Source organism: Cyclopterus lumpus, chromosome 11, assembly GCF_009769545.1.
Source record: "Cyclopterus lumpus isolate fCycLum1 chromosome 11, fCycLum1.pri, whole genome shotgun sequence".
Lineage (NCBI taxonomy): Eukaryota > Metazoa > Chordata > Actinopteri > Perciformes > Cyclopteridae > Cyclopterus > Cyclopterus lumpus.
The window spans coordinates 14814759-14883725 of NC_046976.1; the positions used below are offsets into that span (position 1 = coordinate 14814759).

At 43.8% G+C, this 68967-nt stretch overlaps 6 protein-coding genes across 7 annotated transcripts; 2 read left to right on the top strand and 4 right to left on the bottom strand.

The window, feature by feature from the left end:
• The first annotated feature begins 10746 nt into the window (after window positions 1–10746).
• On the top strand, window positions 10747–23760 carry dlgap3 (discs, large (Drosophila) homolog-associated protein 3). Its single transcript, XM_034545351.1, has 11 exons — window positions 10747–11811; window positions 16496–16707; window positions 17380–17482; window positions 17595–17811; window positions 19405–19928; window positions 20108–20202; window positions 21046–21265; window positions 21969–22263; window positions 22351–22442; window positions 22635–22781; window positions 23446–23760. Exons 1-11 carry the CDS (start codon window positions 10747–10749, stop codon window positions 23758–23760), a joined length of 3285 nt encoding a protein of 1094 aa, XP_034401242.1.
• Window positions 23761–30986: 7226 nt separating this feature from the next.
• On the bottom strand, window positions 30987–34762 carry LOC117738879 (tissue alpha-L-fucosidase-like). Its single transcript, XM_034545021.1, has 8 exons — window positions 34193–34762; window positions 33935–34069; window positions 33218–33355; window positions 32913–33018; window positions 32609–32809; window positions 32044–32234; window positions 31751–31850; window positions 30987–31563 (listed from the first exon to the last, which is right to left on the bottom strand). Exons 1-8 carry the CDS (start codon window positions 34531–34533, stop codon window positions 31429–31431), a joined length of 1347 nt encoding a protein of 448 aa, XP_034400912.1. The 5' UTR covers window positions 34534–34762; the 3' UTR covers window positions 30987–31428.
• A 509-nt stretch (window positions 34763–35271) lies between these two features.
• Window positions 35272–39731, bottom strand: LOC117738878 (tissue alpha-L-fucosidase-like). 2 transcript variants are annotated; one of them, XM_034545020.1, is made up of 8 exons: window positions 39227–39731; window positions 38790–38924; window positions 38356–38599; window positions 37979–38179; window positions 37707–37897; window positions 37517–37616; window positions 37253–37425; window positions 35272–36129 (listed from the first exon to the last, which is right to left on the bottom strand). In XM_034545020.1, the coding sequence occupies exons 1-7, from the start codon at window positions 39601–39603 to the stop codon at window positions 37288–37290; spliced, it is 1386 nt and encodes a 461-aa protein (XP_034400911.1). In that variant the 5' UTR covers window positions 39604–39731; the 3' UTR covers window positions 35272–36129; window positions 37253–37287. The 2 variants fall into 2 exon arrangements, with proteins under 2 accessions (XP_034400911.1, XP_034400910.1); XM_034545019.1 differs by having other exon boundaries at window positions 35272–37425.
• Window positions 39732–41780: 2049 nt separating this feature from the next.
• zbtb8b (zinc finger and BTB domain containing 8B) lies at window positions 41781–45451 on the bottom strand. The gene is made up of 5 exons (XM_034546049.1): window positions 45344–45451; window positions 44634–44829; window positions 42915–43800; window positions 42618–42796; window positions 41781–42335 (listed from the first exon to the last, which is right to left on the bottom strand). The coding sequence occupies exons 2-5, from the start codon at window positions 44805–44807 to the stop codon at window positions 42024–42026; spliced, it is 1551 nt and encodes a 516-aa protein (XP_034401940.1). The 5' UTR covers window positions 44808–44829; window positions 45344–45451; the 3' UTR covers window positions 41781–42023.
• An 11304-nt stretch (window positions 45452–56755) lies between these two features.
• On the top strand, window positions 56756–60204 carry heyl (hes related family bHLH transcription factor with YRPW motif like). The gene is made up of 5 exons (XM_034545796.1): window positions 56756–56835; window positions 58787–58853; window positions 58940–59023; window positions 59138–59219; window positions 59414–60204. The coding sequence occupies exons 1-5, from the start codon at window positions 56756–56758 to the stop codon at window positions 60097–60099; spliced, it is 999 nt and encodes a 332-aa protein (XP_034401687.1). The 3' UTR covers window positions 60100–60204.
• A 3304-nt stretch (window positions 60205–63508) lies between these two features.
• LOC117739179 (coagulation factor XI-like) lies at window positions 63509–66948 on the bottom strand. Its single transcript, XM_034545477.1, has 9 exons — window positions 66888–66948; window positions 66648–66804; window positions 66167–66276; window positions 65281–65443; window positions 64970–65088; window positions 64745–64877; window positions 64449–64555; window positions 63828–63987; window positions 63509–63635 (listed from the first exon to the last, which is right to left on the bottom strand). The coding sequence occupies exons 1-9, from the start codon at window positions 66946–66948 to the stop codon at window positions 63509–63511; spliced, it is 1137 nt and encodes a 378-aa protein (XP_034401368.1).
• Window positions 66949–68967: the final 2019 nt, after the last annotated feature.

Here is a 68967-nt window from a genome sequence, read left to right on the forward strand (position 1 = left end):
CAACTCTGTTCATGTGCATGTTGGCATGTGAGTGCTGTCTGAAAACAGACTTGAAAACATGTAAAACCTTAAATACTGTGTCAATTTTCAAGTAGATATACACTACACGCATGTTAAACCCCAAACCAAAAAGCTTTGTGAGCTTATACAACTCAGCACGTTTCACCCTGAAAATGAACAAACAAGAGAGCTTAAAAGCTTCGTGTTTCTACCACTCAGCACTACTGGTTTCTGTGTATACAGGCAGCAATCCTCAAGATAACGCAACCCTGTCGATGTAACTGTCACTGACAAGACATGATACCAGCCTCCAGCACACAAGGTGTCAATGCAATTGATGCAGTGCAGGTGGAGGCAACGGTGTCCCTTTTGAAGATGACACGTATTTTTCAATTACTGTTCAGTGGCCGTTCAAGGCCACCGTTTATATTGTAAATGTATATGTATGCATATAATTCTATGGTTTGTGCAAAATTACCAACCTTTAAATATCTCATTAAAGATACTCCAGGGAAGCTAAAAAGTTGATATGTTTATATTTCTAGTTGTTATTTACAAATCACTGTCTCCACACCCCCCAAAAAAAACAAATGACCTTCTTTGCATTATTCATTCCGCATAACCTGCATTACGACCGCTTTCCCTGATCTTTCCTTTGACAATTTTCATTGTGTCGGACAATTTTATCTCATTAGCATTTCATTGAACCGGCAGTTTTCATTGCCGTAAAAGTCAAAAAGGCACCGCGGGGAAACACTGTCGTTCCCTTCTCTCCTGCATTCAAATCCTCCTGTTCTACTTCATTGAATTGATTGGAAATCTAACATACACATACCACCTGTACTTTTTGCCTGAGGCCGCTGAGGCTTTTTTGGACTCGTGCTCTGGCGAAGGCCTTCTTTCACTGGCAATTCTACAGACGATGTCAGTGTGTGGCAGCAAGTGGGAGAGTTTCCACAATCTGGCATTTTTAAGGACATCTCACAGGTGGAACTTGTACTGGTTTCAACAATGGCATGATGAATGAGGGCTGGTATCAGCGCTGATTAATGAAGTCTTCATTATCTTCTGTTTTGCTGCTTCTTTTAACTCTCGCTCTCGTGTGGTCTCATTGTTTTGCCTGGTTAGATTGGGCCGATTTTGTACTTCATAATGAGACGGGGAACAATAGCCGAGTACTTTTTCCACTTCTCCTCCTTTGCCATACTTCTTCTTTTGTCTGCTTCCTCAAAGAATGACTTCTGAATGTCACACTTTTCTTTTTTTTTTTATCTCTTTCTCTCACATTTCTGAGAGCAATTCTCATTGATTGTTAACTATGAATGGTAACTGCAATGGATGAGAAGACCTTTCCATTAATAACACAGCTGACTTTTTACTGTGCTGGGTTTGTGGGCGACTCTAAACCAAGACAACCTATTTATAAAATGCGTGTGTGTCTCTGAATTTAAATGACATGACTAAATGTCAGATGTGGCCAGTGTTGGGTGACTATCTGTCTTTTTGAAGGAACAGTGGTTGCAATGCGACATGGCAGTATGCATATCCTATTAGATAGTATCTATTACATAAATTAAATTACCGTCAGTTCATTTGATTAGGATAATATTAGGCTATTAGAAGTGTGCAGTGCTCTGTGCTGAAAATGAATTGAGTGAAAGGAGTTTGACATTCATGTGGCATACATGGGCTTCATTTCCAGGCTCTTTTCTTCCTTTGCAATTCCACCTTCCTCTGCTCTCTCTCTTTTTCCTTTCCCTGACATAATCTTCACACAAAAAGAGTACAGTAATAACAAAAGCCATCCACTTAGTGAAACAGATTTCTACACTTTTGTCTGGCAGTGCAGCACGTAAGCCACGCAATAATAGAATTACATACATAGCTCATCGCCACCAAAAGGGGAAGGAAGCCTAATTCTTGAATGTTTTTGAGGCTTGTAAATGACAAAAACGGTCGCACACAATGCTCTCAAGGACTTTTTGTGTCTGGAGACGAGTGCATCTTTTCAAAATGATACATGCTCAAATCAAGAACCGTTCTTCAAATATGTTGGGACTAGTCCAAGTCTCAAGTCAAGTGTTTGAGGTTCAGTCTTTGAAAACCTTGCCTCCACATCTGTGATAATGGATGTTTAAAGTGGTCCACCACTTTGGTGCAGACTGAAATAACTTCCCAAAGGATGAATCTGACGGACTTTGATGATCCCCTGACTGAGGGTGTGTGTGCGATTTGCTTTGAGGAAATAAAACCTCACAAGATTGTTTCCAATGAACAAAATGCCTCTCGGATACTGAGTAAATGTGTACAAAGAGGGTTTTATTGAAAATCAAACAATAAACAAAATAACAAAATAATGCCTGTGGGTATCAGGTTAGGGAAGCACAAACTCTTTAACGAATGGCACCAATGGAAATGTGTTCTTTATTATTGGACCCAGGTCGGTTTTAGACTGAATGACTGTCAAACTGGAAAGTATAAGACAACAAAAGAGTCTCAAAAGGGCCTAAAGACCAGATTTCAGGCTGACTATGTTAAAATGAGGTCTGCCTTACATCGTGGAAGGATCAGAATGCCCTCAGTGCAATTCCTCACATCGATTAAGCCCTTAAAATAAGGGTTTGGTCACATCCTAATTAGGAGCCAGTCCCCACACCCTGCACAACAGGTGATCTGAATAACAATCCACTCAACTCAGAGGAATTGTGACATTAGGCCAAAATAAATTAGAAAAAGGGAAATGACAGCAAGTCCCAAAGAATGAGGGACAAGTCTTTTACAGAAGGCTTGGATTCCAATTCAGCAAGCGAAGGTTCAAATGCGGTCATTGTGATGTTTGGATTTTCCAAAGACAGGATGAGAGGTCACGAGTGATGGTTTTGATATAAAATACCATTCAGAAACACAAGTCAATAAGCATCAATAAATACACTTGCTAAACAGACCCCAACACGTGGGACACAACAATAAATCTCCTTATTTGAAAGACTATGCGTTGTGTGATGTGTCCCTTCATGGTCACCAATTGGTACTGATTCCCCAGATTTCAGCTTGTACCTTCCCCTTAAATCTATGGTGATCCCCAACTTATCATCCAGCACCTTTATTCTCTTTTTGTCATGACATTGTGACTCGTTTTAGCAAGAAAAGCACAGATGTTACTTATTACACATTATTCAAGTGTTGCAGTGAGAGTGCTAGTCAGATAGCATGCACAGATCAACACATGTAAATGGAATCCAGAAATCATTTGTGTTATGATTCATAAATAGCTGGATGTTAAACTTAATCACAAAAAATACCTCAGAACACAGAATATAGTATTTTTATTTTCTTTAACTTCTCACCTATTGCACAGCTGTGTCCATATTACAGTGTGTATCTACAGGTTGCTGTGGCATTTTGTTGTACCTGTATGTGTGCATAAAATCCATCAAGCTATTGATGCATGTTTAGTCGAGATGACTGCTAAACTATTTATGTTGCACCTTAATGAGATTAAGTGTTATTAATCCTCCTCCATCTGTTGGATAGTATACTTCCGACCACTTAAATCGCCTTTCCACTACATGCCATTCACCCAGTCATACACTGATGACGGGGGCTACCATGCAAGGTGCCGCCTGGCCACCAGGATCTATCTCAGCATTCAAACACCGATGGCAAACCCTTCGGGAGTCAAGGATCGAACCGCCGACCTTCTGATCCGCAGTCTGACCCTGGAGTGAAAGTGTGATGGGCGTCATAAAAAAAGTAGGAAATATGAGGAAAGCAAAGGAAAGGTGAAGAAAGCAATGGGGTTGGCCCAACCTCTGTGTTGGCTTCACCCTCAAAGCCACTGTACAAGGTAATCCTACATCAAAGCACTATAAGCGAGCACACACACGTACACGCAGGAAATATGCAAATGCCCATATACATTTGCATGCATACGTCATTTGCATATCAAATATGCTTACATTTGTATTGGAAACCTCTTCAACCTCTTCAACACACACACACATCTTGCTGCATTGCTGACATTGCTGCACCCTCGGAAGCTGAGCTGAGCCTGATCATAGTTACTGATCCCAGTAGACCACTATAATCTCTCTTTCTCTCTCACGGTGTATACAACACCCATGTGAGATTTATGCAAATATGTTCTCCATGTAGTAGCCTAGTTCACCGAGTAACCTAGCAACACTAGATTCAGCTGGTTAGAAGTGTGTGTCCATCCCTCAGCCTGGCTGTGATTTGCATCTGTGGATACAGCTGCAGCCGGTATCCATGTGTGTGCAGCATTTGGAAGAGTTACAAGTGACCGGTTGCTGGGGATCCGTCTGCACGCGGGAAAAGTCACGAATAAAAGCTGGAGCGATCCATCACGTTGCACCATGTTGGTTTGTGAGTTATGTCTTTTTTCATATTGCTCCATTATTGCTCTTAAGTGAAGAGAATAAATGTTCATATTGTTGACCTTGGTAACAGCAATTGTCATCTCCACAATGCTCATGAAGGTCCATTCATTGTGTTTTACTTATCTTTAACCACGGTGGCTATTGCTGCTAATGCTTATCAAGACGACCAAACTTTATGACAGTGGGAAAAGACTGTGTTGCTGTTTTTATGTCTTGATTCTCCTCTGTGAAATCTGCATCTCCCTTTTAATTTGCTGTCAGAAGAGTCTGTAATACAACACACAGTACGAGCGACTGTGGAGAGAGAGAGAGAGAGAGAGAGAGAGAGAGAAGCAACGCATTATGGGAGTGGCAGAAAGAAGAAGCACAGGGTAGACACAGAGAAGGAAAAGAGAGTTATAAACTTAAGTGCCTCTGAGAGCGAACACAAATCAAGGAACAGAGAGTACACAAGAGGGAATGAATAGGATACAAAAAAAGGAGAATTATGGAAGGAAGAAGGAGGGAGGGCACACGCACTACAGTGTACGTGGCTGTGTATACGTTGAATGACGAGCGCCCTCTTACAGAAGGTTAAGGCCTGTACATGCCGTATAATGACGGACTCTGAACGAGCCTGTTATTGCCTGGCATCTCTGTTCATCACTGTCTATCATCCCCAGCAATGTCCTCTCACCTTAACCGAGGTAGAGAGGAGGAAGGCAGGCCAATTACAATGGAGCGGCACTCTGCTAAGTGTTGTTGGTATTTCCTTTCTCATTAAGTCACAGTCAGACGCCTTCTCAAGCTGTAAACATACCACGTTATGCTAAATGTGTTCCTTCATCATTTTCATTTAAACAAGCTGATGAATGTGTGCTGAAGGGCTGTTTTAAAAAGACACGCATACATTTGGATATTATCAGTGTGATTTAGAGTTTCATTTGTTGAATTACATGTCCGTCCAAAAAAAAAAAAAAGGTACTCTCCAAAATCACTGCCCATTAAGATTCCCTCTTTTTGACATCCTTGGTTAAACAGGATTTACTTGCTCTGCAGCTTTCTTGTAATACTTTTTTTTTTTTTTTAAATGGAGTACCAAACATAGGACTTTATCGTAATAAGAACATAGTGGAGCTGGCTTAAGTCCTAAAAAGTGTCCCGCAGACATTTAGATTTACATTGAACCCTGCACAAATGCTGAAAACCTACATTTTTAAGTCAGAGTGCTACAAAACCGCTTACAGGAGTACGGACTGGATGGATTGGCGAAGAAAAAAGTTGGTTCTGAGCTTGGAGACTGCTGTGTATCCTATCAACTATCAGCATCGGTTTGATTGTATGACATGTGCAGGTCTTGAATGACGTTTTCTTCAAAAGAATTAAAAAAAGATTTGAAAAGTCTTGAGAGAATTAAAAAAATGTAGACATTGAAACCAGTTGTGTCTTATGAGGCTGATAAAAATTCCTGATACAAAAAAAACAAATGTTGTGCCGACCTTACAGACCCTGTAAACTCAAGTTGTTTTCTGCAAACATGTGTTGTAAGGGAAGGAGAGAAAGTAAAAGAATAGGAGGTAGGAGGAGGATGGAAAAGAAAACAGGTTGTGCAGGAGAATATGATGAGTAGGATGAGCGATGGGAAAACAGGGCAAGAGGAGGAGGAGACTAGGAGAGCAGGATAGAGGAATTGCCCCCTAGGCACTCTTCAATTTTGCCCTCAAGATGGGAGCATATTTCCCCAGTGCTGTGGCCATCATCTCTCTCTCTCACACACACATATTACATCTCACACTCTCTCGGCCTCTCACTCCAACATTTCCTCTTGTGTCTTTCTTCCTGCATTTTCGGCTCCACTTTCCTCCTCTCTCATAGACTCGTCAAGCGAGAGTCAATTGGCTGTCGTCACCAACACCAACACCTATTCGTGTCCAGAGTGTGAGTGCATGAGCATGTTCAGTATGGACAGAGCTGACGAGCTGCAGCCTCCCGGCCCGGCGCCGCAGTCATATTTTACGGGTCCTCTTCAGCGGGTCACCCTTACAATTTGTCATCTTTGCAATGTGTGTGTGTGTGTGTGTGTGTGTGTGTGTGCGTGTGAAGGCAATGAACATTTTTTTTATGAAAATAGATCATTCATGGCTAAAAGCTGGGAAGAGCAAATCCTCCCCCCTGCCAGTTTCCCAGCATGCATGTCTCTCTGGCTGGCGAGGAAGCATGTGCAAGCCAACAGACAGCTGAGCCAATCCTCTATTATTTCCTTTCCCATTTGTATACATTTCACTATTGTCTGCCCCCAATCCCTATCATGGGTGTGCACAGCTCCACTGGTTAATAGCATCTTTGAAGTCTACTGTACTGGCACATATGGACAGATGCCAGACTAATGAAAAAGTTCCCATTGTTGGACTACTATTCTATAAGGGCTCTGTGCGGTTCCACTTCTCATCTTCTCAAACGAGTCGACATATCTCGCCCTGACCACGCCGTAGCTTCGCTCATTGCATCTGCAGTAAAACAAAGACGTGTTCGGGGACACAATGCCCACTTCCTTGCAGCGTTTCAGTAAAAGCAAAGGCTGTGGCTGCCTTGTGCAAATGATTGTCTGTTATTGTCTCCCACTCTGGTAGCAAAATAAAACCATATTTAAAGTAATCATTTATGACATTGTATTTGTGTTAAAAGAAAGAGCTTTTTTTTAATTGTGGGATTACTTCTTGTCTTGGCACAGCTGCTCTTCTTGGAGTCTGCGTTGGTTACCACGGTGAAGACAAGACTTTAGGAAGTTAGCACAGAAACCATCATAAGACAACATGTACTTTTTAGACTTTGTATTGTATGGTGGATTTTATTACCTTTGGTCAGAAGCAGTTTCCTACTGTGTCCAGTCTTTCAACTAAACTAAGCTGAGCTAAACCAAGCTGAGCTTAGTTTAGCTGAGCTAAGCTTAGCTGAGCTAAGCTATGCTTACCGGCTGCTGGTCCTTTTACGATGCAGACATCAGAGCCGTATTAATCTTCCCATCTAACTCTTGGCAAGAAAGTGAATTTCGAAGCAATTTCCCAAAAGCCAATTGTGTTTTGTTTAATATTTATGACATGAAATATTAGAGATGAAATTGAATGTTTAGTCTCGGACATCTTTTACCATCAGCCGGTTCATTCATGCTTCACAGTCGTGTTCACAGCTGTGTGGCAATCAGCTCACTATTCAGGTCGAATCTCGTGAAAGTGTTTCGTCCACCTAACCCTCCTCTTGACAGACAAGAACATTACTTTAAGTGAGGACAAATGTGTAAAGATACCTTCATCAGCTGTTGAATGTACAGTATCTCACTGATGTGAAACACCCTCTGACCCACAACTCACAGAGATGTCAGAGAGCCGGCAGACTCAGCTGTTAGCAAAGTGGGTCACAGCAGCTGGCACGATCGCATGAATATTTGAAAGGAAGCAGCTCCGGACTGAAGCCTCTTTAACAATCACGTTGATGCCAAGCGGTGTTAAACAATGACAGCATGTTGTACAGATCCAACTCCCTACTGGGCAGCTACGGAATATGTCGACCGACGCGGAGAGGAGGAGGGAGTAAATTGAATTAAATTGGAAATGTAGTGAGAAAACCAAAAGATGTCGAGGGCAAAAAGGAAAGGAAGTAGGGTAATATGCTTTGAGATATGATTTGAAAAGATCCCTGGAAACGTCCACTAACAAGAATCCCAGAGTGTTTGGTGTATAAAATGTGTGTAAATATTACTGTAATACCTCAATTATCCAACAAGAAACACCGATGGATGACAAATAGATCAGCAGAGGCCGAGAGATGTTAGAATGGAAACAAACTTTGTAATTAACTCAACACGGAGAAGTGCTGACAGACGCAGGACTGACAGGTTGCAGAAGAGAAAGCAAAAAAAAGAAAAGAAGAGAGCCTAGGGAGCAGGAGACGTGACTGGAGGATGGATGGAAGTAGGTCAGGAGGAGAGACTGAGAGGAGAGAAGACGTGGAGAAATGGATAGAGGGATGGAAATAAAGGGAAGAAGCAGCCATTTTTTCTACCTCTCTATCTCTTCAGTTGTCTGTGAGCAAACACACATTCAGGCATGCGCGTGTGTGCGTGTCCCGGTGACTGACAGCTCCTAGCCAGCAGCCTGCTCCAAAAGCCAACGACTTCATAATAAACACAACATGGTTTAATTTACTACTCCAGGCGGAGCGCCGCTGCTCACTCGCTGCCTATTCATAAACGGGGACACACACATGCCAGTATGACACACTGCAAAATTATCCTTCTCACCAAATGTTTTTTATAGTTTTTACTCTATATTTAAGAGTCATTTTTTGTGCAAGGAAAATGTAAACTGCGATCTCACGGCATTTATTGTGCTTTTTTCCCCTCTTCTATCTTCCAAAAAGAGGACACAAAAGTGTTGGACTTTCTAAAGCAGTTGACTTACATTTAGTGTTGATCGGAGGCACGCCTCTGACTAAAGTATGTCCTCGCCATATACGACTAAGCGGCGGCCCCACCTACCCTGGGGGGCCATGGTTGTCAGAAATGTGTCCACGGTGGGATGCTGACTTGCTGAGGCCCGTCGTCACGGCTACACCAATGACACAGCTCGGATGTGGGTGAGCTTCCTGGGTGGCGGCTCTCATTCAGCCAATCAAGGCAAACAGGCCACGCTCTAGTTAATGATTATCCCAGCATCTGTCCCCTATCTCTCATCTCTGCGTGAAAGCCGGCAAACACCAGCTCAAATAGACTTTCACGGGAGCTCAGTGAAAAACATCCAGCCGAGCGGCTTGATTCTGGCTTTCATCGAGTAATTTCATCTCAGTTTAATCAAATCTAGAAATGCGAGAGTGCGTTTATAAGCAAACTGTGTGCCCTTTATTCATTATATAGTTAGTGGAGAATGTGGTTGATTGAGGATGAGATTACAGCAGCAGCAATTAATGCCAGTCCAATTAAACACATGATTACCACATTTGGAACGTAATCACAGTTGTTATCCACATGTTTAAAAAAGAAAGGCAATACAGAGAAAGGCTGTTTGCGGTCTGTTTACTTTTACTTCGAGAAACCCGAGTGTGTGGGTGATATGGTTTACATTGTGCCACCTTTTTTCCTGCAGCTCGGCAAGGTGTATTGATTTCATTTTCTGGCATTTGTTTTGTGCACAGGATCCCATCCTCTACCCTCGAGGCCACAGCAGGGCTGCTTTCTGCCTGGTCACCTGGATATGGGGCATTTGCGTTGTTGTTCGGCGGGTTTACTCAATCGGTGAATTCGCTCTGTAATTGATAGCACAGAGTTTTGTGAATTTGCTTGGACGCCTGCCGCCGCTCTCTATCTCCCTCGCATTAGGATGCAGGTGATCGATAAACGCGCCGGTTTCCTCAGCTGTAAATCATGTGGATGCTGCGAGACTCCCCGCGGGCACGGGTGGAGGGAGACAAGAGACGGACGACGTGGAGCGCTGGGATGGTGGATTTAACGATAAACAGGAGAGAGTAGTGTTAGCGTCGAGAGGTGCTGAGCCGGGGAGGTAGGAGGCAGAAACTGGACCAACACCTTGAGAAACAAAGAAGGCTAATAACCTTGATTTATCAGCCGTGCAGCTTTTGAGATGAATGAAAAGAAGAAAGGGGACCCTTATTGCAGCCCGCGCGGGATGAACGCTCACTATTGCACTCTTTGTCTTTGGTTGGGTAAAAAATGAAGTGCAACATCAATAAAAATGCTAATCAGACTAAGAAAAACACATTGTTTTCACTTTCAATTTAACAGGCCACTTGATGGAAGAGAGAAAACAATCTGGACATTAATCTGCAAAGTCCATTTATTTTTGTTGTGATTTATTTCTAAGTCAGACCATGAATTACCCTTCACTGCTTCTATCACACAGACATATACAGTGCCAACGTTATTTATAGCTGCACGCACTCAGAATCACGTTTTTAAAGCCACCGCCATGTTTGCATGTTAGCTCTTAGTGTTTACTTAGTGTGTACTTTGTTTGCCTGTTAAGAAAGTGTGAAGTCTTTGCAGCTATGAAATAGTTAGTGATCAGCAACACCCACTGGTGTTGGGTACCACAGTTATTTTGTGTAATGAGAAGGTCAAATATTACTGATTGCAAGGCAGAACACTTGATTCAATTATTTGATAAGGTTCCTCTTTTTGCTCGTAAATACAATGTGTTCACTCCTGTCTTCACGGATACAAGGCCTAAATTGTTTCCCCTTTTTTTGGCCCCCAGGTGAGACCAGAGCAGCCCTGTCACGCCAACAGCGCCCCCTTTCGGCCCGGACGGCCCACCACGCCCCGGCGCCTGTGAAAGGGTACCATGTCAGCCGTAGCATGTCCCAGCATTCCTCCGGTGGTGGCGGAGGAGGACCCTGCCACTGCTCGCCTGAGGACTGTGATGGCCCGGGCAGAGACTACTACCAGGGTCACAGCGAGGGCCACTATTACCCTCCCGGAGGTCCGGTTGAAGCCCTGGCATTGGAGAGGCACCATTCTCACTCCCACTCCCATAGCCACTCTGGAGGGGGAACCTTCCCCCGCTCCCATCCCAGCCAGCACCCACCTCTCCAGTCGCTTGACTCTTGCGAAGAGTGTGTGTCCTCAGGCCACGGAGGGAAGATGCACCGCATTCCCCCCAACATGATAGACCAGTTTGAGAAGCCCTTCCATCCTGATGGCTTCCACACACTGCAGTACCAGCGCAGCGCCAGTGGGGGTGCTGAGCCACGCAGCGAGAGCCCCTCACGTATCCGCCACCTGGTCAACTCTGTGCAGCGCCTCTTCGCTAAGTCCCATTCTCTGGAGGCACCGAGCAAGCGGGAGTACAATGGCATGAGAGGAGGCGGGGACTACCGTGGCGAGAGAGGAGGAGGCCACAGGAGTGGAGGGGAGGATGGCGGAGGCCACTATTCAGGTCATCAGCCTCGCTCCACCAGGAGGAGCAAGTCTCGAGAGCGAAGCAAGAGCGGAGACTCACGACACGAGTCCGGCAGACGCCACCGCAGCAGGACAGCAGGCTGGTGGAGCTCTGACGACAACCTGGACAGCGACAGCAGCTTCCTGGTCAGTGGGGGCAGACGGGCGTATCCCAGCGGACACGAGAGCCTGGATGCAGCAATCCAGGAGCTCACCATGAAGAGGCCCAAGGAGCGCGGTGGTGGTGTTGTTGGTGTGCCGGTACCTGGGGAGTGCATGGCCTGTACCACGATGGCTCTGGCTGGAAGTGAAGGAGGGGGACATCACGGGCACCAGGGCCACTCCCTGAAAAGGAGCACCTGGTCAGCCATGACAGTGAGTCAGGCCAGAGAGGTGTACCCTTCTACCAGGGGAGGAGGCTATGAGAAAGCCCTGGTGCCCTTGGAGAGTAAGCTGAAGGAGAGGACCTTCCACTACTTGCAGGTGTGTGTGTGGACGCTTCCACGTCAACCAATGATAGTGTGCATGCTGTGTGTGTTTGTGTGTGTGTGTGCCAAGTGAATGCAGTATGTGGGTAATTGTGTTTGAGGCTTAAAGCTGACCTATCGCATGTCTCATGCAAGGTTATTTCTTAGTTTATACATTTTGCATAACAAATGTCACGGCTTCTTTTATTTAGTGCATGTTTCAGTGATAGCTGCATTTCCAATGTCCGTTAAGGACATCCAAAAACCTATTTCAAAACTAAAAGGGCACAGAGATAACGCATACCTCCACCGAGGCCAAGCCCTATCTCCCAATGTGTTTCGGACTTCCTGTGAAGTCGGATCTGCTCCAAAATGTAATGGGTTCTAACTTGGCCAATGCTACACCTTTCCAACAAGTTCATGACAATTGGGCCAGTAGTTGTTCCATATTCCTCCTGACAAACAAATAAACAGAACCAAATAGGTGTTACAGTGTATCTGCAAAGTAAGTTGAAAGAGCAGACACACACTCACATGCGCACACAAAGTCGTACGCACAAACCTCTAGCTGTGCTGAGTTAGCTCTGCCATGCGGGCTGTTTCTACGGAAACAGCAGGTAGCTACTGGAGTCCCTGGTGTTTTTCCAATTCTCATCCTTTAGACACAGCTGAGGTCTGCTGATGGACGAGACAGAGGGAGCGTGCGTGCGCATGCTCGTGTTTTCAAAGGACAAACCCCACATAGTTGGCCTCAGTGCTTGAGACTAGCATCACATTCACACCTCAGGACACAAAATGAACTTCCCCAGCTTTTCTCATATCTCCATGCGTCACTTGCAGTTTTGTGAGCCGCGGCGGCGCCGTGGGGTGGGGGGATTTTGGGCTGCCCTTGGATGTGCTGATTGCCTCAGAGGAGACAGCTTCCTGGAGCTGCAGATATAGAGCTGTTGAGGTCTACTCCACCGGTACCTCAGGACAAGCAGCTCCAAACTGAAGCCTTGTTCTTTGGAGACAAAGTTGACTGGTTGCAGTGTGTAAATCAAGAAGGTGATCACTCATCTCTACGAAGCTTTGTAGTGTCTTTCAGCTCATATCTTTTTTGTTTTGAGTTCAGCATTTTTGAGGCAAGGGTGTGGTTGAGTGCAACTGAACGCTGACTACGACATTTTTAAATGACCTTAATGGTTACAATTCACTTTTATGAACTGAAAACACACTGTGAAGGGGTCATAAGACGAAAACACGATTGAGACCACAAACTTGTGTTTACGATGTTTAGTGAGGTACTTGAGAAGTAGGTTCACTTTCTCATAAACTTCCATACAATCTGACTTCTTTTTTGCAACCAGAAGAGTCGCTCCCTGATGGCTGATAGAGAGAATAGAAGTTTAAGGCACGTACGCATTGGCTTCACTTTTAAGACCACAGTTAGCGACTAGCTGGAGAATATAGAGGATGGTGGAGTATTTACCAGCTAAGGAGCCTCATATTTCCCTCAAGTGTTAGTGGCAAAAAAGAGTGAGAGTGAATATTGGACTAATATCCATCAGGTAACCAGAAACACAACTTCAAATGAACACTAATGTTGCTTCTTGTCTGCTGTTTGTATCAACATATCAATATACTGTATATCAATAGCATGTCAGTTTTGCCGGTCTGTTTTTAAAAATAAGAGGTTTGAAAACATCCTGCCTACCCCTACTGGATAGCACATAAGAGATCAAATAAAAAATAAAGTAAGTAAAATAATATTGTCATATCACAGAGTTTTGTGGTTTTAATAGCGAACACAAATTCTATAAATCTCAAAGTAGTGAAAAGGTAGGACATTGTGATTCTTCTGACAAGAAACATAAAGCATTACATTTCAAATCAATTCTGAAGTGGTATGACTTCCTTTACGTCAGAAAGAGTACTCCCAAGCTTTCATCTGGCATTGCAACAATAACATGTACATACTAGTCCACAGTAGGTCATCGCTCAAGTTTGCGGCACAACAGCAAAAAAAAAAGTGAACAGCTTGAAGTGAGAATTGAAGAAGAAATGTGAATCTTCACAAGTCTGAATTACTGTGGTCAAGAGCCAAAGTGACAGGTTCAAGGTTTTCTCCTCTGGTGTCAACGGCAACCGCAGCGAGGAGCGTCCCTTAGCCTCTCGCTTCCCCTCGGCCTGTGTCCGGCAGATAAGGAATGATAGAAACCAGAATATGGAGCGAGAGTGAAATGAAGACAGGAACAGCGAGGGAGAGAGAGACCAAGATAGAGGGGGGGTAGAGGGATGCAGAGATAGCAAAGCTAGCTCAGGGATAGAAAAGAGATAAAGGAGGTGATGGTAGCCAAGGGGCAAAGCAAGAGGAGAGAAAGAGCAGCATGAGAAAATGAGAGAGATAGTAGAAGGCCAAGGGGATCGGGAGATTAGGCTGAATCATCTTTTAAGTGATGACCTTAAAAACACACACTCAGCTGGATGCCAAACCCTTGGGGCCGCTTGTGTGTGTGTGTGCGTGCGTGCGTGTGTGTGTGTGTGACCACAGAGCTCACAGCATTTGCAAAAGCAGAAAGATCGTCCTGCAGCTGCGGCTACAGTACTTCCTGTGAGATGGTGTGTGTGTGTGTGTGAAGCTTTCATTGTCCTGGAAAAGAAGTGGGATTGAATGGTGCCCACACATATTTATATCCCGAACCAAGTGGTACTCCACAAAAATATTAATTATCCGCACAAGGTTGATAGGTATTCGCATCTGCTATGATGCCAAATAAAGCTGCACTTGTCAGTATTTATATTAACAATGGATCAAGTGTGTCATCATTCATTGCAACACATCCAGAGAAGATCATCACCTCACCCAGAGCGTGTTAGCCTCTTTTAGCTCCAACCCCACACAGACACAGTTAGCAACACACTAACAGGTTGGCTGGACATGTTCATTTACGACACAACAAGAAACAAAACGTGGAAGTCAGTCATGTAAGCACGTGTGGTCAGCAAGGGGAGAGAGGGGCCAGTGGGAAGGTGGGGATCTTTTTATATCACTCTGAACCAAGTGTGGCTTGTGAAGCTGACGGGCCTCCACTCTGCAAAGCAAAGAAGAACAGGACACAGAGACATCTGGAGGAAAGTAGAACACAGAAAGACAGATATTTTATTTATTTAAGAGTTGATGGAAATCCTAAACAGAGTTAGAAGAACATTTTATTTGTGTCAGTTGGCCAGAAATGCAACTCCAAAACATCCAGCTCTTTGTCTGCTGGATTAAAAAATATATAGTATATTATATATAGTATATTATAGTTATTTAGGTGATAAGCTGTGAGATGTTTTCCTGCGTCCCCCAAATGGCCAATAAATGCAACTAATGCAGCTTTTAAAGACTGCAATGTGTTTCAATATCGCCCTTTTGGAGCTGCCTATCTGTGTTTTTCATTGGTCCCCCACAAAGCAGAATGTTTTGGAGTATCATTGAATTTATCGTGGGATAAGCTTCCTTAACTGCATTAGAGTTTGTCTGATGCTAGTTTGAAAAAAACTGCAACAGTCCAGACCGGGGTAACATTTTAAAGAGTTATGAAAGCATTCTGACTTATGGCCACACAGTGAGAACCTGATGTCATTATTATTTGTTTCATATCATCGCTCCGTATCAATTCTCTATTTGTTGTCTTCCTCTTTAGTTTCTGGCTGTGTTACTATGTGTGTGTGTGTGTGTGTGTGTGTGTGTATTTCATTTTATTTTCTCATCAGACTTCCATTCATCTGCCCATCTGTCTTCCTGCTCAGCCTGCTTCGGTTTGTTATTCAGCTTCTCTGTCTCTTGCTCTGCCACCCTGTACATCGGTCTGTCTCTCTCTCTCTCTCTCTCTCTGCCACCCTGTACATCGGTCTGTCTCTCTCTCTCTCTCTCTCTGCCACCCTGTACATCGGTCTGTCTCTCTCTCTCTCTCTCTCTCTGCTACCCTGTACATCGGTCTGTCTCTCTCTCTCTCTCTCTCTCTCTCTGCCACCCTGTATGCCAAGTTCGGGTCTGTCCACTCTGCTTGCTTACCTGCCTTTTTTGTTCATTGCTTTATTCGCTCTCTGTTTGTCGGCTTATGCTGTTTCTGTTTCTGTCAGTGTCTCTCCAGCTGTCAGAGTTTCTCTCTTTCTGTAAGTCACTTTGTCTCTTTCTCTCTTTCTTCTTTAATGTCATCTCCTGTGTGTGTGTGTGTGTGTGTGTGTGTGTGTGTGTGTGTGTGTGTGTGTGTGTGTGTGTGTGTGTGTGCGTGTGCGTGTGCGGGCTCTCATCGTATTCATGAGCATGCATTTAGCTCTCTGTGCAGCCGTGTCGGCTTTACACTGAGTGCACGCGTGCCATGACTGTACGTCTGATTCATCGCTCTCCTTCTGTTTTTGAGGTTTGAAATACATTTCACTGATGAAATGTATTTCTGTTCTCTGACTTTTAACAACCGGTATTTGGAAGAAGCCGCCGACGGCGCAGTGACAACATCTGCAATATCTCAACACTAATTCACACTGTAATCAATTGCGTTTCCCTTAACAGTTGGTGTAGAAGAAGAATGCATTCTTACTTTGGAGTCAATTTAAGTGTTTAACGCATTAACAAAAAGTCTTACTAAAAGCAATTGGCCGCGTATAAATGGTTGTAAAACTTATACTCGCTGTATGTTGCAGATTAATCCTCCTCTGTGATTGTGTCTCAGGTCCCTTCAGATGACTGGGGCGGTGGTTATGGAGGTGGTGCAACGGACGGCGGAGGGGAGATTCCATGCCGTCGTATGCGGAGCGGCAGCTACATCAAGGCCATGGGCGATGATGACAGTGCTGACTCAGACAGCAGCCCGAAAGCCTCGCCCAAGTCCACCCTGATCGCCCAGAGGGATGCCTTTAGACGCTCTATCAGCATGGATCAAAGGTCAAATGTCACAAATGGAGCGTCTGGCCTTCATAATGTTATGTTATTATGCTGTGGCTAGATTACTGACTGTTTGCTCCATTTGAAAGATGACATTTTTGCTACGGAGCAACATTTTTGCATGATGCTGCTCTAGTGTCGTTGGGACATGCCTTTTGATATCCTTCCATTTTGGTGTTCAGGCCCTGGGTTCAAGGGAAAAATCACATTATTATGACTCAAATTCATGTTCACCACTCTATCCACTGTATTGTATGTCAAAAGAAAACCGACTATTCACACGAAAAAAGGGAGGACATATTTTTTATTTAGTACTGCACTATTGAGCTGGGATAATAACCCTGACGACAACAGCGGGGTCATTTCCTCAGCTCCATATTCATAGAGAATATAACATCATTTGTTTAATTGTGTAACTTGGACAGCACTTAACTGCACTTCTGCATGTAAAAAAAATGTTCAGACTGATTTCAAATAAGATAGACACATTATAGTCATGATATGATACATAGCACTTTTTCCCATTTGATACTCAAAAGGTCAGAGCACAACTCAGTGACATTTTATTTGATGGTTGTGGTTAATCAAATGTGTTTGCTGCTGTGAATAATAAAACTGTAGTTATTACAGTCATCAGCAATGCTGATTCCGTGTATTATTTATTTCATTCAGGTACTCGTGTAAGGAGTGCACAGACCCATACCCCAACAGCCGGACCACACCCAAAACCCAGACCCGCTCTCGTAGTTACACCCGCTCTCTGACCAGCTCACAGGTAACAATGTGGCTTATTTGTGCGATTTGTGTATCTGTTAAGGTTTTAGGGTGTGTGGAAATTAAGCTGGAGTGTCTTGACTACAGCAATGTGTCTCTCTCACGTCCTTCAGCTGGGAGACACGTTGAACCGTCAGTTCGAGGCTGTGTGCGAGACCATGTTCGGAGAGGTGGAGTCTCAAGCCGTCGAGGCCTTGGACCTTCCAGGTGTGTTCCGCAGTCGCAGCCACAGCTACGTCCGTGCCATCCAGGCCGGCTGTTCCCAGGACGACGACTGCCTCTCCGTCTTCTCCATGTCGGGCCCCCAGGGAAGCATCAAGGGCGGGGCCGGTGAGTGTGCGTATGTGTGCGTGCGTTTTGGTTTGGCGCACCAAGAAATACAAAGTCTGTGTTGTCTGCGTGAGTGTTACAAGGATGGTGCGGTTGCCTTTTATGTGGCGGCAACCTGGTGGGAGGCGCAGTAGGACAGACGGTGTGAGAAGGGGTTGTATGACAGCTTGTGTCTGCTTACTTTGACAAAAAGCAAGCTCATGCACAGACACACACACACGCACACAACCACAAACCCTCCACCCTCATTCGTTGCACAGCTACGTGCAATGTGTGCACCCGATTTTAATTCGTAACCTTGGAATTCTTCCTCTATTCCTTCAATCTCATTTTATCCCTCAATCATTCTGCAGCACTTTCCCTGTGTGTGTGTGTGTGTGTGTGCGTGTGTGTGTGTGTGTGTGTGCGTGTGTGTGTTTGCGTGTGTGTGTGTGTGTGTGTGTGTGCATTCTATAAGCAGACGTGTGTATGTTATTATGCATGCTCTTTGTTCTCTGGATCTCATCTCTACCATCACCCTCCACGGTGTGATCGCAGTGTTCTCAGGCTCAGTAATAGGTACAGGAATGTTCTGATGATAGCTCGGTGTCTCCGGCTGCTTCTTTCCATCTGTCTACAGCATGCCTCATCCTGGTGTAGTCTCACTCATTTTTTCTTATCTATTACTCTGTGCATTTTGTATTTTTCTGATCTTTTCTTTGTGTTTTCCTTGCAATTATGCCTCTTATTCAAGCCCAATATACAGTAAACCGGGGGGAGGGGGAGGAGATTTGTGATTGTGTTTGTGTGTGTGCAGGAGAATTCAGTGCCTTTTCAGTACCTCGCAGGACTCAAATGTCTAAGCTTAGACCAGCAAATCCCCCCCTGATATTTATTAAAGCCTCCGTGAAGTGTTGTATACATCAAGTACGAACACACATACACAATCTCAAAGACACATACACCTACATGCATGCAGGCCCCCATGCTGGAGCTTAGAGGTTTCATGGTGAAGGTCTTCGTAAACTTTGACAAGCCGGTTGGTGGTGAAGATGCATTGAAAGAAATGCATTAAAGTTTGATCCCTTATTTGCTGAAAACTAACTGTGTGCATGTACACATAGGCTGCGTTAGGCTACCAAGCTGTGAGGGAGGAGGAAGAGACATAATCTACCATTCTCATTTGAATGCTTATTTCAGGAAATTGCTTTATCTTCCCGAGAAGAGAGTTCAGAGAAGACTGTTTCTATGTTTCCCTTCTGTCAAGTGTGTCTTTTCCACCAAGTCCTACCAAGGGATGATTTTTCTTTGGGCAAAGACAAACGGAGCTTTGGAGTTTTGTTCATGAATCTTTCTGTCACATCTTGCATTGTCATTATTATTTATTGATTTTGTTGTTGTTGTTTTCTCTCTTTCTCTCTGTATTGGCTTACCCTACCATATGTCAACACATTTATCTCTTTTCACTCTTTCTATTTCCTTTCACCTTCTCCATCCAGTGTGTCCCTTTTGTAAGTATCCACCTGCCTTGCTCCCTGTTGTTATAGCACCTTTTTGCTTTTAACAGCCCTCTATGCCTCTCTCTTCCTTTCTCCCCCTCTTCTGACACTTAAGTCTTTCCTTATCGTAAAGGTGCTCCTCCCCCACTCCCACCTCGCATGTCCAAGTCTTCACTGTCGGTGCGAGCCCAGAGCAGCACCGAGTCCACCCAGGATGCCTACTTCCAGAGCGGTGGACAGTTGGCCTCGAGCTCTAGCCCCGGGCGTCCCAAGCAGCACAGCAACTCAGTGGACCTGGGCAGCTCCGACGGCCCCTCGGGTCGCTCCTCCAGAGGAGGCTACTACACCGCCACAGGCCCTGGACGTTCCCGACAGCACAGTAACTCGGCGGAGAGCCTAGATGGGGTCAGGGGTTCGCGGGAGCTGGTGCCCTACGGTGGGGGTCCGGGAGTAAGGGCCAAACACAGCAGCTCGGCTGACAGTCTACTGGAGGGGCCACCGAGGCCGGCCAGGGAGAGGGACGGCAGGGTCGTGGGCAGCCTGGGGAAGTCAGTGTCTCTGCCTCAGAACAGCATAGTGCTGAGTAAAGCTGGGGGGCAGGACGGTGGGAGAAAGTGGAGGCCGTCCATAGCTGTGCAGGTGAGGAAGGACATTTTACTCTCTGGTGTTGGTCTTCTCTCCGGAGCCCCAACATGTGAATGATGAATTAATAAAATGGTCTCATTTATGACCATGTTGTGTATGACAGCTTTAGTGTGTGTGTTTTAACAAATATGCATGCACTCTGACTGTGGTGTTTGTTGCTTCTTCTGTTCCAGGTGGACAGCTCAGAGACTCTGTCAGATTCAGACGCAGATGGCAAAGCTCTCACAGAGGTCCACTCTATAGGGGTCCAAGTGGAAGACGACAAAAGGTAAGTTCTCCACAACTTGAAGAGTGTTTATTTTGCCTGCCATTTAACTTTTCATAATTATGCACACAAAGTAGCAAACTAAGATGTGCATTTCTTTGTTTGCTAATTGCCCCTAAAACATGTGGCCTTATCAAGAGGCTTTTGGTTTTTGCGCAGTAATTTATGTGAATAATTGTAATATATAATGTAAAAAATCCTTCATCGCCTAGGCGCCCAGCAGTGCAGCCACCTATGGTTGATTTCTAGGCTAGATCCTATTATTTCATTTAACATTTCATCAGACATCATCACAGCTTGAACCCTGTAACACTTTGTTCCAAGAATGTCGGCTTTTTTCGACTGTTACCAAGGCTACTGCAAATCACACTCAACACGATGCAGCCGTTCCCCTAATTACATCCAGCATTGTTTTACGGGTCAGATGCAATAGGCGTGTTCCCGAACCCCCCGAGCAGTGGGTTCTCGTGCACCTGTTGACAATATCCCCCACCTCCTGCAATATGCGAGGATGACAGAGTGACATCGGGGAGTCACACCTTAAGCCTCATCCGACAGCAAAGAAGGGGAGGTGGGGTATTAACTTGTAATAGAGTAAACACTCATCACTGAGTCCATTGACATGACATTTGCACACACCGGTGCGTCATATGCCACAGGATTTAGCAGGGCTTATCGCAGCCGAGAGAGCAGTCGTGACTGTGGTGACTGCAGCGACAGCGTGACTGTCTTGCTCCAGCAGGAATGTGCAATAATTAGAAGACAAACTGACTGAGCACTGCTCCTGCGTGAGACACTCCGTGTGACTGGACGGCTCCGGGCCTGCTGTGACTCCCTGTGTTGCAGGCGGGCTCGTTTCAAGCGCTCCAACAGCGTGACGGCGAGCGTGCAGGCCGACATGGACCCCGAGGGCTTCCCGGGACTCAGCATCGCCGTGCCAACGCAGGACAAGAGTCTCCAGTTCGGCTGTTCCTTCCAGAGGCACTCGTCAGAGCCGGAGTCAGCTAGCCAGTACACCGATTGCCACCGCACTGTCCACACACAGGGACAATGGGCCTACAGAGAGGTAGGTATGCAGTGACACTGGGAAAATACTATTGTAGGTATCATTCAGTAGGTATTAGAGGTTGTTCAGCCATACCGAATGGTCAAATTAATTGCTTGTAGACTGATGCTGCGTTCACACCAAACGCGTTTGCAAAGTTTTCGCGCGAGTAGATCTCATGCAAAGTCAATGCACAGACGCGAATGGTTGCGAAATTCGCCGGGCGTTGAAATATTTCAACTTCGGCGAAACTTTCTCAACTCACCAGGTTGCGAAAGCCAATCAGCGTTGAGATGCTCCGCCCGTTGGGCCGCTGCTGCTCTAGTAGCGCTGGAAGCGGAAGTTATCCAGACGGAGTCTGTGAAATTCCCCGAGCTGTGTGAGCCTACGGGTGATGTTATGAACCCAGACACGAGGGTTAGATTTTCCGACATTTATGGGATGTCCACAACAAGTATAAAGCAGAACTAGTGGTTATTTTGACCGTGGTGGATGGCGGAAATTATAAGACAAGCCACAGACATAAGCCACGCCCCCTTTTCGCAAATGGTTGCGAAAGAGGCGAATGGACACAACTTGTGCAAATATTCGTAACGCGTTTGGTGTGAACGCACCATAAGACATTCAAGTTAGGAGGAGGAGGAGGAGGAGGAGGAGGAGGAGGTATATCAATCAATAATGGTCCAAATACCATGTGTCCAACCCTTTTCTTATGCCATCCCAGGACTTTCTCCAGGGCGGCTATACCACTGAGGTCTGCCAAGCGGACCCACGGCCCCACCAGCACCCACACTTGCCTCCACGTTCCCACTCCCCTCTGCCCATCACCGCTGAAAGAGCTTGGGCGGGGAAACCGTCCCAGGAGGGCCCCCGGAGCCTGCCCGACTCAGGCCGAGCCTCGCCCTGCATGAGAGACGGAGAGTTCTTCTTACGCCTCCTGCAGACAGAGGTGGAGAGGATGGAGGGCTGGTGCCAGAACATGGAGCGAGAGGCCGAGGAGAACGAACTGCCAGAGGAGAGTGAGTTTGGGAACGAAAAAAAGAAAAGGATGTGCAATGAACGGTTCTTTGATTTCTAAAACAACTTGTGTGCTGTTTCCTCTCTAGTTCTTGAGATGATACGAAATGCGGTTGGCAGTGCCCAGATGCTCATGTCTCAGAAAGTCCAGCAGTTCTTCCGCCTCTGCCAACAAAGTGTGGTGAGTATGTGTGATTGAATGTAAAAGCATGACAACACACATTACATACGGTCTGTCGCTAAAAGGCCAAATTTGCTGGGCTGCAAAAACGCTTATTGTAAAATTGGTTTGATGTCTTTCTCCCTTTCACAAATCCTTGTATATTACTTTGTGACCCATCACATGGCATGTCCCGTCTCCCTGCCCACTCAGGACCCATCGGCGTACCCCCAGCCCACCTCTCAGGACCTGGCGGGCTTCTGGGACCTGCTCCAGCTCAACATAGAGGACGTCAGGGTCAAGTTTCAGGACCTTCAGAGGCTCAAGGACTCTGGTTGGAGGCTCCCACCTGAAAAGAAGGTGAGAGGCCCAGGGGTCCAAACAGCCCTGGTTTCACGACAGCGCTCTCCCAGAGCCAAGATGGCAGAGTGCAGAAGAGTAGCGCAGATGGTCGTGCCCTCCAACCCTATGCAGGCTGTAAAAATACAGAGCAGCAAGAGGAACTGAGCTGCCAATGAGACGGTGGAGTCTTAAACTGATAGAAATCTAAATGCATATCAGCGATTAAGACAGAAGAAGCGTGTCTGTTACATTGTTGTCTTTAAAGGTTAGACACCTCACTGATCAACTACATTATTATTGATAACAAACTAACAGTTGTTTCTCTCTTCTTCTTTTTCTTTTTACATTCTCTTTTTTTGTTTGACCTTTTTCTTCTACCATTTCATTTCCTTCTACGTCACCCGATGCATGCTGAGATGCTTTTTTGTTTATCTTTGATTATGGTTTTTATCTCTCATAACGTCTCGGCCCGTGATTCTTCCTCACTTGAATTTGACCCTTTTTGTTGGTGGTTTTGCACTTTTGTTTGTCATTCTCTTTGTTTCTCCTAATGTTTTTTTTTTTTTGCATGGGATTCCTTTTGTACATTCATACAATACCTTTTTCTTTTTTTCACCATCCGATACGATAAATCCACTGTCCGTTTTCATCATATATCTACGTCTCACCGTTGCCGGGCTAGGAGGATAAGAAACTCCCTCCTCCTTTACCAAAGAAGCCAGCAGGCGGGGTGAGTGGCAGCCTCCGGGCTGATAGCGTCGGGGATGTGGGCGCCGGGGTTGGAGGAGGTGGATCGGGGGGTCTGGTGGTGCCGCGCATTGGTGGACATACCCTACCCATCAGGGAGAAGTCTCTGGACCTCGGGGACCGTCAGAGGACAGAAGCGAGGAGGAGGCTGCTGCAGACCAAGCGTACTGCCTCCTTCAGGCAAAACTCGGCCACAGAAAGCGCAGACAGCATCGAGATCTACATCCCCGAAGCCCAGACTCGGCTCTGAAGACTGTGGCGTCTCCCATCCACCTCCTCGGCCACACTCAGCACCTGCGAAGCTGACCTGCACACCAATCTCAGTCTTTCTCTGAGCCCAGTATCAGGATCCTCTGCAGGTCATCTCTGTTCATCCGCTACCCTCCCTTCAGCATTTCCATCACTTCCCTTACCACAGCCACAAATTCACTCCTCTTGCTCCTTAAACAAGCAATGACAGCCATTTTAGTGTCTTGAAATTTGGACATTTTACTGACACAGAGGCCTCAATGTGAAATGGTAGCTAGCAGACATGAGTTATTGACTTTTTAAAGAATTCTCTGAATTTCCTTTCGGCTGACAAACACGTAACAGTCAACTTTTATAACAGTAGTCAGTAGTCAGCGGAGGTTCACGCAGTAGTAGCATGCCTGTGCGTGTTCACCGAGCACTTCTCCATCACTGAAAATAAAGGGCTTGAGTCACAAAACCTCGGTGGAGACGACGAGATAACGGAATCTCCCTATGGGTCCCCTGTTGCCATCTCCCGAATGCCATTTGCAACTGAATCAACTGCGATAGAGCCACACTCTTCACCGATGCTACCAGTGTGGATGAATAAACATGGGTTCATTTCTCACCATCAGTTTAAATGCCCCTTAAAGTCAGATGGTTTGGCGATCCCCAAAGAACATTCTCGAAGCATAGTCAGTCAACTGCAGCTGGCACTTTTCACCCCGGTGCCATCTGTCCACCCAGGCACCCAGTCAAAGAATATGAAACTATTTTCTGTCTCTTCCCCTCATTCCTCACATCCCGTGTCCCCATCGACTACCCGCGGTGATGCCGTTTGAATGTGCAAGTGCTATTTGTACATAGTGTGCACACACTCATGTTTGCCAAAAAAGAGCTTTCGCTGTGTAGCATCACAGCCTCGACAGCTAGAGAGCATCACAAGTCTCTCTGAAGTTTCAAGTGTTCAGGGGTGGGGTTGCTGGGAATTTCTAAGAGAATATATGTTGGTGGCTTTTTAGGACTCTACTGAGAAGGCCCCCATTTCACTGTGAGACTACAGAGCCACCTAGTGGTTAAATGAGGACCCAAAACCAACCACAGTGGTCTGTAGAGAGTCCTTTCCACCTCAGTCAGGAATTAACAGGCATCCTGATGAAACAGCCATGAAAGAAGATCAGTCTCTTCATTACTTTTTATCAGTTATTTCCGTTTCTCTTCTCTGGAATATCCAGAGTGGACTTTCACATGACGTGTTTGCATAATTGCGAATTCTAAAGCAGCGGATCACAAAGAAATAGGGGAGGAGATCTGGCAAAGTCTCCAGCAGAATCCACTGGCCTGACGTGAAGTACAATCCTCTCAGTTTCACACACGGCTGATGAAAGGAGGAAGGATTTCTCTGAATCGAGAGAACACAAAAGGAGTCGTGTTTAAGCTAGAGCCCGTCCAAAAAGTCATCGAGGAGAGGAAACCATCCGGTGTGAAGAGAAGCAACTGGATAGTGTTTGGTAATTATGCTGAGATTAAGTTACACTTGTTATGAATGGAATTCTACGATATGTTGCACTATGTGTTCATTTCTCTTCCTCTTTCTTTACTTCTTGAAATCATCTGGTGTGTCCACGGAAACAAAGCGTAGCATGATTTTAAAGGCTTCGAAGGGGGTCTTATTTATTTATGTCCGAACAGATATTTCATATTTAAGTGTTTTGTATGGATGGTGCCTCCTATGTTTGTATGTGTGTAGTGTGAATATGAAGGGCTGCGTGTCATGAGGGACATGTGATGAAGCCCAGAGAAAAGTCCAAATCAGCCGTTTTAAAGACAAAAAACACAAAGTAAGAATCTTTAAGCATGACCTGTTTTGTTTTATTTTTTAACTTTTGGATGGAATGTGTTGGCAAAATGGGATATTTTATTGGAAGATGTATATTTTATAATATAATCTACATTTCTAGATTAGTAGAGACTATTGAGTACAGTATATGTACAAAAACAGCATATATCAAATGTGAACAACTACAGTATTATTATGATAGATTATAGCATTGTGTGATACTACAGCCGTGTGGCATATCCAGACTCAGTACATGTGAAACATCATTTTAATTGATTATTATCTTCAGTTTGTGAGTGCTGGGTCAGGTTCACAGGGTATAGATGGCAAGACTTAATTGCCAAGTATGATCCTCCTTAGGCCTACTGTATATCTGTCTGTGGTTCTAGCAACATATACTGCTGTAGCCTCGCCCTGTATTGCCCCTTTAGAACCAACTACATGTGCCTAACCAGCTATATGTGGAGGTTTCCTTTGAACACAGTTTACAGTATATATATATATATATATATATATATATATATATATATAGAAAGATATGTAAATAGAAAAGTATACAAATCTGCAGAGTATTGTTAAAGAAAATGTTTTTATTGTACTGACACTCCATCCTTTGTCTCCCTCACTTTCACTTGCAATACACACACAAGGCAGATTTTGTGGATGTTAACACTGCATGTTTTATGTCAACCTCCTTTGAAAAGTTGAGCAGAATCTCGTTTTTTGACAAAGCTAATAGCAAAGCTAATTTTGTAAACATTTTTTGTGATGTGAAATAATTGACAGGATTTATACAATGCCATTATTTCAATGACTCATGCCTTTTGAACAAAAATGATATCATTGGAGGACAATGACACTGGCAACCTGGATTTTAATCTCTGCTGATCAATTGAACAACCTCCATGTAAAACAAGCTGCCCCGGCAATGAACGGCTGGGCTGGGAATGAGACTTGTCGTTCAACTTATTTGCAGCCGTGTGGGGTTGCGGAGCAGCCTTTTTTTTTTTAATCCCCACATCCTCCTCCTCTGTTACCCTCAAACTTGACAACATCTCAGTGGTGTTTGACACAGCCCTCATGAAACAAAGCACAAATACCTGCTTTTATACTGTTACTCCACTGTGAAGGCCTCTTGACTCCACCCTCATAATCCTCAAACCTACACACAGAGGGATGGCAAGGTCTTTCCATTACGAGTCGGCCTTGAGGGACACCAGGAACTTAAACAGGCTTTGTTGGATGTTTATCCACCGTAGCAACTACTACTTCTTCTTCTTCTTCTTCTTCTTCAATTCTCTCTGACTTTCTCCTCTATACTTTTGATCAAACGTTGAGGTGTCAGCCAGCCACCTTGCCTTGAAACAGGTCCATTGCAAACACATTTGTGGTGGTTTGATTTTTCATACCGTTCTCTATCTTTACAGTATAAATGCAGGAGCCTCAGCTAGAAATAGCACCTGGGTGTGTAGTTGTATACGAACATGATCTGAACACTCACCAACACACCAGACAGACTACGATACGAACCCTTTCACCTCTTTCTAGAAGTGCAAAAAGCCCTCGCGGACAGCCAGACGGACAAGTCAACTCTGAGTACCTCAGTTTCTAGCAGCAGTGTCTCCGACCACGAGCCAGGCCTCTGTCCTCAGGGGCTTCTCTCAACCAACGGACCCTGGTAATACAGGACCAGATCAGTCCCGCTGGGAATGTTGTCCATATTCTCTGAATACAAGCTAAATCCTTTGAGCTCAGATTATCTCCCCATTCTCTGGTAGCCATCATCTGAGACTGGAGAGCGGGCTGTGGAAGAGAGTGGAAGAAGTGTTGGTTGAGGCAAGAGCTCAATTGTAGCCCATGTGTGTGGGCTGTATATTGTGCATCTGCATCAAAGTGGAGCAGGAGGGATGCTGTAGCAGCAGATTTGAGTTTTAGTTACGCAGAGGCAGAGCTGCTCTGGAGGAAAAAGCAAAGTCACTGGTTGAGTTAAACCTCAGTGGGAGAAGCCAAGATCCTGTTATGTCTGTCTAGCCAAGAGCTAGGAGTTGTGGCTTCATGTCCCAGTGCTACTGGCAATATTTAAAATGGATCAGCAGTCAAATAATTAACTGAGTAAATGACCATGTCCTGTTTTGTCGAGGCATGTGTATGACGAACGATCACGGCCACCTATGTTTCAGCAGTTGAATGCTTTTAACTAACTAGCAACAATAGGACATTTGTGGATATTTTTAACAGTAACTTCATATACTGCATTAGGAGTAAAGTAAACAATGAGGCTGGATTACAGACATGCTTTGTTTCCTGTGAGGCTCTTGTGCACAAGTAGACAATGTCATTCCAGTGGCGGACCCCACCACTAACACTGATGAGTACTATTTAGAAAAGGAATTACAGAATGTAAATACATTCAATGGCCATTGATGGAAAGAAAAGCCAACCACCAACAGTTTAAATATATATTATATATTTAAATTTGCATGTTGATCAAACTTCCTTAAGATATACGTTTTGTCTCGACTATAAGAGGTTTCACTTCCCTCTGCCTCCAGAGCAGCTCTAACCCTTCGAAGATATTCAACTGAAACTCCAATGTAGCACTGAGGTTTAATTGTGTGTGTGTGTGTGTGTGTGCGTGTGTGTGTGTGCGTGGGTGTGCGTGCCTGTATTTACACTGTAATGTTGCTTTACAGTATACACACAGGTAACCACGTGGGTCAGAGACAACTTAGCAATTACTGTGTAATTAACAAAAAAAATAATATCCACCCTCACGTTTACAAAAATGTAAATAACTTGTTACCAATGGACATTGCTATTCTCAATATATTGTTATTACAATATGATTATTATAAGTAGTATGATTATTGTCATCAAAAGGATCAATTATTGCCATCACTCTCATTAATATAAATGGTGTTGTCGATTATAGCTATGGGTAGACATTGTTCTGTATTCAAGGGCGAGTCTTGTGTACATTAACAACAACAATAGTTTATTCTATGATGACAGGTCTTAAATTGCTGCTACTAAGGAGATGGAGTGCAAGTAAAGCAAACTGACAATAACTCTGGGAAGACATTTTTCTCTGGGATCCATGATGGACACTCCAATGAGGAGTGAGAGATCACAAGAGGAAAGCAAGCGTTGAACAAATGGACTGAATGGAAGATCCAAACATTTTGTGCATTTATCCCTCTCTGATCTCTTTATTCCGCCAGAGGACAAAAAAACAACACTGACATCCAGCTGATGCGGACTCTTCACGTTCTACTCTACAATGTAGCTAAAACTCAATAGCCCCTCGCCGTCTATCTCTCTCCACCTCTGCTCCTCTATCACGCGTTTCTCACTATGAGTTTTAATCAAACGGGTTTGATACAGCGAGCTTTTCTGTCTTTAAGCTCAGCTTTATCTTGAGTTCTCTTGTTTTATACACGTTTGATTCAGTGCCAAGACAGCATATTGTACATACAAACATCAACATGCTTATGTTCTTTTTTCTCCTATTAAAAAAAAAAAAACTATTGACTGGAGGATATAGCAATAGTGATGCCATAAGACATGAGCGTTGTTTCAAAAGGCCACCGTGGATACATGAGAACACCACAGAGACGGGGAGATGCAGTCGGACTATGTGTGCTCGACAGGCAGTGGGAGGGCGTTGCACCGTGAAGTGTAAATCATGATTCTGTTCATTGTGTTGTGGTTCTCATTTTGTACATACAAATTTATTTATTGATCTTGTATGTTTTATGGATCTATATGTGTCAAAGGAGCACGTCCGATGGCGCTGAGAGCCCAGAGAGGTGGCACACTGTGACGTGGTTTACCCCAACACAGAATGTAACACTGTCAACGTTGTCAAAACATTTTCTAATGGCTAATATTAGTACTATTAATATGATTATTATAAAGCTATTTTAGCGAGTTAAATGAGGTGCTGTCTTTGTCTTTCTTTTGTGTTGATTTTATGTCTCCAATGTGAATGTTTTATGCACTGAAACTTTAAGACAGTTAAATCTTTCTTTTAGTCCCTGAAAATCTGGTTTAAAATCTTCGGAGGGCTATTTCTCCGTTATAATATAATAAGATTTGATTGGCTGGTAATATAACAAGCCCAGAACTGTCAAGGTGTTTCATTAAAAAGTTGCTAAACTCTGATTCTTAACACCGTTTTCTGACCAAGCCTCAAACCAGCGAGTGAAGAAAGGGCTTTATAACACTTTAAAAAAGGAAAAAGTCCCAACATTTTATAAAGTTATCTTATGCGCAGAAGGTTGTGCTGGTTCCCAGGCAAACCAGTGGAGACTCCTAGAAAGGTGCAGTCCAGCACACGACCTCCATAAAATGGCAAATTGACATACACTTCAGGTTTCGTACAGATTAAACAAACAAGACATAATGTCAGAATGTGAGCTGTAAAAGTGCAGGTAGGTGGATTTTGATTGAGTCATATCTTTTTGCCTCCCTCCTGTTTCTTTTCCATCTCTCTCTCTCTGCTATAAGAAATTTGCAATGCAGATGCTAAGCAGAGTACCCCTATTAGGGAGATTAAAGGAGAGGACAGAGGACAAATCAACACTGGCAATCTGAATCAAATGCACCGTCCCCGTGGGTATACTCTTCCCAGTCAGGTCTAAACTCACACCGACACATTTTTTTTTTGTCCATTCACAAGACGGTCGTGGTAAAGAACTGCACAAATGAGGCCTGCCGAATATAAAGTGTCCCGCTGAGATTTAAGAACATCAGTAGCCTCAGGATAAGAGAAGCATGTTGAGGTCAGAAGTTAAGTCAAATATAAACACGCGGGAGGTGAATGAGTAACGGCACCCTGAGGCACTAAGTGCGAACAAGTGCCGCAAAGAACTTCAAATCAGTGTTCCAGAAGTCCTCGTGTCATCTCGTTCCCAATCGCGACCTCTCTACGTAGCGCGCAAAGAGAAGCCATTCACTCACACTGGAGTGGAAAAAGCACCTTCAAGGTCTGCAAGTCTTATCCGAGACTACAGATATTCAGATTGGAGTTTTTAGAGAAGGCAATTGTGGCTGAGCACATCACGGCAGCGAGGAACAAGAGGTTCCTTCAGTGATTACACATGAAGGACTCTTTCTAGTGAGAAAGCTTTATTTCCTGACCTTGCTTTAATGCCTGTGTACACCCACACAGGTGTTTTCAGTTGTTCTGACTGATTAGACCTCTGCTCATCGACCAATGAGTATGGTAAATATGTAATTTGTCCTGCCATAAGAGGTTCAACAATGCCAACTGCAGACTTGAATCACTCAAAACACCTGTGCAGGTGTGCAGCGGCAAAGCCTACCCCTCAACTTCTTAGCTATTCCCGGTATAATATGAACCTTTACTATTACTAATATACTGTGTGGCACAACAGACCCACTGATCAGAAAAATCATCTTTTATTCAGCCATTTTAAAAGCATTCAGTAAAAGAAAGTAAAAAGTGCTTTGTCCGTTTTCAACATACCTCTTAAAAAAAAAAAATATGAATTGTTTTTTTAAACTGCAATTACACCACTGAGAAGCTGTTGCTGAACAGAATATTACACTTTCAATTCATAATCTTTATCATTAAAAAGAAAAATCTTCATACAATTATGAGGCGGTGACCCATTAAATGTCCAGTCCTCAGAGCCACAAATGAATCATCGAAGGGAAGTGTTTCATTCTTTCATTTTAACAACGATACTCATCCATTACACAAGCGCTGTCCCTTCAACTATAGTGCACACGTTTCCCAATATCCCACAAACATAAAACCTGAGAGGAATACATTCACAATATTCAACCTCGCTGGGGTTGAACACTTCTGGAGTTTACGGCTCACTGGATGCCGTCCAGTTTGAGCGTCCAGGCCTGACTGGGGGAATAAGGCAGCTCGGGTAGAAGGACAGTAAGGCCAGCACTGGGGGAGACCGGGGCCCAGGATAGGGGATTTGGATTCCCCAACAAGGTCACCTGGACAAGAAACAAAAAACTGGCATTTAGATTTGCATACCTACATTCCTTCTGTAAATGTATAGCTACTGAGCTAATAGTACAGCTACCCAAAATAACAAACAAAGTTACATTCATTTTTGTCAAAGCTTTGTCGTTGAACTTTTATAATCTCTGAAAACCATAGGCATCATGTTAGTCCCTTTACCTTAGTGGCTGCTGATGTTTTGGGTCCTAATAGTTGCAATGTGAGCTTGGGAGGTTTGGCTGTCATGATGGCATAGACAGTGGTTCCTTTGGATGTATACCTAAAAGAAAAATGGAGACCATAATTGCGTGTATTTCGTGTTTTCTACAAACAGCAGCTCTCTAGTGGGAAAGAACAGTCTGTATGTAATAGTATGTAAACAATAAACAACGCATCAATTTCAACTACAAGAAGTTAAGGACTACATGATCAGAGACGGCTTCTCGTGATTCAGCTCTCCCTCTGGCTCTTACCAGACTGGCACAGTGGTGTTCTCTGTCTGGACCCTCCAGGGTTTGGAGGTGTATATGGCCTCCCCGTTCATCTTCAGCCAGGCTCCAACACCCCTGAGTCTCTCCTCAAACACTGCAGGGATCATCCCGTCAGGTGTGGGACCCACATTCAGAAGGTAGTTACCTCCCAGAGCCACAGTGAGAACCAGATCCTGTAACAGAAGCAGCAGCAGGAAGGGAAGGAGGACAACCAGTCAGCCACTGTAAAGAGACACCTCACTGATCACAATATTATCATATACTGTTTTTGAGGAGTGAAAACAAAAAGATGACTGACACATAATGTGCTTGGATTAATTTTGGATCAGTATGCTCTTGACATTGATGACCAAACATAGTACCATAGCCAATTAACTATCAGCAAATTGCCGATAAAAAAAGAAAAGCAACATTCCTCATTGGACCGATTCCTGTGGGAATGTTAGCTTCCATGACAGATTTATGCGTTTGAAAATGAACACAGCGACAAGTAAAAAATTAACCATACAGATGTAGCAATACAATGATATTATCACATTCTCCACACCTCTATGATAGTGGGCAGGTCCATCAGCTCACTCATCTTTATATTTCGCCGGTAACCCCAGGACAACGTGTCCACGGACGTGCACTTCTCCCATTTGTGTTTGGGCAGTTGTCCTGGAGTGTATTTGTCTGCACAGTTATAGTAGCCGCCATGTTTACATGCACAGCCAGCTCCCCATCGGTCGTTGGTCACAACAGTATCCTAAGACCAGAACAAGTACATGCTAAAACCATTAATAGTTGAATGTAGAGTACAGCACAGTTATCACCATTATGTATTGCTCGCATGTTATAAAAACACCTACTTTGACAGGGCTGTCATTGTAGAGCCAGGACAGGAACTCGGTGGAGTTCCAGTAGGTGTCGGGTGCTTCCCAGTCCCCATCAGACCAGATCACCTCAGGCTTGTACCTGCAAAACAGGAAGTCAAAAGGTATTAGACATCCTGCCATGAAGTTGTATTGATATGAGCTTGTATCTCATACCAGGCCCACGTCAATATAACCAGGTATGATTTTATTACCATAATGCAATATACCGGTTTGTATTGATATACAATATACTGGTTTGTATTTAAATCAGCTGATGGGGTAATTCAAGTGGTACAGACCGTACAACCATGTTGTAAAGCTCCGGCAGCAGTTTACTCATCACAAACTGCTGCGTTTTGAATCCATTCTTCTTATCTACCAGGTAGAGAGGGTGGAACCACTCATACAGGGAGTTGTAGAGTCCATAGTGCAATGACCTAAAAAGAGAAAAATTAAAAAAAACCTTATACTCTGTCATTGACGACACTCGACATCCACAACGCTACCAATCAGAATCCGATTTTTTGGAAGGAATCACTAACGCTGTGGCACTAAAGGCTTAGTATGAAGATTGCATCAACTATTACTGAAAACTGAATTATTATTTTGACACTGGCAAGGAAACTGTGTTTAATGTGAATCGGTCATGACATGGCCAATACTTTATTCACCTAATTAGGTCACTATCAGAGTCTGATAATCAGACTCTGAAACTGACCTAAATGCACCAGTCTGATAATCAGACTGGTGCATTCCTCATCTGCAGCAAAGGGATTACTATTTTAATAAATTGGACCGAGCAACGAGTGAAGTGTGACGTCACACTACTGAACAACAGACCTCATCTTCACCCGTGTTTTAGGAGGAAAGCTGAAGTTTAAATATCCTGAACAGCACAGGTTGTACACTTTTGTTTCTTCATTGCATTGCATTCTTACTATATAACGCTAATCATGTCAGCACTGTAATGGAGTACCAGTTACAACCCTTTCCCTGAACCACACGTGATGACCCACCTGTTGCGCACCGCCTCCCCCAGGTCTCCCACGAGGTCTCTGTGAGGACCAGTATCAACTGAATTCCAGTTCCAGGAGTTCGGGGACGCCCAGTTGGTGAACCCTTCGTGGTGTTTGGCCGTCAGGACGACATACCTGAGATGAGGATGTGGAAGTGTTACACAACAACCGGGGTCTTTACGTTACCCGGAAGTGAAACTGACTAAAAACAACAACAACAACATTTAAGCTGGCGTTAGTTTTAATAAACGCACTCACTTTGCACCCGACGCCTTGAAGATGTCCGCCCAGTCCTCCGGGTTGAAGAACTGAGCGTGAAACTGGGGGGCGAACTCCGGGTAGCTAAAACCAGGCGGGTAGTTCTTCGACATGTAGCTCACACACTTCTGGTCCGGGGGCTGCTGGCCCTGCCAGTGCCACCAGAACCACTCGCTGCCGAACCCGGGCACGGAAAACACCCCCCAGTGGACGAAGATGCCCACCTTGGCTTCGTCGTACCACGAAGGCAGCGGCCTGGCGTCCAAGCTCGTCCAGTCCGCGGTGTAGCGAGCCGCCGTTTGGGACACCAGAGCCACGGCGAGGACTAACGCGGCGAGCATGATCCCTGACAGGTGAGCCCGCAGCCCGCTCGCGGAGGGACGCTGCTGGTGAGAGCCGAAGGGTCTTCAGAGACGCGGAACCGGAAGATAAATGAGGATTTAAAATATGTCCCACTAGTGGTGAGCTGCGTTAGTCACGGACTTCCTTTCTTCTGTTCCGACCCTTTCAGGTGTAACGTTTCCCATCGCAGGACTGGAATCACGTGAAGTGTCATGTGACCATCCGGTCCGTCTGTTTTTATTTTTTCCATTACAACTTTATTGAACAGACACGCTCATTTATTTAACAAACAACGGACCGTTGGAGACCACCATCTGCACAGACTGAACTTATTCATAAGTGTAAATTGTACATGTTGAGATTTCTAAAGTCCAATAACGAGTACAAGTACAATACATTAATAATTAAATTGAATAAAGTATTAACTTTATTCCTTTTAATTATTTACTTATATTGGTGGAATCAGTTGCTAAAAATACCCACCGTGTGGAAAACTCCAGGAAAGAAAATGCTGCAGAGGACATGGTCTAATCTCCACTGTATAGCATTAGACTGTATAATATATATAATGCAAATTAATCATAACATTGACATTTAAGTGTGATTAATTCTGATTTCCCTTTGAAACCTGCAACCAACGATGCGGATTATTCCCCTGAAAAATGAGTTCGGGCATCTCTTGATGAAGAATGTGTTATGTTTGAATACATATCGTGGTCATATTAAAATAAAAGTGGTTACGTCTAGAAATGTAGTTGACTTTACTTCCCTGTAAATACACAATACAAGCAGAAACAAACTGAGACCATCATCCAACTACAGGACATTTTGAAACATTCTGTTTTTATATAATGCATTGAAACGGGTTTTCTTTGTACAATTGATTAAATCATCTTTTTTTAAGAAAAATAAATGAACATATGTACAGCGAAAGAAAAAGTGAGTTATGCACATAGATGTTTCTACTTTCTAATTTTCTCTTTTTGTGTAAGGTGTATCAAGTCTCTTTGCACCCTCATGCCGGGTCAAAGTCCGCGTCGATCCCCAGCTGTTCTGCGCATGATGTGACCGCGGACAGCGCGTCCAGCCCGGCCTGGACGAGCGTGTCGCGCCGCTGAGCCATGCGGCTGTAGCCGAGCCGCTTCAGGGTCCGCCGGGTGGTCGTGAGTGAGATGGGCTTCTCCTGCCCGCTGCTGCTGTTGTACAGCGCCTGGATCTGCACACTCGTGGCGTGGTTGTTCTCCTCCACCATTCGCTCCATCGTCCTCTCGCCACTTTCATCGACGAGGCGTTTCCTCCCGCAGGTCTCCCGGCGACTCGAGGTTTTCTGCTCCGCACACCATTCCCTGTACACCCGGGCCACCGCGGTCTTTGAGAAGCCCGACAGGTTCACCGTCTCCGCGATGCTGCAGCCGGCGCGCCGCGCGCCCACGATCGTGCCCCGCTCGAACTCACTGAGGTCCCGCGACTTCCCCATGAGTCGGTGCTTAGGGAGCACCGCAGACACTCGCTTTCTGTTATCGACATAGGTGTTCTTCTTCTTTTGGTTTAATGGCGGATTGCAACAGTTACTTAAAAAAGGTGTGCACCGCCACCTACAGGTTAAATAAAGTCATAATTAAACGATAGTATTGGTCATAATTAAAGACAAGGCCCGTTTATTTGTATAGCACATTTCAACAACAAAGGCAATTCAAAGTGCTTCACATATATCTATTAAAAGCTTCAAAACATAATGCAGAAAATAAGATTTAAAAACAATTAAGAACATTCATAAAAACATTAAAAACAGTCAAAAAGCAAAAAAATAAAATATAGGTTTCAGTGCAGTTTAAGAAATAAAATACAGAAATGGTATGTGAAATCGATTAATATCCTTGAATCTGGTTAAATTAAAATGGCAACAGCAAACTTTGTTCCAGATATGTGGAGCAGAAAAGCTGAACGCTGCTTCTCCACGTTTGGTTCTGACTCTTGGAACAGAAAATAGACCAGTCCCAGATGACCTGAGGGGTCAGGATGGTTCGTAAGGTAGCAGAAGCAAAGTGCTCAGACTCAAGCTACAGCTGCAGCTTTCTGACTGACTTTTTACAGAGACCTGTAAACACACCATTACGGTAGTCAAGTGAACAAGTTTCACTAATCCTTGATTTATTCTTCAGGTGATAGTAGGCTGATTTTGTAATTGTCTTGATATGGCTGTTCAGGTTGAGGTCTGAATCCATAACTACATCTAGATTTCTGGCTTGGTTTGTGGTTTTTAACATCAGTGATTGAAGCTGAGCGCTGACTTTGAAATCGTTCGTCCTATCTACAGTAAATTCCTGAGGAAATTAATTATACAACTATACAATGCTGAACTTTCTTACCTAGTCCTGATGTGTCCTTTTAATATGTGGCAGCCTTACACCCCATACACCCCAGCCCGTTCACTTTGCTCGGCTTCTGCCAATCGGCTTGTAGCTCCTTCACTTCGAGCTAAACACTGAACAAAATCACGACTGTTTGCTGTCCTGGCTCCTCATTGGTGGAACAAGCTCCCCATTGACATCAGGACAGCAGAAAGTCTCTACATCTTCCGTCGCAAACTAAAAACACATCTTTTTCGACTATACCTTGAATAGGTAGCACTTAAATGCCGTAGTAGCACTTAATCACCTAATGTAATATTACACACACAAACATTACATGTAAAGTGTAACAGAGATGCTCTTTGACCTAAAGACGTGGTCCTGATTCACAACTCTCTGGCGTTAGACGACTCCCTCCAATTTCAGACACCAGGCATTTCCAGGAGACACTGGCATGGGAGGCATAGCAATAACCAGTCCAGCAGATGGTGTCAGTGGTGCCCACTTCAGTGGCACATTAGGATAGTCCAGAAGTGTAATCTGTGGATTTAAAAGAGTAATATAAAGAGTCTATAATTGTGGCAAATGAAGTTAGGATTAAATGCTATGAGCATAAAGTTGTATGGGTTACTTGTGTGGCTGCAGACATCTTTGGCACTGTGAGCTGAAGTACTTGTTTGGACGGCCAGCCAAGGATAATGGCATAAACTGTATTATTTTTGGCAGTGTACCTACAATACAGGAGCAAAAAGTGGCTTATTTTCCATCACAAAATGAAAAGATATTGCTCTGTCCTAAAAAAACAAAAATCACAATCTCACCAGACATTGGCAGTGCTGTTCTCCGTCTGGACCCTCCAGGTTTTGGAAGCATAGATGGCCTCCCCGTTGATCCCCAACCAGGCACCGAGTCCCCTCAGCCTCTCCTCAAACACTGGGGCAATCATGCCATCTGACATCGGCCCAATGTTCAGCAGGTAGTTACCACCCATTGCCACCACATACACCATGTCCTGAGGAAAGAGACTGTTAGATTGGCAAAAGATGACTGGACGTACACAAGTCTGAGCCGATGACCTAGTGTAACCTTTCACCTTTACGATGGACGGCAGGTCCATGAGCTCGCTTAGCTTCATGTTTCTTCGGTAGCCCCAGGAACGTTTGTCGATGGACTGGCATTTCTCCCATTTGTGGTCTGGAAGTTTCCCAGGCGTGTACCTATCAGCACAGTTGTAGTAGCCTCCGTGTTTGCAGTAGCAGCCCTTTCCCCACCTGTCATTGGTCACCACCACATCCTGAAGAAACACACAAGTGGTTATATACAACAACAACAACAACAACAACAAAATACTTTTTAAATTTATCTTATCTTTTTTTTTCTTCGCGTTATACTTATTACATTTTGTGCCAATGAAATGTGATTAAATAAACACGCTCCGATTAACGTTTTTTTGTAAAAGCTCGATCCTACTTTGATAGGGCTGTCATTGTAAAGCCAGGCCAGGAACTCGGTGGAGTTCCAGTAGGTATCGGGGGCTTCCCAGTCCCCATCAGACCAGATCAGATCTGGTTTGTACGCCGTCACAAGGTTCACTAGCTCTGGAAGAGCCTTACGGGCAACAAATTCCTGAGTCTTGAATCCAGAGGCTTTGTCCGCCAAATATAGGGGATGGAACCATTCATATAGAGAGTGGTAGAGACCCATATGCAATGACCTGTCAACAGAGACATGGGAATGAATGTTGTTTTTATTTCTCATTTAAGGTTTACAGAATTAATTTTTCAATATTAGATGCTTTTTTTTGTTCTAATCATTAGGCGCTGTCCTGATGCGGAAAAAACAATCATTATTCACATCATGTCTCATTATTATCTTAACTTACTTCCTCAATTTGCAATACTCACTTCTTCCTGACAGCTTGTACCAGTTCTCCCACCAGGTCCCGGTGAGGACCTACAGCCATTGAGTTCCAGTTCCAGGAATCTGCTGAGGGCCAGTTTGTGAATCCTTCATGGTGTTTGGATGTGAATACTACATACCTGTACAAAATTAAATAAAGATTAAAGCATGTATACACATAAATGCCTTCACACATGACAGACAACAAAGAAGGCTGGGAAAGGCATTAGTGGTCTGCTTTTGAGAGAAACTGATTATTATGTCGTGATACACAAATAAAGATTAATATGCCTCGAGTAACGCTGCCTAAAGCACGCGTAAACATGACACCGCACCTTTGGCTGTGGTTTGAGGAAACGCTGACAAAAGCCAGCTCGGGTACAAGTATAACAGGTCTGTGCACATTTATTGTATGGCTCTATGAGAAATATGTTGAACTTACTTTGCTCCAGAGGCTTTAAAAAGCTCTGCCCAGACATCCGGATTGAAGAACTCTGCGTGAAACTGGGTCGCAAAATCCGCGTATTCAAAGCCTGGTGGGTAGTTTTTCCGCATGAAGTTAACTTGGTCTGCGCGCTTTTGGATCTTCCACCAGCACCAAAACCACTCGCTAAACTGCCCTATGCCAGGGACCGAGAAGACCCCCCAGTGGACGAAAATCCCGATCTTCGCATCGTCGAACCACTGGGGCAGGGGTCTGGCATCCAGGCTGGCCCAGTCCGCTGTGTAGCGCGCCGTGCATCCAGGTGCCCACGCGAGGAGGAAGGGTACGACCAAAAGCACAGGTAGGATGCATCCAGCACGCAATGCAGGCGACATGGCTCCCTCGAGAGTCAGTCTGGAACTCCTGTGCGGATTGTGAAACCCGTGGCTATAGTCAGGTGTAACAGGGGTAACACTCTACCTGTCAGAAGCAGTGTTACCCAACTCCTCAGCAAGGAAAGTTGCTATTGGCTGTCCTAAAAGTCGCTAAATTACGTCACCGCCTAATTTGCATAAATGTCATGTGAGCTGGAGGATAGGAATACAATATGTTTTTACTCGTTAATGGCAGTTTGCTTTGGGTGGAGCTATTATAAGGCTTTAGCTTTTGAGTATGTGTTTGAGTTGTCATGTGTTTTTTTTTTATATCACAAAGTTCAGCCTTATGAAACAGGAAGTATGACAGTGTATCATCTCCAATAAACGGCTTCAGCCAGCCTCTGAATTCAAGGTTTGATTCTTACTTTCTATTATTTTAGGTGTCAAATTCAAGGCTCATTTGATGTGGCCCGCGCCAGCTGTGACGGAGCCAAGTAGCTATATTTGTTTTAGCCCCAGACTACATAAAGATATGTGAGCAGGTGAGCCCCAGACCAGATAAAGGTATGTAAGCAGGTGAGCCCCAGACCAGATAAAGGTATGTAAGCAGGTGAGCCCCAGACTACATAAAGATATGTAAGCAGGTGAGCCCTAGACTACATAAAGATATGTAAGCAGGTGAGCCTTAGACCACATAAGGTGTGTGAGCAGGTGAGCCCTAGACTACATAAAGATATGTAAGCAGGTGAGCCCCAGACTACATAAAGGTATGTAAGCAGGTGAGCCCCAGACTACATAAAGGTATGTAAGCAGGTGAGCCCCAGACTACATAAAGATATGTAAGCAGGTGAGCCCCAGACTACATAAAGGTATGTAAGCAGGTGAGCCCCAGACTACATAAAGATATGTAAGCAGGTGAGCCTTAACAACATAAGGTGTGTGAGCAGGTGAGCCTTAGACCACATAAAGATATGTGAGCAGGTGAACCCCAGACTACATAAAGGTATGTGAGCAGGTGAACCCCAGACTACATAAAGGTATGTGAGCAGGTGAACCCTAGACCACATAAGGTGTGTGAGCAGGTGTGGTCATTTGCATGAAAAACTAAATATTGGTATGAGAAGGGCACATTGTGTTGCCGCCTTCCGCCAGTAGTTCTTACATCCACCATTCTAGTGAGATTCATTTGACTCTGTACTCACTTCCAATTCAACACAAACAAACAAGAAACAAACCCATATAATTGATCTCTTAATGTAATGTGAAGTATTCCGCTGCTTGGTTAATGCTGGAATCCCTGGAATCCTTTTATTTTCCGGTTGTTGTTCAACCACTAGATGGCGCCAGTCTTTATATCAATACTGCAGGTCGAGAGTGTGATGAAAGGAATACACTGCCAGCCTAGTTTGGGGTCACCCACCACCAAAGCTTCTTCCACTAGAGAGGACTGTATTTGTCATGCTTTCAGGTTGTAGAAAGTCTTCTTCGCAGATTAATGTTATTTTGTATGAAAGGGTTTGTAAAAAAGAAAAAAAAAAAAAAAAAAAAAAGCTGTGTGTTTTTGTACATCGAGAACAAAACGCTGTGACCAGACGGACAATTGAAATGGCAGAAAGAGAACAAGATCCCTCTTGGCAACAGTTGAAGAAGGATAGAAGGAATCACCAGTCATCTGTACAATAAATTGGACGCTTGGCATGAAAACGTGTGCATATTTTAAAAGGAATAAGTTCCTGTTTTAGTGCATACAAAAATGCCTGTAAAAAGGTGTGTGGCTTTAGCGCATCTATTCTGAAAACATCACAACAGAAATAGAAGGTTAGCAGTATTGGAATTGGATCAATGAATATCAGATGGCCAAAATATGGCTAAACAATTAAGTGTGAACCTATCTAATCCCACCACTGAGTAGACTGCACAATCGATGGGTATTTGGAGGAAATAATAGTTCCAACAGTATTCTCCCCTGGCATGTGGAGACTTTGACTAAACACAAGTTTTATTCAGGTAATTCTTCTTCTTTTTAGGCCAAAACTATGTTAAAATGTAAATACTACATTTAGACTCCAAACTTTTGACCGGCAGTGCAAGTCAACAATTACCCAACACACCTGTTGCAACAACATCCACAGTTGTCCAAATATAACCACGAAGCAAATTGTAATCTGTGAAACAAAACCAAACATGCAACAAGCTATTTTGTCTAGCATCTGTAAAGGTCGACAGCCATGTTCTCTTTATGTGCAGCACATACAGGTACATTTGAGCAAATATAAAAAGGACCACATTTGTGATTCAAAACATTTTTAAATCACTGGAGCACGATATCTCCAACAGTCAAAAGGACACATTTTGTTTTCTGGTTACAATAGAATTAATCAATAAATAAGGCATTATTTTAGTAATAATTTAACATTAACAACAGTTTGGCCAGCAGACTACATATTCACTACATCAGTGCAGACAGCCAGCTGCCTTTCAAGCACCTGTTTCTCTACCAAGTCCTCCACTCTGCCAACCTCCACCTCGTCTACACCGTCCATAAAACTGGACCAGTCTGTGCCCACGCCGCCGCGATCCATGGGCTCTGCTTGGCCGGCCGGGTGAACGCTGGCGGAATCCTCGTGAGTGGTGGTCACGCAGTTGCAGCTGTCGCAGATGCCGAAGCGTCGGAGTCCCGGTGTAACGCCGGATCCAGTGAAGGTTCGCCTGCAGCTCTTACACGGCACTGGCCAGTTGTGCCGATGGACCTGTTGATGGTCACCACGGTGAGAGAGAAAAATACATACTGTGTATCATTTTGCACAGGCAACACCAACTTTTAGGTTATTACAGCTTGAAAAAATAGGAGCCAAAAGATTGACTGCTCTCCTTCACTTTGCACAAAACACAAGCAACAGAATTAAAGAGCTAGATAATTGCCACAGTGCAATTTAGATAACGATATAGATAACAAATGATGTAAGAAACATAATTAATCAAAATATACAGAACAAAACCAGGTGAGGACGATGATCACAATGCGGTCTTACATTGAGGGCGTGGCTGCGAAGGTGCTCCTGCCTTGTGAACCTCTTGCCACACATGGGACAGGGGAAGGGCCTCTCTCCCGTGTGGCAGCGGATGTGTCTCTTCATGATTCCCTTCTGCTTGGCGGTGTACGGACAGAATGGGCACTTGTGGAGTTTCACTTGCACCACCAAACCATCACCTGCAGGAGGAGTGAGAGAGGCCAACAGTTCAGATGTACCTCAATGCCCGAGAAGCCTTTGAATGCTTTTTGCCCAGAGTGAAACATTAGTCACCATAGGCCATCGTTTGCCAATTACCTGTTTCCTCTCCAAGCCAATCAGACTGGATCTCCATGATAGATGATCCCACAAACCCTAAACCTTCATCCATTCTGCCTCCTCCTGTGCTGCTACCTAGTCCTTGGTTATAACGCTGTCCCATTCTGTCCCCCACCGGACTGGGGCCTTCACTTCTGGACAGAATCTCCATCAGCTGCTTGGCATTAAAAGAAGGGCTGTATCCCAACGGAGAGCGATCATTGGAAGGAGAGGGAGGAAGTAGTCTGCTATGATGAGGATTATGGAGAGAGGGCCCAGGATATGAGGCCAGGTCTTTGGTGTCAGGGGACTCCATGAGCTCCTCATCGGGGTCGTACTCTATTTTGGGGTTCACTAACTCAGGGGTTAAAGCAGAGGATGACGAGGAAGAGAGGTTTGTCTGATCCATGTGTCCTTTACTCCCAGATACAAATTCCTCCCTGGAATGATAGTCGCTGTCCATGTCTCTGTTTGTGCCCGGAGTTGTGGTGACAGGGACGGACAAGGGGGTTTTAGCCAAGGTCACAGACTTCAGACTTAAACCCGAGCCTCCATCGGCCTCTGCAGCCTGTGAATGAGGCTCCACAGCCTCTGCACCACAAGAGACTGTCACAGCAGGAGTGCCACTGTCTGCAGGACCCATCCCTCCACCCTTCTCCGTTTTCCGCTCCTTCTCCTTGTTGCATATTTCCAATGACGAGCGGATGTATCCCTTACAGAAGTTCACCAGATCGGTCATCTGCAGGTAGCTGCCTGCTGACATCACCTCAATCACATTGCTTCTGTTCAGGGCCAAGCGGCCAGAGTAAAGGAAGTCTAGGATAATCGAGAAGGCATCGGCTGTCACAATGTCCAGCGACGCTGTGCTGGAGCGCTGTCCACTATCCTGAAAAGAGATAATACATTACAGTACACCAGATGCCCTCCTTTCACAAGCTTAGCTGTGAATGGCCAGCAAGAATAATAGAGAATTAGCCACTACATTTACAAACTAGACCAGAAGTCATTTATTTGTTACTTTCTTCTTCACAGCTTTTTATTTATAAAGCGCTTTAAAAAATGTGCTTTACATGGGAAAAACAAACAATTGAAGCAATAACAATTCAAAGCAGATTTAAATAAATTAGTTTTAAGTGCTGTTTTCAAATTGGCGAGTGAAGGTGCTGGGGGAGAGAGTTCCAGAGGGATGAAAAAGGCCCTATACCCCAGGTCTGATACTTGGACAGGGTAAGGGGGGCAAGGAGGTAATAGAAAATGATCTGCATTGTAGTGACATGTTAAGACATAAAAATTATACTTTATATGACGTTTTGTAAAACTTAATTCGGGAACAAGGACCACGCCCCGAACGCAGCTCGATTCCCGCGCACTAAAGTACTTGAGCACAATAAACCCGTTCACTTCCTATTTGAATCAGTCTCCACAACACACACACACACACACACACAGGACTCTGCCCTCCAGAGCTGCCAAAAAGATGGCAAACCCTTCTACCCCCTCTCTCGTCTCCCTCCTACTACCCCCCCTCCTTACCCTTACCCCCCCCTTTTCCACTTCAAGAATCTAATACTTACACAATAAACCATTCGAAAACCCACATCCCAAGGAGCGTGGTCTTAAAACACAATAGTAAATGCACTATCTTAGCCAAATCATTAAGATTGATACATTGTAAGACACTCCTATAAATAAAAGATATCACAAAGCAGCTACTCTCACCTGCAGATAGTGAACCAGAAGAGCCCGGAAATAGCCGCTCCCAGCAAACAACACGTTTCGATGGGCCTTGAAGACACGGCCTTCAACAAGGATGCTGCAGTCACAGAAGAAGTCCCTCTTACGCTGCTCGTTGAGCTCTAAGAGCAGTTTGGGCAGGTAGCAAGGCACTTCCATGTCTATACTTCTTCAGTGACACCTGTCAGGGAGAGAGAGATGGGGAGGGAGAGGGAGAGAGAGAGAGATCATTCAAGTTCTGTAGTGCCACTCCTATAAAAGAAGAGATCTTATAGGAGTATAAAACTAATGATTAAACTAGGCTACTAAGTCAACATGGGTTAAAGGAGAGGGAGGAAAGCAAATTCACCAATGAAGTAGCGGTTAGATATTAATGAATAACTTGATGGAGCTAATACGCAATAGCTTTGTTTACAGTGTGTATAACTGAAGTTAGGTTATGTTTAAAAATATCATCCGAAGACAATATGCACACAAACCAAACAGACACGCGTTTGACAGAAGAAAACAAAAGGGAACAGTCGAATAGCTCGACTTTGTGTTTGCTTACGAGCTAACTTGTGTTAGCTAGCGCCGACTAACGCTAGTTAGAGATACTTTATTACACAACACGTCAGAATAACAACACCAGCTGCACTTCACGAAGCTGCGCGTGGACACACGGTGAGATAAAAGGACATATGATACGGCCTTACCGTTTAAATTAAGCGACGGTACGTGAGAAAACCGTTGTCATAACAGCACGATTAGCACGGCTCATTATTGTCCCGTGTCGACACATAACAACTTCCGCTTCCAGCAATATGTGACGTTTATCATTCATCCAATCGGTGGCCGAGAAGGGGGGACCCCATCCCGGCTCCGACGTCTGGGTTTAATAATGATAATTATAATGATAATTATTAATTGTGTGATTTTTGATGGTACCTTTCATACAAGAAAAACAGCATAGTTTACAATAGGATGAAATAGAGTGAACATTAAAAACTGGGAAAATAAGATAAGAAAACACATAATATAAGATAAAACAGGATGAAAAAAACATAACCTACTATGATAATAATGACAATAAGAAGAATAAGGAGATGAATATTGAAATCAGTAACCATATTTGCAGCATATAGCCTGCCACAACACTGCGGCAGCACCATGATGTCTCCATTATCTTCTACTTCTCTTTTCTATGATGATTTTTAGTAAGTAGTTCGTACACTTTATACCAATAGGTGCCTATATTGCTATAAATAATCAAAATTAAAAAACAACAACACACACAACAGAATATCAATTTACACGGTGGACACAGACTCACATTGATTAACCAAAATAAAAATATGAAAACGTCCACCAGAGGTTGGAACCTCACTGTGGGTGTTATATGTGTTGGGCTCAATCCGAAATTGGACCGTAAACACCGCCATCTTGCTGGCGATGTGGGGGTTCAACAAACACAGCACAGTCTTTTTGTTTCTCTCAACTCTAATTGTCACTGACATCAACATTTACCTTAACATATATAAGTTATACATAATCTAAACTTTTACCAGATCAAAACCACACAGAGCTAAACCACTTTAAAGCACACCTAATATATATATAGAATATGCTTACACAAAGTGCAAAAAAGTAAACTCAGGAATGCATAGCTAGTTAAAGACTAAAGTGAAGAGATACATTTTTAGCTTTTCTTTTTTTATGAATAATGTATATATAAAAGCAAGCTGGCTTGCATGATATAGATAGAGAGTGTGTTCCCTTTGAGGCGTAATTGACAAAGTCTGCATTCCAGATTTCCATTCAGCTGTTGCTGGGAATCTCCAATAAACCAGCAGCAGATGAGCGCAGTGTTCTTGTAAGCAATTAACAAGGGAGTTTGCAATGCAGCTTGGTCCTAGCTCGTTTAAATCTTTTTATATTAGGATTTTCATATTTCTAAAATACCTAAAATAACCTAACATTTTACCTTGTACTGACAGGTGTCCAGCAGGATTTAACAACAAATACATTTTCATCATAGAGACAAGTATATAAGCTCATTTGAGAAGAGATTTATGGAAGCATTTAGAGTAGCAACATATTAAATAGCGCTTTCATTCTTGATGTGATAAATGACATATTAAACAGACTTGAAAAAAATACTTTTTTCACTTCAATCAAAATGTTTTATCATTGATCAATTAAACGTATATATGCATCTTAACTGCCCTTTGATACATGATGGCTTTTTTATTTTTTAAACTTCTGTTAAGTCTCAGTCATGTGACTTTCTCCACTGCAGTCTTGATACTTGATTTGACAAAGATGATGATGAGGATCTGCAGAAGAACCTCAAAGTGTCACCCTCTTTCTCATATCATGTTTAGCATGCCGCTGCACAGCCGCCACGGGCGTCTCTCGCCTGCCCACATTGTCTTCTCTAGAATGCTTGTTTATTTGCTTTCCATTTCGGAATGAAAATAATTCCTCTTTTATATTTTCGGACAGAGCAAGAGTAAACAAGTAGTTCCTCCAGCACTGCGCCACACCCTCTCAGCACAATCCACAGCTCTTAGAAGTGTTTTTTTACACTGATGGGTGCCGACCGAGCAACTTATTTGTTTCAGATACTTTCCCATGGCAAACCGGGCGAATACAAAGGCTTCGTGGTGGCCCGAAAAAAACCCACAGGGTAGGCGTACATGAGCCTCCACATTCACCCTCTTTTGAAAATGAAATTTATGACACCTCATAAAAGTTCTATTCACGCTTATAAGCACTAAATATAAACTAGTATAAACCAGCAGGGTTTAACTCAGTCCTCGTAAACTTGACCTGATGGGGCACTGCGTCCGAAAAAAGCTAGACCAAACGTCGGCTGACCCAGCTGCCCAGCCCTAACACGAGTCTATCCCAAGGCCAAGCTGGAATGGGTTGAACTCTGAGGTTGCTCTGGTTGCTGACCTTCTTCTTGCTCTGACTCAGGGAAACACAAGGCCTTTGTTTTGGTCATTTGATGACATATGGGCAGGAAACTCCCTCTCCGCAGCCAAGCAATCACACTGGAGTTTCTACAACACTGTGTGGCAGTTTAATGCTGGTTTACACAAATCAACCCCCGACAACAAATAATATTCATGATTTATGATGGGGTTTTGGCTTACACCTATGGTTATGATGTTGCATGACTTACAGATTGAAGCTCAGTCTAAAAAGTAAATAGATGTAGTGATGGCTGTTACGTGAGGCTGCATCCAGATTTGGGACCTCACTTAGCAAGTGTGTGAGCCGCTGTGAGACCCACGGCTGGCACAGAGGGCTCCAGCAGCACCCCTCTGGGTCCCTGTGGTCTGCGCCTCCAGCACATAACAGCCACTTAGGCCGGCATTTTCCCAGGCTGAGACAACACACCACGGTGGCAGCGCGAGCCACAGAGAGGGCCTGATTAAAGAGTAGGGACAATGGAGGGAGAGAGACCGTGGTGGCATTTTCCATCTCCGTCGCTGTCTCCTGGGGGGACCAAGTATGTGCCGTGAAACTTTTGAATTATCCCAGAATCTCTGGAATTCAGACAGAGGCACCGCGGAGAGGACCCTCGACCGGGGATCAAAGAGCTTTGAGAGGAGTGCGGTGGACTGTTGGTGAGGTTGAGTACATAGGGGTGTGTGTGTGTGTGCGTGTGTATGTGTGTGTGTGTGTGTGTGTGTGTGTGTGTTTCGGAAAAAAACTGACTTGAAAAATATAAAAACAAGGTTTGAATTTGAATCATATTTACTTTCATGGCTTGTGATGTTTAAAAAAGAAATGCCATGTTTGACTTCTGAGGAGGCATTGAGCAATGAAATACACACATGGTGTGTGTGTGTGTGTGTGCGTGTGTGTGTGTGTGTGTGTGTGTTGCTGTCCTTTTATCCCTCATGGGATCAGATAATGCAATCATAGCCAACCATCGGGAGTCTAATACAGCGGGCGCCCCTCTTTATTCCGGAGACGCCACTCTCCTCTGTGGTGGCAGAGGAACAGGAAGAGAAAAGCGAGAGGGTGAAACCTCTTCTCTTTCTTTCCGTCTATCTCGCTCTGTAATTATCATTTAATGTCCTTTGGTAATCTGGAGACGTCTGTCTCTCGCCCAGTCCTTTCTTCCCTCGCTGGAGAGTGAATGTATCGCAGTCTGAAATAAATCTGACAGCCTTTTTATTATTGTATATTTAGCACCAGGACAGAGTAGTAAATGGAGCCGGCCCGGACCACAAGCTTCCGGTATAGCGCCGTTCCTCAGCTCTGGCTGTCTGTCTTTGCCACAGCCAAGTCCTGAGATCAAAGCTTCCTGTACTATATACAGTTAGCTAGTCATCCTCGAGCGTTGACCTCAAGCACATTTTCATGTCTGAGAAAGACACCGTGTGTTTGAGCACGAGCCACATGTAGAGGGTATAGAATTAGTTCAAGGCGCAACTGTGCCTTTCGGCAAGGCACTTTTGTATGAAACATCTGTACTTTCCTGAATGTGTGTAAGATCTCTCGTGTCTATCAACATCCATATATCTATCCGAGCTTTGTCAGGGCATTGTCTTGTGTGTGTTTGATGTCAGGCTGTGAAGTCGTCTCACGGCATTCAACGAGCACAATTATTGCACATGATCTGATATATTTATGATTTCCCACCCATCTTCAGTGGCTGGCAGCGGCAAGAAAAATGATTTAAAATATGCATCCACATGTTTGTGTTGGGGGGGGGGGGGACATAGACAAACTGGTGTGATGCTGGTCTTTAGTAAATGTAAGATAACCAGTGAGCTGCCGATCAAGGTAATGGTTAAATGACAACCATACTGGCTCTGCCACAAAAAAGGTAAGAATAACGTCTTTTATATAATGCATAGTGTTATAAAACATCCAGTTTATATTCATAAAAACAAATGTTTATTAAGTTTGTCTAACTGGACAGTGGGGTATAGCCTTCGTCAGACGGGACCATTGAGATGTCTATTCAGAAATACACTAAATTATTCAAGTGTATGGATCAGCTGAACTGAGCCATTCAATTTGTTTCACTGAACTAGCAGAATTAGTTTGGCATCAGTAGAAAAAAAAAATGATGAATGAATACATCCATTATTTCAGTTCTCGTCATTTTGATTATAAAAGCATCTATCAAGACCAACACAAGTGGAATCTGCTCCCTCGGGATATACAAATGATATTTGTCATTACCCTGATCCTTCCTCCCTCAAAGTCTTCCTCCTCTTCCCTGCACACTCACTGTAATCCCCTTTCTTGGAACGCTAAAAATGACCCAGCGGTGCGGTGGCGGCAGGTTTTCTATGCTGGTTTTTAGGGGCTTATGCCTGCTCTTGGGAGCTGCCGTCGGTGCGAGGTGTCAGCTGGATGCCTCTCTGATAAGGCCGTAATCTGAGGTGTAAAGTTATAGGAGCGATTTGGCAAAGTGAGAGGCTGTCAGGGAGCAGCAGCCAAAAACAGGGATGGAGCACCGTCTCCTGGGTTTTCGGCTCCCTGAAGAGCTCTTCTGAGCAAACCTGGTATCCAATTAATCCAAATCCTTTCAAAAATAACATTTGTTTCCTGTTTTTGAATCCCTCCTTGTTATGTACTTTTTTTTCCCTTTCACAATCGCGAAGCTTCGACACTGAATGCCACCTTTCTTCGTAATAAAGCAGAAAGCTGATCGAGGAATTATTGCATGGCATGACTCCATGCAATAAAAATGTGTCTCCTCCTGTAAACTTGAATGATAGTCGGCTTCCAAGTGGAAACGCTCGGGGTGAAACTAGTTTTACAGTGGCTAATATTAGCTGAGTCTAAAACCCCCCCCACGTCATCAAATGGAGCACAATCGCATGCATGGCTGAGGGGACTTAGTGGATCAGCCTTGAACTTTTTCATTTTTCACTTTCCCTTTTTCTCCTCCTCTTTCTCTGCGGCTCATAAAAGATTGCGTCCTGTGTGTGATGTGGCGGAGGAGTGCAGTCAGAATGAACTGATTACCGACGAGGCCCGGCATGCCTTTGAGTCATGGCACACAACGACATTCTTCAAGCACTTAAAAATAGTAACAGTTGCTTGGCTTTTTTTTTTCTCCAGGTTTGTTTGGAGGACTTTGATGCATCCTCTGCTGGCTTTTTTTTTGTCGACTGGAATCATAACCAGATTCTTCTTTAGCCCGCCCCGCCCTCCTCGTTGCTTTCATTTTGTTATTTGTAGTTTGTTTAATCTCGTGAAGAAAATTGGCCTAGCGTGGGAAAGGCAGAATTCTTTTGGGGGTAGGTTTGGTTGTTTTAGGGTTGTGCGCATTGTTGTTTGTGTTCAGTGCGGGAAGAAAAAGTGGCAGTTTGTGCCAAAACCTCATGAAGTATAGATAAAAAGGAGATGAGTGAGAGGGAGGCCGCAACACCACGACAAAGATATGGGCTGTCTAAGCAAAGAGCTTTACAAATGACAATCTCCTGGGGGAAAAAAGGGGCAGACAACATAAGGGAGGAACAGAGTTGAAGAGGAGGGGGGGGGAGAGGAGAAACAAATGTGGATTGATTGGTGGGAGGGGAAGGAGGAAGGAGGGAGATGGGTATGGGGGGTGGGGGGGGGGGGGGGAATAACACATAGCAGTGTAGACGGAGGGAGGGGGGGGGGGGGGGGGGACATTCCCCCTTGCCCACATTAAAGACATAAAAAAGAAAACAAACAGAAAAACATGTCTGACATAAAGAGGCTGGTTTCCGCGGCGACAGCACAATGGCTGCCTGTGGCTCTCGGGGCCCTCGCCGTCCCGTCTGGGGCCCGGCACCAGCGAAAGTCACCGCAGTCACAGGGCCCGTCAGCGTGTGCGTGTGTGTGTGTGTGTGAATGTTAGTGTGTGTGTGTGTGTGTGTGTGTAAAACATGGTGAATGTCATCACAGGCCTAGTGCTGTGGGAACCGCCATGAAAGGGACCCCACTCGGAAGCCACAAAAGTCCCTTTCTGCTTCTTCTCTTCGGCTTTTAGCCTCTTTATTTATCTGTGTGTAGGGGAGCCGGATGGGGAGGGAGGACTCTCTATCTCTGTTCTCTCTCTATGCCGCTCGCTCTCTTACGAGCAGCATGGCCCATAACTGCAGCCCTTGCTGCCCTCTTGACACCTCAAATCACAGCAGCCCCGATCTCAAACATATATACTGACTGTGTCTAACTCTATTTCTCTGGTGGTTTATTCACACCTCATATCAGCTCAAGCAGATCATAAAAAAAACAAAAACACAATGCAACTCTTTGGCAAGCACCCTATGGAGCAAACCTGGCGTTCCCAGGAATGCCTCATATATCCAGGTTATTCCGAGTGAATGGTGGAGACGGCCAGACAGGCAGTGCCACAGGTCCCAGGCATTCCTTATGTGTCTGAAGGGCAGATAATTCCCTCATGGGTCCAGTCGAGACAGTGCCAAGCTGCTCCGGTGCCAGTTCCCATGCCAATCCAATCTTGACCCCAGTGACTGAGCGCCCAGCCACAGGCTGACTATTATGAAAGCCTCATACCAATAAGAAATCTACAGATTTTTTTAGGCGGGATGTCAATAGCGCTCGCATACAGCAGGGTACCATGGGCTCCTTTGACTATAATTGGCCTTTCATATATTTCTCAGCTGGGATTCTAGACAGTGAACAAACATTTGCTTTTGACCAATGCTGACGATATCTGAGGAGTTATTTTTGGTACCTTGTTATTTCAAAGAAAAAATAGCAAACATCAATTTAATTCTTGTAAATGTCTCTTTGTATTTCTTAAAGATTAAAATGATGGTTATAAAGCGCTTTACAACAAGTATAGAAGCTACGATTAGGAAAAGTATTTATTTGATTTTGTCAATTTAAGGCAAGATTTGTTAATTCAGAGGCTCTTCATTTCGAGATTTTGGCTTTGCTCCCTTGTGTCATCATTTTAGGCTTGTGATTCCACAATTGATGCAGGAAACTATAATACAGTCTACATGCTGTATTATAAAGTTACTTTGTTTCCCAACGTGTTGCTGTGCCTTTAATGAAAGGCTACGCACTGAACATATTACGAATTTGAATTTTAAAATGTATTTAAAAAAAGAAAATTCTGGTCTACAGATGTGTGAAAGCCCTGTATCAGCACTTTCAAACAGCTTGTCTCTGCATGATATATTGACACAGCTACTATTAGTCATTGTGCAATTTTGTGAGTAACAAAATGCAATGAAAATACTTTTTTATGTTTTATTGTTTTACTTATGTTTCCATGTTAACAGGTATATTCTTTTAAAGTGTCTTTTTACAGTGGAATATCTATATTTTGGGAGATACAAATGTTGCTGAAAGTTGGCTTTCTGTTGAAGAGTACACAACATCAAAGTCAACCAGTTATTCCAGACTCTCAAACAATAGCAATAGTTATGCATCAGAGGCAATAATTCCTCTTATAGATTGTGGGTGTGCAGTGTGCATAATCATGTGAGGGAGTTGTGTGTTTGCTTGTATGAATCAGTCGTATGTATGTCCCTGAGCGTTCACACGTTCATATTTGAGTTGCGCATGTGTGCGTGTGTGTGCAAATTGTAAAAGTATGAGCTTGTTAATTTCAATAAGGGACGTGGCCTTGTTGTGGTTTGGAGGGATGGGAGGAAGAGGACTTGAAGTGGCCGACCGAGATCGACAGAAATCTCCTATATTTCCATCCCACCATCCAGCGCCATCTCTCTCTCTCTCTCTCTCTCTCTCTCTCTCTCTCTTTCTCTCTCATGTTTGTCTGCAACACACACAATCCCTTCACACACCGCCACCATGAAACTATTTTTATAATTAACGTATTTATTCACTCATTCATCCTCTTAATTACTTTCCACTGCGTGCATGTTTTTCTTATGCAACTCGCCTCATCATATACTGGAACAATGGGAGTGCGAAAACGTTTGAGTTTAACCAGAGTGATTTCATAAAAAACAAAACCCACAAAGAAACAAGAATGATTGGTGATACAGAGAAGAAAGTTATTCGTTGAAGAGAAGGGTGGGTGATAAAAATAACAACAGCGAATAGACTGAGGCCTGACGCCATAGATGACTCTTTTCTTCAAGTTTTCTGACGCCGAAATGAGATCCAGATCTGAATTAAGGAATGATTGGTAATGAAAGGATATGCGGAGGGGGGTTGTTTGGAGCGAGGGACAGAAAGAGGGGTTTCTCTTTTCTCTTAGTCCTGACTCATAGCTTGCTCACCACACTAAAAGCCCCCTGGTGATGGTCACACTGATTAGTGACACTTGGGTCTTGCAAACGCACGCACATGCACATGTTTTAAGTTAGTTTATTACTTTACACGTACGTAGCCTATGATATGATTAAATGCAGGCGGGCAGGGCTCAGTTACATCTAATGCAAGAGAGATTCACAGAAAAACAATGCACATCATCACAAAAGAGGCAAAACGAAAGGAGAATCTGGCGTAAGAGACATAAATAAAAAATACCTGATTTACTTACAAAGCTTAAGAGGACCAAAATAAGCCTCCATGAAAAAGTTGAACGTGTTCCAAAAATACATACACAAAGATCTCGCACTCGTACATTGTATAGTTGTTTAAACTAACACACCCTTCCAGTCTGCCAGGCAGGAAGAGACACACTCAGCTGGGCATTGTGTGGAAGGGGGCATGCCACTTGGCCTCTCTATGTCTTTCACACACATATGCACACAGCACTAGGTCAGTCAGGCATCGCTCCTAACAACGGGTGCCTGGTTTCCATGGCAATCTGTACCAGCAATCTTCCCACGGTGGCAGCGGAACCGAGCGCTGTGCGGCCGTGTGTGTGTGTGTGTGTGTGTGTGTAGGCTACATGGAGCACTATCTTGTCCACTGAAGAGCCCAGATGTTCAGACACTCACTGGACTGATTCCTCTCTTGACCCTTCAGTACCTGCACACACTGACGCACACGTAAGTTTGGAAGAGGCTGAGTTTAAGAGCTCAAAGGTCTCACTTTCTCAATATATATAGATATATCTATACATCTATATATATCTATATATACTGACAGATATTTGTCTAAAGACAGATTATCATTAAAACATTTTTCTTTAAAGTAAACATTTAAAAAAAGTTTCTTTATGGTAGCGTTCTGTGATTCCCAACAAGGGGCAGGGTTGTACACAGATATAGTTAGCTGACGCTAAATGTAACGTTAATGGATAAACATCAGAACAATTAGAAAGCATAAAAAACAGTTGAAATAGTTTGCTAAAAGTAACGGATAAATAGTTGTGATAATAGTTAGGGAAGCTAAATGTAATTAATGGATAAACAGTTGTCGCTAGCCCAAAGCATTGCATCAACAGTTGAAATAGTTTGGCTAATGGATGAACAGTTACCTTTAGCTAAAAGTCATGGTTATGCTAATATGATTAAAACATCTAGCTTCTGCCACTCGGAAAAATATGTTGCAAGAATAACAACTTTTATGTAATAAAAAAAAGCTGAAACGTCCATTCATAAGAAACATAATTCAAACATAATTCATAAGGAACATGGCAGCGCTGTTGATGAATTGATAGAGCACTGCCTCTGCCTCTGCCTCTTCCTCTTCCTCTTCCTCTTCCTCTCCTTCTCCATCTCCATCTCCCTCTGCCTTTTCCTCTTCCTCTTCCTCTCTCTTGTCTCTCAACCTCTGCATGGTTGGGATCCATTGTTCCAAAGGACATCAAGGTTCGAGGTTCAAGGTTCAAGGTTTTTATTTGCCATCTGTGCCTAGACCAGCAGTCCAGAAACATCGGAATTATTTTTGCAGGGTTCTCCGAGTCAACAGAGGTACAAAACAAACACACTATAATAATAATAGAAATATGAAAAATTAAAAATATATTTAAAAAAACACTGTACAAAGTGGTAAAGTGTATGCAGTATTTAGTATTTACAGTATTAACAGTATCAGGACATGAGCATGCCTCTAAGCTCTATTTATTGACCCCCAATTCTGATTGGTGTGTTAACAATTTTCAGGTGTGTTTTAGTGTTTTCAGGAGTGTTTTAACCTTGAGAAGGGTGTGGTCTCTGAGTTTATGTTATGATAACTTGAGTTAATTATATTGAGAGCATGTGTTTGCTGAATGAACACGTAGTGTAAACAATGATTTATTTGGTCACTTTTGTGTAAGGTTTTGCAGAAAGTGTTTTGAATATTGAGACCTGTGTGGACACAGGTGAATTGTGTTTTTGGTTATGGGAAATGTGTGTGTGCTTCTGGGAATCACGAAAAGGTTTGGGTGTTTGTGCTACAGGAACCAGGTTTTGTGTTTTAGCAATCGAGAAAAACTCTAATAAGTCCATTCTCCAAGTCACCTGTGCGATTGTGTGGTAGTCAAGCTTTGGGCACTGTCACACACTCCCCTGTGGATGAAGGAGTGTTTTTTCACAGTCCATCATTCACACACTCCTCACCTCTCTCCTTCCCTCCCTCCCGCCGCCATTGTTCTAGAAAGCAGTGTAATTAAAGGAGCAGAAATAGATAGAAAGGAGGACAGAAAGAATGACGGAAGGAGAGCAGGATGAGATGGAAGGCTAATTGACTGAGGATGACTAGGGGTGGAAAGATGGGGCTGGGTGGGGGGTAGGGAGGGAGGGAGGGTGACAAAGTGGGGAAGGCCAGATTAAAGGGAGGGAGGAGGGACAGGGAGAAGAGGCGGGGGGAGCCAAAACTGGCAACCCTGCCCCGACTGCCAAAGTCCTATTTTGTCATTGGGCGGCTGTGACAGAGAGAGCGGGAGCCAAGAGAGACATAACAGGGAGAGAGAGAGAGAGAGCGAGAGACTATGATTGGATGCCAGTGACAGAGTAAAAGACTAAAGCAGCTTGTGAATTTTCTTAGTTGTCATGGGCCCTCGGGGGTCGATCGAGTGGCACCGCTGACTCACAGGAGGACAGGACGGAAGAAAACGCCAAGGAAGACAAACACAAGAGACAAGAAGTAACTAAGGACAACAAGGCTTTTATAAATAACGGCGCAAGAGAGACAGAGAGCGCTTCGTCTACGGTTGAGACTTCGGCGCGTTGCCTCCACGCAGCACCGACGAGATCACTCAGATCCATATCAGTCCGTCATCCGGCCATCTGTACACCGGTCCAGCCATGAAGAGACCTCACGACTACAGCTCCCCAGACTCGGACACAGACGAGTTTATTGACGTGGGACAAGAAGACGGCTATTGGTGAGCATCCGCCAGCCACACCTGAGGTCGTAACACTCGCCCTCCAGTTATACTTGACGTGGTACACGGCTGAAATTAGTAGCTGAAGACTTAATTTATCCTGAACATACTTGGCAGCGATCTGTGTGCTTTACAAGCATTTCGACACTTCAATGCTGCCGTGCATGAAATTACAGACGAGTTGAAAGACGACAGGAAAAGTTCCAGTTTTTAAATCTCAGACGCTGATGTGGCTCATCATTTTAAAACATTAATTACGACTCCTATTCTTCAACATTTTCTGTAATTTATCTCGAATGTTCACATTTTTTGACACACAAGTGACACAGCTTCCAAAAAGTAGAGCTATCAGTTTAAAGTTCAACTTTAGGCCTCCTAAAGCAAATCCATATTCACTGAAATATACATTCATGCATTTTTTTCCTCTGAATAAAACAGTCGTGTTTTTTCTCCTCTACTTGCCCATGTGGGTAAATGTAGAGGTCTAGGTTCAAAATGATGTAAGGCCTGTCATGTCTGAAGCATAGAGCCGGGTTGAAGTCATGAGCACAATTTTCTGACATTGTATCATTTGAAAATAAATGTATTTCATATAGAAAATAAGTTTAGATCACATATATTGTTTGAAGTCATCATTCACAAATAAGGAATCCAAAATATTTCTTTAACTATTATTGTTATGTCATAGTTCAGGTTCTAGTTCTATTTCTAGATCAAGAACTTCTTGATGTTGCATTAAAACATAAATACCAAAGCAATAGTGAGGTACAACCCAACATTAAATATATTCAGGAGTTTGTTGCATTTTGTAGGAATATTTTGAGGCACTTTGTGTGTGTGAATGCAATGATGTTATTTGATTATACTTCAATGCATAACGTATAGGCCTACACAAATTAAGCTTCATTGGGAGATTTAATTCACTGTCAAAAATACTGATATTTCTAAAGACTTTAAATGTATTATTACAGGATATTTGAGTGTCATAAATTCATATAAATAATCATAATTTGTTCCTTATTCATATGAATATAGTTAAATATATGCAGAAATATTTATTTTTTTATTTAAAAAAAGAACAACAACAAAACAGATGAATCTTTGAATGCAATTGTGACCTACAATGCCTAGCTGTTTAATAACTGCAGTCTATACTAAATGACTCCTAACACTACACACACTCTTTACAAGTCGAGACAACAATTTGCTTTTCAAATTCCTCATCTGGATTTACCGCAGTGTGGATTAAAGCGGCGTGTGTTTGTAACATATGCATCTACAGCATATAAAAAACACATTCACAGCAATACTGGGAACATCACACGCACCAAGACAGGCAGTAACACTAAAGACGGTTAGAATAAATCAAATTGTTGTTTCATGCAAACAGAAGACAGTGACGCCTTTTAAAGTCAGCCCATCAAACATGAACCTAAACAAAAACACACAGATAAATTGGCAGCCTCCATGCTGAAATCTAATAGAAATCCAGTAAGTCTTTGGTGGGGCAGTTTAAAGGGATCTCCAAGCTGTCAGACCCTTAAGATGAGAGTTCACAAACAAACACAAGCCATATTGAGTGGCTGTACTCGAAAAAGCTGCATGCGAGCGAAAGCGTCGCCCCGAGGCCATATAATCATCTTTCTAAAAGAGCTTTTCGCTCAGATGGAAAGGAGAACAGCATGTCATTTCACTGAGACTAATGTCTAGAAATGCATTAAACCAAAAACAATCTTGTCTTCCCTCCTCTCCCGGGCACTGCTCTGCTGTTCTGTGCCCAAAAAACAAATTAGATTGAAGGGAGATGATGTGTCATCCTGCCTCTGTGTCATATTAAGGAGGGTAATAATAACAATATGCAGGAGAATCAAATTGAAAATGTTTCTCTCCGTGCCAATACCATCCTCCTATTTCTCTCATCTCCCTTTCTCTCTCTCTCTCTCTATCTCAGCCCAGTCACGGGGTCCATGTCTCCTGGCAGCGCCTCACAGATTCTGGCCCGAAAGAAGAGAAGAGGGGTGAGTGGATTATAGCCTTGGATCTTAATCTCTTTAGTCCTGTTGTTTTGGTTGGCCCTGACTGTTCCTCTGCTCTTCATGCTTAGATCATAGAGAAGAGGCGCAGAGACCGGATCAACCACAGCCTGTCTGAGCTCAGGAGGCTGGTGCCCAGTGCTTTTGAAAAACAGGTGGCCGCTCAAAAATCCACGATCGATTACCATTATTCTCCTTCCACATCAGAAGTAGGACACCGGCTTCGTGAAATGTGATGCGACTGAGTAAAATCGTGATTTTCTCTTCAGGGCTCATCGAAGCTGGAAAAGGCAGAGATCCTGCAGATGACTGTGGACCACCTCAAACTCCTACATGCCATGGGAGGGAAAGGTGAGACTTCTCATTGTGGACCAAAAAAAGCCTGTTGAATAATGCTGGAAAACATCCAAAACCGATCAAAAAGACGTATACTGATTTATTATCCTCTTTTTTTTTGGACGTGCACAGTAATTCGATTTCTTATGACGAACTGCATTCTGTTACTATTATTCATTGTATGACTAAGCTCTCTTTTTCTCTCTCAGGTTACTTTGATGCAAGGGACCTGGCAGTCGACTACAGGACCTTGGGCTTTAGGGAGTGCGTTGGAGAGGTGGTGCGGTACCTCAGCTCTCTTGACGGGGAGTCCCCGGACCCTATAGGAACCCGCCTGATCTCCCACCTTTCTCACTGTGCAAGCGAGCTAGACCCCCTTCTCCTACAGTCGGCCCCCGCCTCCGCCCTGCCCTTTCCTCCATGGCCTTGGGCATCCTTCCCTCAGATCTCCCCCACCTCACCGGCCTCCTCCTCACCTCCTTTCCCCAGTGGGCAAAGGGATCTGGCCCTACTGGGGAGCTACCCGTCACACGCCTCCCTCCGCCTCGGCCCCCTGGCTGGCTGCCAGCAGGGTGTTCCACCACTCCTTGCGCCTACAGCCCTGGCCATCATCCACAGGTTGCCCTCCCTGGCAGCGTCCCCGGTCCTAGCCTCCTCCAGACCAACCCAGTCGTCTCCTCACAGCGCCACCAGGGCCTCGCCCCTTCACCTCCACACCCCTTCCTCTTCCTCTCCTTCTACCTCTTTCTCTTCTTCTATTTCATCATCTTCCGGCCCACTGCAGGTCTCTTTCAGGCCCTTTGCACCTCTGGGGTCTCCCAAAGCTCAGCGCAGGGGCTTGAGCGTACAAGCCAAGTCAGCCCAGGGATGGGGGACTGAGATCGGAGCTTTCTGAGAGTCAACTCTGGTTTTGTTTTCCAAATGAACTCTATCCAGTGAACATGGAGCTCCCATGTGCGCCATGTCGCAAATATGAAACTGTTGTTGAAAGACGTATTGAACCGTAGATGATTGTCTTTGCTTTTAAGGGACTCTAAAAGCCATATCAGACTGTGGGTAAAGTTTCAGATAATCAGAAACAATCATATATAACAGAAGAATGAAGGAATGTGAAAGAATAGAAGATTTGAATAAATTCCACTTCATGTTTCCAACAGAGCCATAACGCTCAACAGAGCGCCTTTTAACTGTGATATTTGTTTTTTTCCCAAAACATTTTATACATTTGATTAAATGTTCATAGTCGGAAGAATGTTTAAAAAATCTCTATAAAAACTAAGTGCCTTTACCATTGTTCATGTTTTTTTTCTGACTCTAAGCAAATGGCAACATGTACTTGCAGCTCTCTGCTATCAATACAAATGGAAACCGAATGGTTGGACGCTACACGTTACCTACTTATCCCTTTAAGCCATGTCTGCAAACACGGCTTGCATGTTCTCCAGCCGTAACCCCCTCTTTATCTCAGCTGTCTCCAGTGATGACTGATGGGAGCTGTGGTCTTGTGGCTGCAGAGGATAAACATGGTGGGAGCTGGTGATGTTTTTGGGATGCCGCGATGAAGCCAACAGACCCATCACTTTACCCTCTAATTGGCAGTCCCCTGTAATTAACTTTTCCCTCATATCAGTCAATGCATCTTCCTCTCCTCTGCTGTCTCTCTGCCAATTCTTTCTCTCCCAATCTTGTGGTACACCAGCGGATATCTTCTCTCCCTGTTTGTCTGCGCCACTGTCTCCTCAACAATTGACAGAATGTTAAGAAGAGGGCGAGAGGGAGAATGGAGAGACTGCGAGAGGGGAAAACAAAGAAAAACATCTGAAGGTCTGTGGTTGGGTGACTGCTTTGGCGTAGACGTTCAATAACAGGGTGGGAGGGAGGCAGGAGACAGGGTTAAGGAGAGACGAGAGGGATTGCGAGGGTTTAAAAGCAAAGGGAGAGAAATAGTGTGAATCACCGAGAGTCGGCCAGAGCGTGCAGGGTGAAAACCCTCAAACAATGATGAATGACGGTTCTAACGAGTTGTTTCTCAAGAAGATCAGCATAATTGTGCCGTGCCTCACCAAAACGGCTCCGCGAGGATGAGAGAGCAGAGAAGAGCCTTGTGTGTGTTTACTGCTGAAGAAAGCTTTGATCTACTTCAGGATGCTATGTCTGTGGTCTGCGGTCCAAAAGTGTGTGTGTTCCGCAAAGTGCACATTGTTTATTTGAGCGAGTGTGCTAGTGTGTGCTTAAGTCCGTCTCATGTGCCCCGCGTGTGTGTGTGTCTTTGTGTGTAATGTGAGTCTTCAGGGCTGGCGTCAGGACTGAACCGCGGTGGCGGCGTAGCTCTCGTGCGAGGCCGGCCGGTGGTCGGACGGACGGTACGGTGGTGGAATGTTTGTGGAGGGCGCATGCATGCACACACACACACACCCACATGCACTCAGACAACATACAAACATAGACACACACGCTCACACGGGGTGGCTGGCACTATTCTTGCCTCTGAGCGGAGGAGACAGAGTCACCACCACAGCTTCCAGGAAGGACAACCACAGTCACACTGCACTGGGTTTCCCACGGGGGAGGGGACGCCAGAGGGGAAGAGGGGAAAGACTGGAAAGAGGGGAGGGAACAACGAAGAAAGATGGAGGGAAGTGCGTGCGTGTTTGTGAGTGTGTATGTGAGGCGAGGGTGTACGGAGTAGGCCGGCCGGCGCTGTTGTTCACGCTGAAAAGAGGAAGAGATGCTGTGAGGCAGATGGGAAAAAGAAGAAATAAAGAGAGAAGTGAAATCAGGAAGTGAGTGAGACTTCTCCTCTGTTGTGTACATCAACTTATCTAATCAGTAGTGCTGAATATTTGATTTGATGATATGTGTGCGTGTGGAGCATTGAACACACATTTCTTCAAGGAGAGTCCAGACACAACAATAGCCAATTTAAGGAGCAGCCATGCAATAATATAAATCTCAATCAGCATAATTTACAATGTGCCAAGATCAATTGTATGTAAAAAAATACAACCAATTAACTGAAAGTGTTGCTTCATTAGACAATCACATTTTAACTCTAATTGAGTATACTGTTACATGATGTCTGCGTGCATTATTTACTACTACACTTTTATCAGTTGTATGTCTTGTGCATGTGCAATGTCACCTAATGCAGCGTCATCACTGTTTGACAATACTTGAGTTTGTGAGTGCATGTCTGCATGGATGCATTACGCAAAGACCCACCTGAAACCAGCCGTAGAGAAGCTTAGTGACATAGGTGAAGTACTGGCAGTACTGGGATCCTATGTACAAGTCCTCTGGCATGCCTCTGCATGACTCGTCAACACATTGCAAAAGTCAGAACCCAAGAAATCTACAGTCCGTTCTCAAAGAGGAACAGGGTGAGACTGCTCCTGCTGGCTAAACTACAGAAAACAACGGGAAAAGAACCAACGAAGAAAAAGAACCAAATGGCACCAAAACCAAAGAACAGAAGGTTTTGAAATCCATTACATACACAGCATTATAGCTTCACTAATCTGTGACTGTGTAGACAAACCCGGAGAGAACTATCAGCAGACCTGCTTTAGCGTGTTTCAGCTCATTGTTTTGGTGTTCTTCTACAGATTAGGCTAACAAACTCTGGACGAACACAAACATATGCTTGTAAATCCACACAAAAACCACAACTATGTGTTTTTATTTTGTTTTTTTATAGAAATATGACATATTAATGGTTAACCGTAGAGGTGCAGGTAGGCATATTTCAACGTTATGCAGAGCTAAGCTAGCTGCTAAGCTAAGCTAATTACCGGCTGGCTTTAGCTCTGTGATTAGATATGAGAGTGGCCTTTCTTAAGATCACACAACTTAGGACATTGTCAACCAGCAAAACTTTCTCTTTGCTAATTATTTGTCAAACATGGTACTTCTTAGACGGAAATTTTGTACGCAAACACACCTTGTTTGAGAGACGTAGGTACATTGTCCACAAGGCATGAGTGTGTTCAGGAGAGGCAAATTCTATATTGATTCCTAGGATTTCAGTCTATGGAAATAACGTGACATACTGTGACAGATTAAACAGTGAGAAACCATGTTAATATCTCACAACAATACATTACATGTTCTATATACCTCCAGTCAGACTTTTTCCCTTCTCCATGCACATGTCATGCAAGAATCCAAACTTTCAAATAAATAAAGCAGGCTGAAAGCAGACTGATGTTCTTCCCGTTTTATTGCTCTTGTTTACACACAACAATAATCCTCTGCAGCTTAAACAGCAATCAAATGATGTTTGGACCGACCAACAGAGCCCATAACTAAGCAACAGTGACTGGAGCGCTGCGCATGCAGTTCCTCAGTTGGAAGCCTGATACAGCATTGGTCACTTTGGTCACTTTAGGAGGAGCAGGCATGGTGATGGCACGCTTGAGATAGCAGCGGCGCCTAAAACACAAGATCAATAACAGCATCTTCAAATATGCACCATGAATACAGCGGTAATAATTTAAGGAGGGGGCGACAATGGTGTCTGACTGATGATCAAGTTTAATATTTTCTGGGTATTGCCTGAATTGTTGGAGCAATGTTATTCAGAAAAAAAAGAAAAGCATTTGTGTGAAGGTATGATTAATGTACCTGTACTCAATGTCAGATGTGTTTGCTTTGACATAGGTGTAGAACTGGCAGTTAGCATCCTCATTACAGGTCATCTGGCAAGTGTGTGCATCGTCCATCAGCTCGTATCGAATGTCACTGTACTGGAAATCTACTTCTTCAAGAGCGACCTGAATCCAGCCTGATAGAGAAGAACACGGTTAGACTGCTGCTGCTGGATAAACTACAACACTTCACCAACAATAAACGGAAAAGATAGATCGATAAAGTTGTTCTAACTGCTACGAATAAAGAGCTTTATAATGCAAACAAGGCCACGGCATGCTGCTATAAGACAACCATGAAAAGTGCGCTTCATCCTGAGGGAAGCATGAAGGTGTTTAGTTAAATCCATGGCAGTCCATTCATAATTATTTGTGACAATTCCCTCAACTCAAAAGACAGGGATTCACCAAAAGGATTAGGATGGATCATCTGGGAACCATCAACGTCTGGAGAACATGTTGTGTCAATCCAACCAATAATTGTTTTCATTGAGTAAGTGAAGACTAGAGTGACCAATGCCACGGGGAAAATGTATAACAATGAATTATTGAATCTGAAGTGTGTCCTCTCTGACAGTTTCAGTTAAATAATACATACTGTTATCCGGCTGACAGAACCGTGCTGGTAATCCAGATGTGAATCCTGCTCCGGCTTTGAAAACCATTTCCTTTTTGTTTTCCTTCAGCTGACAATTGAAGTTGTTGCTGCAAAACAAAAATGTAACCTTGAATAAAGTCTATATTTTGAGAATAGATCTGACTGAAAAGGACAATTACATATTTAACCACATCGGGTAAACACGTCAGGTAAATTGCTGGAACAATAAACAGGCTACTAAAAGCACTTTCTATTTACTTATTGTATTGTTTTATTGGAGAAAACTGTTTGACTACCTGACAAAAGTGAAGAAGGTGCAGTCTGGATGAGCAGAGCACAGAGTCTGGCAGTGTTCAGGAGAGGCAGCACGAACAGTCACAAGGTCATTTCCTTGGATGTCAGTGCTCGGAAAAAGCTTTCCCTTACATGCTGAACAAAACATGGGCATCACATTAATAAAGCATGCACAACAATCTGCAGAGTTTATATTCCAAATGCATTTGCTCTGATTGTTTGTGCACCTGGTTTAGATCCTTGAGTTGTGTGTGCTGGTTCGGAAAATCCAGATACTACATACATTTTTCTTTGAACAATAGGAATTATCGGTACCGCCCAGCTGAATTTAAGGTGGCACTTGTACCTAAAACAGAACAAGAACATGCATAGTTAGGGAATCAGAGAGCCCTGGAGAGCCTATGTCGGCACCCTGGTGGTGCCAGAGCAAAGCCTCCCACTCATTGAATTACACTAACTGTGTGTAACAACTAGTGGGACAGGATAACGTGACAATTTGACTTCAACAGCAGTGAAACATTGTGTGATCCAGTTTTACCTGATATTCTCTGATGTGTAGCCCACATTGACAAAAGTAAAGAACTGACAGCCATGGTCCTGTGTGCAGGCTCTCTGACACTCCTCATAGTCGGCTGTAAACAAGCTGCGGTAGTCTGCCCCTGGGAAGTCTACGTTATGGTAAAGCTGAGGCAGACAAGGCTCTGGTAGACAGAGAGTGTACAGAAGAGTGGGGTCATGGATCGATAATTAACAGTGTATGGAAGGTTAGAAATGTAAAAGGTTACAGGTTACTAGTTACTCTGCAGACAAGTCCTGAAACATTCAGCTTAATAGAACAGGAATCTCTGAGCCTCCAAGTGAGGTTGTCAGAAATTACTGCTAACGTTTCAGTCCAAGATCTCCATCCTTTATACGTTTACAGAAATTTAGAAAACAAATAACTGTGTTTGATCTACTGAGCTACATAATGATGACAAAACCGTTTTTCTTCACCTCAACTGCCCCGGGCCTCTATAATCAATAATGTTTTGGCTTGTGTCCACTAAGATGAACTCAGTACATGTCGGTCTTAATTGGTGTCCTGAAGTTGCATTGAACCCTGTTCTGGTACTTTAGACACATGCAAACACATGCGACCTTAAATGGTATATTCAAAGAAGTTGCACAAGCTACCGTCACCCGAGGACAAGAGGGGTGTTGCCCCAACAGTTACTAGTTACTCTGTTGATTTGATTACTGTTTCTAACACGTGTTTTAAACTTTAGGCAATAAAACACCAACATTGTTGATTACCAAGTCTAATTTAATCATTTACTTTTTGTTTATTTTTTCTCAGTAATCGTAACTGATTACAATTCATCTTATTTTATAATTGAATTGCATAACCCTGTTGCTTGTTAGTTACAAAGGTTGTGTAAGCCTACGTGGATCTGCGTTGCAGTTTTTGAGAGAAAATCCAGAGGTGGCACCCAATAATGGAGTCCTCAAATTGGGCTGTCCAGAGGGAGTGGTCTTGAGGTAACAGTAGAAGTGCCTGCAGAGAGAGGCAGATGTTTTTCGTGTGTGCGTGTGTGTGTGTGTGTGTGTGTGTGTGTGTGTGTGTGTGTGTGTGTGTGTGTGTGTGTGTGTGTGTGTGTGTGTGTGTGTGTGTGTGCGTGTGTGAGTGAGTGTGTGTGTAGAGCCAGTGTTTGGATTGTTCTATGGACTGCTGTAGAAAGATGGAGGTGCAATATGGCATACTCCTTGAAGAGGTATAGCTCTCTGCCTAGATATAAACGAATCATTCTATAGCGGAAACACTGGGATTCTTAGTTTCAGGAGATTATACACAAATTAAAAAATAGTTATCATATTTAATTTCTCTATTACTTATTTAAATTCATGGCTGCACTGATTGTTTTGTACCTGTTGTCCCCGGTCCAGTCCGCACGAACAAAGGTGAAGAAGAGACAGGCGGGGTGCTGGGTGCAAAGCTGCTGACAGTGGCTGACATCAGGAGAAAAGACAAATTTGATGCCTGATCCAGGGAAATCCATATTCTCCAGAAGCTGTTGATCACATTCTAAATTAATGGAAAAGAACACACACTTTTAGATGTACAAACACATACATATCCAATACATCCTATTACATGTAATGCATTACCTTGACTAAAGGAGAGGCTGCAGATAGACAGCAGAACCCCCAAAATCAGATGTGTTTCCATCTTCTCGGTTATGAGGCCAGTGAGGATTCGTGAAAACATAAATCTTTTAAAGGCAGCCCAATGCAGACTTTGATCATATGATAGGTTTATTGACTTTCTTAAAGTCCAGATCAAAAATCAACATTCGGATGCTCAAAACATTTAAATAGTGTCCACACTGTTTACTTTTGCTCTGCTGACCTATTCTAAATGTGAGTTTGCTGTTGGTCTTTTTCTGGGATGTTAAACCCTGTCACTGATTTCCATCTTCACTCCGTCAGAACAAGATTTTTGCTCGAGCAGCTTTAATATAAAAAATTATACTTTTAAGCATTAGGATGTACCGACTGAGGGCTGATCTGTCAACTTTAGAAGGAAAAATGATAGTTTAACTTGAGAAACATCCCTTTGTATGAAAAAGTTCAAGGTAATGTTCTGTTTGTGCAGTGTGATGCCACCTTTTGGACGTAGAGGGAATGACAGGAACGTTTCAAGTTCAAGGAGCAGAATGGCACAAAGCCAAAGCGATGGAGGTTTATTTGAGTTTAGTGGCCTTTGTTGTCAGAACTACAAACTTCCTGTTTAAGACTAAATGCTCCAATATGTTCACGTATAAACAGTTATATTCCCTTTACGCAGACCTAAACCGAAATTTATATTTAAAACTTTTTAAACTTGCAAAGGTGAAAGACATTGTTTATTGTTAATAAATATGAATACTCACTTTCAAATGAATAAAGCAGACTGATTGATGTTCTTCACATTTTACTACTTTTGTTTACACACAATAATCCTCTGCAGCTTAAACAGCAATCAAATGATGTTTGGACCGACCAACAGAGCCCATAACTAAGCAACAGTGTCTGGAGCGCTGGGCATGCAGTTCCTCAGTTGGAAGCAGAACGAGTAATGTACCTGTACTCTGAAGAAAGTTGTCTTGACATGTGTCGAACAGGTAGTTAGTCTCCTCATTACAGGTCTGACAAGTATCTGCATCATCCACCAGCTCAGAACAAATGTCATATTTTATTTATCAGTACAAGGTTTAGTACAATAACGGTGACAATGTATTTTTTACATGAAATATATGCTTAAATTAGGTTGGGCTGATATACCGTATACACACACACACATTTCCAGTGTTTCAATGTGATAGAAACCAAATATAACCTATTTTTGAAGCAAGTTTTTCACTGGACCTCTCAAAGTCCAGATTCACAATCACATTTGGAAGCTCAAAGCATTTAATAGAGCCTGGCTGCTGCAAGCCACACTGAATGTTCTCCTGCGGGCTTCTTTGTTGGAATGCTTCAGCAGTCCAACTATTGTTCTTCAAATCTTTATTCAACTTTAACTTATTCTATTTCTTCCGTATATATTTTAAACTGTAACTAGTCCTTCATATTTTCAGCTATTGAAACCGTTTAAATCTTAAAATATTCAGCTCCTTCGGGAATCGTGCGGAAAGACTTTTCATATTTCTTACTTTTCATATGTTCCTATTATAAATCTTTTATGGTTATTATTTTGAATTAGACCACACTGGAGAAAGTCTTCAACTTTAAAAGCTAATAAGATCTTCATACTTTCAGCTGAAGACACCATTTAAATTTTAAAATGTTGACAGAACCTTCAACTATTACTGTATATTTTCAGATATCTTATCTTTTCACATTTTCAAATTATTTATTTATTTATGGAATAAAAAAATGAATGGGATCCAATGGAGTAAAACTTCAAATCCGCTTAAACTTTATATTTTTTATCCGTATTATAATGCTGATTGGGGGAACCTCCGTCTGTTCAGCAGCATCCATGTCTTCAAGCGTTGCAGGCCTGTCAGATGTATTGATGAGCTTGAGCAGAACCTGCCTGTCTCCCCATAGTGTAGTTACAATCTTTGCGACCAGAACACCTCTGGGTGCTGAGCGGGATGAAGTGGCTGTTTCACTAATCACTAATGGGCTTGGAGAGGGGAAGGTGAGGGACTCTGAGTAAGGCACGGCCCAGTCAATGGCACACATACCTCTTGGTAGTAGC

What these genes read in the sequence shown, in the direction of transcription:
- LOC117739179 (XM_034545477.1), bottom strand. Translation starts at nt 66,948, where the DNA reads ATGGAAACACATCTGATTTTGGGGGTTCTGCTGTCTATCTGCAGCCTC. An exon ending in CAGCCTCTCCTTTAGTCAAG is followed by an intron (nt 66,805 to 66,887) that starts GTAATGCATTAC and finishes CCATTAATTTAG; the next exon opens with AATGTGATCAACAGCTTCTG. An exon ending in ACATCTGACATTGAGTACAG is followed by an intron (nt 63,636 to 63,827) that starts GTACATTAATCA and finishes CTTGTGTTTTAG; the next exon opens with GCGCCGCTGCTATCTCAAGC.
- LOC117738879 (XM_034545021.1), bottom strand. Translation starts at nt 34,533, where the DNA reads ATGCTCGCCGCGTTAGTCCTCGCCGTGGCTCTGGTGTCCCAAACGGCG. An exon ending in GGGGAGGCGGTGCGCAACAG is followed by an intron (nt 33,356 to 33,934) that starts GTGGGTCATCAC and finishes TTCTCTTTTTAG; the next exon opens with GTCATTGCACTATGGACTCT. An exon ending in AACACCACTGTGCCAGTCTG is followed by an intron (nt 31,851 to 32,043) that starts GTAAGAGCCAGA and finishes TTTTTCTTTTAG; the next exon opens with GTATACATCCAAAGGAACCA.
- heyl (XM_034545796.1), top strand. Translation starts at nt 56,756, where the DNA reads ATGAAGAGACCTCACGACTACAGCTCCCCAGACTCGGACACAGACGAG. An exon ending in CCCGAAAGAAGAGAAGAGGG is followed by an intron (nt 58,854 to 58,939) that starts GTGAGTGGATTA and finishes CTTCATGCTTAG; the next exon opens with ATCATAGAGAAGAGGCGCAG. An exon ending in ACATGCCATGGGAGGGAAAG is followed by an intron (nt 59,220 to 59,413) that starts GTGAGACTTCTC and finishes TTTCTCTCTCAG; the next exon opens with GTTACTTTGATGCAAGGGAC.
- dlgap3 (XM_034545351.1), top strand. Translation starts at nt 10,747, where the DNA reads ATGTCCCAGCATTCCTCCGGTGGTGGCGGAGGAGGACCCTGCCACTGC. An exon ending in CAAGTGGAAGACGACAAAAG is followed by an intron (nt 20,203 to 21,045) that starts GTAAGTTCTCCA and finishes CCTGTGTTGCAG; the next exon opens with GCGGGCTCGTTTCAAGCGCT. An exon ending in GACAATGGGCCTACAGAGAG is followed by an intron (nt 21,266 to 21,968) that starts GTAGGTATGCAG and finishes ATGCCATCCCAG; the next exon opens with GACTTTCTCCAGGGCGGCTA.
- LOC117738878 (XM_034545020.1), bottom strand. Translation starts at nt 39,603, where the DNA reads ATGTCGCCTGCATTGCGTGCTGGATGCATCCTACCTGTGCTTTTGGTC. An exon ending in GTACAAGCTGTCAGGAAGAA is followed by an intron (nt 38,600 to 38,789) that starts GTGAGTATTGCA and finishes CTCTGTTGACAG; the next exon opens with GTCATTGCATATGGGTCTCT. An exon ending in AACAGCACTGCCAATGTCTG is followed by an intron (nt 37,617 to 37,706) that starts GTGAGATTGTGA and finishes CCTGTATTGTAG; the next exon opens with GTACACTGCCAAAAATAATA.
- zbtb8b (XM_034546049.1), bottom strand. Translation starts at nt 44,807, where the DNA reads ATGGAAGTGCCTTGCTACCTGCCCAAACTGCTCTTAGAGCTCAACGAG. An exon ending in TTCTGGTTCACTATCTGCAG is followed by an intron (nt 43,801 to 44,633) that starts GTGAGAGTAGCT and finishes ATCTCTTTTCAG; the next exon opens with GATAGTGGACAGCGCTCCAG. An exon ending in TTGGCTTGGAGAGGAAACAG is followed by an intron (nt 42,797 to 42,914) that starts GTAATTGGCAAA and finishes CTCCTCCTGCAG; the next exon opens with GTGATGGTTTGGTGGTGCAA.